Here is a 72,089-nt window from a genome sequence, read left to right on the forward strand (position 1 = left end):
GTAACTTTCTTAAGAATACACAGAAGAATATTAATGAGGGGCATAAAATAAGATCAAAGAAAATAGAAAGACATTATTATGTTCCCGGATGAAAAAATACTATTATAAAATACCAATTCCTCCAAAAAAAAAAAAAAAAGGCTTAAAGCAATTCTCAGACTTGACCCATAATCTAAGTGGGGGATGGAGGTAGGATAAGATTAAAAATATCTAAAAGTCGATATGGAAGAAAAAATGTTCCTAAAAGCTAATAAAAGATTAAGAAGAATGTTGAAGGATCTTGCCTTACCAGATATCAAAATTTACTGTAATGATACTATTATCTAAATAGCAACTGTTAGATATAACTATTGTTTCTGAACTCACGTTTCTATGTGGGGGGCTTCGGCTACAGGAAGGCGACTGCTCCCCATTTCTCCATTGCTCCTGTTTATGGATGCAGGAGGAGATCATCTGATTGGTGAATTTGGGAGAAGGAATTACACTTGCTTGGTTCAGCCCACTGTACCCTTGTGCCCATGAATTCGAATCTAGGGTTTTCTCTCTGTTGGAACCAACCTGTTGACAAGATACCTCTTGTGCCTATTCTAGCTATAAGCTCAGAGAATCATACAGTAGTGGGGGTTGTTGTAACTGGGTGAGTAAGTTCAGTTCTGAGATGAGCATTAGGATGTCATTGTGACCACCTGTCTCATCCACATCTATTATGTTACAAATAATAAAGCTTATAGTTTTTTGTCTGGTTCCTTTACCTTATTTCTTAATTGCTTCCAATAGGAGGTGAAAAAAGTTGGGTAACTAAAATCTAACAAATATGTTATTATTCTAGGAATAGATAAATAAATAAATAAACACAATACATAAAGTAGAATATTCTGCAGATGATAAAAAGAATTAATTGGAGATATACCAGGTGACTTAGAGGTGTATGTATGGGGTACTCTTGAGTGAGAAGAGCAAGATGTAGAATAGTGTATATAATATTGTTACTTGTGTGCACATGTGTATATATGTATATCATATGTGGCTATAAATTATTATTTGAACATAGAGAAAAATATGAAGGATAAACATACAGGCTGTTAGAATGGGTTTTCATGCAAGAGAACACTACTATTACGTGTTCAGGAGAGGGGAGAGGTAATTAAGCTAAAAACAAAATGGAAAAAAGATTTCACTGAAAAATCTTAACAGTACATATCCTAACATCACATTTATTTGTGTATGTCAAATTAAATAAATATGTATAAAACATGAAAAATATTTTTGATTAATCATATGTTAAATATTTTCCTTTCAAAGTATTAACTATAAAAATAAAAAGAATTTTACTACTTGATGTTTAAAGCCATTTAGAAAAAGATGAACTTGGCCAAAAGCATGAAAAGGTATGTATAACTATTATTTTAGGGCTTTGTCTAGTAACAAAAATAGCATAAAAATACTGAGCTATTGAATTTGAGTCATGTGTTTGCTCTAGATAAGAACAATGTGATCTGAAAACACATGAATCAGCGATGCATATGCTGCTGAAGGTGTTGGCAGAGTGATCAATTGTGTTCATTTATTTCTTGTTATGACTGGTAGAGTTGTCCACTTGAGAGAATTGGGACAAAAATAAGGAAAAGTGTTATTTTCACTAGCAGTTTGAAATGAAATCCCCAAAGAGCATCTTTCACTATTTTGGGAAAATAACATTCTTATTGCTCAAGATAAGAGGAGAGAATTGCCTCCCTGGCAATGTGTGTTAATAAAAAAGTGACATAATTAGGTGCACTGGGATTCACTAGCAATTTCTTTTTTTTTTTTTTTTTTTTTTTTTTTTTTTTTTTTTTTGAGACAGAGTCTCGCTTTGTTTCCCGGGCTAGAGTGAGTGCCGTGGCGTCAGCCTAGCTCACAGCAACCTCAAACTCCTGGGCTTAAGCGATCCTACTGCCTCAGCCTCCCGAGTAGCTGGGACTACAGGCATGTGCCACCATGCCCGGCTAATTTTTTCTATATATATTTTAGTTGGCCAGATAATTTCTTTCTATTTTTTAGTAGAGACGGGGTCTCACTCTTGCTCAGGCTGGTCTTGCTCAGGCTGGTCTCGAACTCCTGACCTTGAGCGATCCACCCGCCTCGGCCTCCCAGAGTGCTAGGATTACAGGCGTGAGCCACCGCGCCCGGCCAAGGATTCACTAGCAATTTCTAAGAGCATTAAAAGTTTCAAAAAGTGATCCCCGCTGTTCCAGTGGAGAGCCTGGCCCATAGTGGGTGAGTGGCTTCCAGGAGGTGAATGTGGGAGCCAGCTGCCCGCATCAGCCAGTCCAAGGCAATGCTCTTGACCAGCATCGCTATCCAATGGGTCTAACTGGAGACACTAACAAGGACAGGCAGTGGCTTCAGGTGGATGGTTGCATCATAAATCAAGGCAATCCTGAATTAACGGAAGCAATGCAGGAAACAGCATACAGTCCAAGAAAGTAGGTCTCCTTTGGAAGGACTAGACTATAAGCTCTGAGAGGGCAGAGGCCATTTCTCTCTCATTTGCCACTTGTCACCTGTTCCAATACTTGGCTCTCAATGGCTACATGTTGAGTAAATAAGCGGATGGATGAATCATTGGAGAAGGGTGTAGCAATAAAGAAGACTCAACTGTGACTCTTAGCTGCATTCCAGATAGAGCAGAAAAGTCAAATAAAAGGTAGGATCCAGAGTGGAGCAGAGGGCCTGTTAGGAGTCCCTATATTCCCTGTGAAGCTATAGCCTAAAGATCATTCAACACCTAAACACACTTTCAGTCAGGCAGGAGACGGAGCTGATATTGATCGAGTACCCTTTATGTACTTGATTGTGGTGCTAAGTATTTTTTTTACATTATTTATTTAATTATTTAATTTTCCAAAACATCCTACAAAGAAGATGTTTATTAACCTCATTTTACAGACAAGATAACCAAGGCTCAGAAATGATGAATATAGGAATTTATTCAAAATTACTATACTGGTAAGTGGTGTATCTGGGGATTTGAACCAGATCTGTCTGGCTTGCAAGTTTATGTTCTTTCCTCAACACCAGTGACTCTAAGAGGAGGGACATAACCATATGAAGGAATGTTTCCTGATTTGGCAGGGAGGGGGTTTTTAGTCTGCAAGCACCTTTATTTGTAGACTGAAAACAAAGCAAACTTGTGGACCATTACTTTGGTTTTTAAAAGTCATGGTATTCATTGGAATTTCAAATAGCCACAGATTCGTATGTTTATGAAAAGGGGATGTGGGTTCACAGAAGTTGAAAATACTACACTTGCCTATTTGTGCTCACTTTCTTCTTAATTTTTTAAGTCCTTCTTTGGAAGGTTTTATTAAAAATAAATAATCAGTGCATTACACTATCTTAATATTTAGCCACAAGTTACTTGGTTTTTTTCCAAAAAAAATTTTTTTTTTTTTGTTTTGAGACAGAGTCTTGCTCTGTTGCCCGGGCTAGAATGCCATGGCATCAGCCTATCTCATAGCAACCTCAAACTCCTGGGCTGAAGCAATCCTCCTGCCTCAGCCTCCCGAATAGCTGAGATTACAGCTATGTGCCACCATGCCCGGCTAATTTTTTCTATATATATTTTTAGCTGTCCGTATAATTTCTTTCTATTTTTAGTAGAGACAGGGTCTCGCTCTTGCTCAGGCTGGTCTCGAACTCCTGAGGTCAAACAATCTGCCCGCCTTGGCCTCCCAGAGTGCTAGGATTACAGACAGGCGCACTTCCCACCTCTTCCCTAGCTGCTTCCTGAACACTAAGCTCAGGATTACTCTCCTCGGGGTAACTATTTCTGATCTCCCAGACCAGCCTGTGCTCTGTGTCTGGATGTCCCTAGCACCTGGGTAGAGTTTTCTTAAAGTTTATAATGAAATATTGCCTTAAGAGTTGATCTGCCCTATTAGTCTGTAATATCCTCAAAGATGGGGTTCTTTTTGTGCCCCCAGTGTCTAGCCTGCTCGTGGCAGATATTTCATAAATATGTGTTGAAGTGAACTCAGAGGATTGAAAGCCTATGCAAAATGTGGGTTAGGAATCATTCCTCCGAGGGTTACATAAAAGAACAGGTGTGAGAGTCCTGGGAAGAAATCTAAGATCAAGGTCAGAGATATCAGGTCAGACTATGGGATGTGAGCAAGTTTCAGTGCCTGAAAAAGTTTTGTTAAGTGACCATTCGGAGATTCAAGTTAAGTATGAGGGGAGACGCGGTTAGAATAAAAGTAAAGAGTTGGGAGTTTAGGATTAACTTGAGGAAAAAAAAGCAAAAAGCAAAAAACAGGCATGGAGTACAACTTAGGAACAATACTTCAGGAATCAGAAGAGGCAGCTATTGAGTTCACCCAACTCCAAACCAGGAAATGACTGTCCTAGAGCAAGGACTCTCCCAGTGCTCTGCCTGGTTGCTCTGGGCAGGTGTGGCTGGGTGGAGGGCGGGCAGGTGAGGCAGGCACCCCCGGGGCTGGGCGCCTCAGCTTTCAGGGTGTGCCCTTCTTCCTGTCTCTCTGGGTCCCGCCCACCCTCTCCAAGATTCCTACTCTCTCTTCCTGGCTCTCTTTTGCTTCCTGCTGCTTCAGTTTGCCCTCTCTCTGCCTATCCATTCTTCTCTTTCTATGGTTTTTCGTCTTTCCCCCCTTCCTCATTTCCCCTGGGCAGAGCGTAGATCTGAAGTTTGTGTTAATCTCTTTACCTGCGGAAATTTTATGTTTTGTCTTTGTGCCCCCAAAGAACTTTTTTTCACTCTTGGGAGATCAGCTCATTAAATTGCTTGGTATTCATTTAGATTTAATAAAAATCTGCGATTCAAGAGCCTGAAGAAAATCATGTTCCTGTGTTGGGGTGTGAGTGTGGGAGAAGATGCCCCGAGCCTGACCCCAATAAAAGTGGGGGGTGGGCGCTGGAGCTTAGGTCCCCCCTGTCTCAGCCCATCCAGAAGGACAGCACAAGGACAGTGATGGGGGTATCACAAAATCCCAAAGACTTCTGGTTGTTCTTTCAGAAAATTTTTCCCTCAGGGGATAATTGTTCTCCAAGAGGCTCCATCTCCACCTTTCTCAATTGACTATAAAACATCCCAGGGAGTACATACCTGGGGTTTTACTCACAAAGAGGATCCTTCAGAACTGGTTTCTTTAGGAACAAAATGCCTGGAATGCCTTAAGTCACTCTCCTTTTAGGAAAGACTGCATATCCAGTAGAGATTATCTCGTTAAATAGGAAGAGGTGAGAACTGGGCAATTTCACACGCAGAGATTACATTGTCCAAGAAACTCATTCTCTGGATATGGTGACCCTGAAGCCCAGAGGGGTGAGGGACCGGCCCACCACCATTGTATGGCTCTGTAGTGGCGATGACACAGTGCCACTTGACACTGGGCACATGTATCAATATTTCCAAAATGTGGATAATTTTATGTTCCAAAAGTTGAAAATCAAAGCAAAGAGAGTAAAAAATGGGGTTTGCTAGGTTTAATTTAAATGAATGAAGATATGTGCACCTTACAACCCATTGCCTTTTCTCTTTGCAGATGAACTGTCTCTCCGTAGTCACAATTACAATATGCTTGTGGTAGGCGAGGATCACTGAGTACTCATTTTTACAAATTCTTCTGAGTACTCCAGGAATTTGATGACTTCCTTATTTTCCCAGTGCTTTTCACGAAGAGGTATTCTGTATAAGGGACCTACCCAGTGCTTAGCTTCATGTGATGTGAATAATATCAAGTGCACTGACATATCTCTCATCTGCACAGCATCTGGTCTGCTCCGGGGGGTACTGCCCTGTGTCTATTGTTCTAGCTTCTCCGTTCTTAGTATTAAAACCCTTCCTATAGCTCTCTCGACTTACTCAGATAATTCTAGCATTTGAGAGCCTGAGGAAACTTAAGAGGAACTAGTCTGGTGTTTTTGAAATTTCTTTTAACTGCAATTCATGATCAAAACCATTGTTTATGTCACCAACCACCAAACACACACACACACACACACACACACACACACACGGAAATGAAACAAATTTTGTAAGACAATACTTACTTTTACTTTGTGTGTTGTATGCTGATATTTTCTTTTCTTTTCTATTCTATTTAATTTCATTAAAAAATGTCTAAGTAGGCATACTAAATTGACTTCATGACCCATTATTTGGGGGTGTGACCAACAGTTTGAAAAACACTGATTTAATCAATTATCTAGTTTTATAAATAAGCAAAGAAAGGAGAACAGATTCTAAGTGACTAATGCAAGATCTAGACCCAAATATGATTAGAATTCTTACTCCAGTCATGCAAAGCTGCAAGTCTTGGTAGGTAGAATTTCAACCATCAACTGTTTCCTCCCTGACAGGTTAATAATGTCTTTATGATTTCTGTTTGGTAAAGATAGATTTTTCCATAATCTACATAAATATAAAAGATAATTTTGATTAACCGTGTTAAGAAGTGATTGAAGAAGGTGAATTCAATCAACAAATGTTCATTTCATAGGCATTTGCTAAGTACCTGATATGTGCCAGGTACTGTCTGGACCTAGAGATATAAAGATAAATGAGATTACCATGCAATCTTGGGTCAGGGTGTGCCCACAGGTATAGAAAAAAAGGAACTAATTTGATTCATACTGTAAAGGATTATATATGACTGATTGATCATGTGAAATTGACAAATACTTAATGAATGCTCATTATAATGATTGTATTTTCTACAACTCAAGTACCTGTGATAATAATTATGAATCTGTCCTGGAAATTCAGGAGGTATGGTTACTACCAACTATGCACCCAACCCTAAGAATCACCAATTGTTTCAAATTTCAAAACTCATTAGAAAACATTTCCTTGATTTTGACCAGATTTTCTAGTTGGCAAATTGATGATGTTTTCTCTTTCAATTATGCACTGCTAATCTGTCTGCCTGTCATGGAGCCTAGTGGTTTCAACATCAGATTTCAGTTCTCAGACTTTTTCTTGTTAAGCTACGTGCTTAACAGAAGTCTTAGCTGAGGGCCCTTGATGAGTACATTGCCAAAACATGCAGTGAACTAAGCACATCCTTAGCTTCAGAGAAAGGACTCCTTTTTTTTTTTTTATTCCATGGAAACTATTAATGTAATTCCTCCTAAGCCAGTGAGATTTTCTGTGGTCTTTTCTTTCTTTCCCATCCTTTTGCCCTCTAGGGGAGGGAAGCGTGTGGAGGAAGGATTCTGGGAAGCCTGCTGCCCTGTTGACCTGCTGGACTTTGTTTTTGGAGGTAGCCTGTGGTTCGGGTCAGAAGGGAACTGTGGCCTTGAAAGAGACTGGGAGAGGCTGGAATTCATAGAGGGTAGATGTCCTGTTCCTGCCAGAGAATTGCTCCCTCTTTCAGATTCTCCTGCTCTCTTTCTCCCTTCCGAAAATCAGCCTCCTGAGCCTCCCACCAGAAACTCTGAAGATTGAGGTAGGAAGACACTAACTCCCTAAACCAAACTAGCTCAGGTTACCAGAATATGACAAAGAATTTTCCTTTACTTTTTATTTCTTTAGATAATTAGCTATTTTTTGTCTTGATAAATTTTATGAAATTGGAGTGGATGAAAAAGTGTTAAGGTTTCAGGTAACTTTTTATAGTGTTTGCTGTGTGAGTTGGTGCTCAAGGACTGTTAGATTTCGGTAGTTGGCAGAGGTAACTTGAGTTTTTGGTAAAAAAGGATTCTAAGTATGCTACGAAGATTATGCTGCTGTATGAGTACATAACAGCCCTCAGAAAAAGTTAGTGAATCTTATTGACTTGTGATGTTTGTTTGGGGGAGTTTGCACCCCAGTTTGTAACTGTTATGGATGTGATGACTGTAGAAGCTGAATGTTCCTGCACGTGTCCAGGTCTTTCATCCTGTCTGTTCAAGGGATAAAACAAGACGTTTTAGCCTAGTTTTTCAATATCACTTGTCACAGTACCTTCTTTCTTGCCAATATTGGAGTACAGGTGAGACAGAGAATTTATAAATTCCCTAAATTAAGGGAGGCCAGGAGAGGAGTGGAAATGGAAATTATGGAAATGAAAAATAACAGGGAACAGGTTAGTACATGGAATCCACAAATTGTGAAAGATTAGTCATTGTGTGATGTATTCTGGATAGTGTAAAAATCTCCAACTTTTTGAAATTAAGAATGAAGATAAGTAGTGCCACCTCAGGATGAGATCTACCATTATCGTGTCAGATCATGTCCTACCTTTGCTGGGAGTATTTTTTTTTTTTTCTCTTTAAACATGTGTTTGAATCTAGGGATCCTTTTTAATGGATGTCTACCTGGTTCTATCAGTCAGCCCACAGGTGGTACCTGGGAGATGTTAGTGTGGCATCGTGGTTCAGAGTTTCTTATGCCTTTCTTTGGAGGAGAGTTTTTTTGTTAGGGCTTAATTTGTTAGATATAATTTGATATTTTCTTAGAAAATTACATACCATAACATTGGTTCTAGGATTAGACTATACAAATACAGAGGCTGGGCACACTGTAGATAGCAGTGCCTGTATTGTCTTTGGTCCAAAAACTGAGTTTTATGGCTATCCAAAACAACCTGGGACAACCTAAGCCTTCATAGCAGGAATATTTAAATATTCCTCTATAATGCTGGTATCCTTATAAACAAATACAAGTTTCATAATGAAATGATATATCTATCTTGGATTCACAGACTCAGAATTGGAAGAAAAACTAGAACTCCAGAGATTAAAAAAAAATTATACTATATGATTGTACTTTGGTATATAAGGTGTTTTCACTAACATCAAGAACTATCTTGTTAATAATGTGTTGTAATATACAGATTTTTAAATATGTGCATAGCCTTTGAACTAAAACTTCAATTCCAATGGAAATAATGTAAAGTACATGTAAAGCTTTGAGCACAAAAGTATTTATCACATCATGATTTACAATATCCCTAAAGAGGACAGGGAAAAACTTGATGTCATTGGTAGAATGAAATATCTCTTAAAATGCTTTTACAAAGAATGTTAAATGTAAAAAGTAGGCATAAAGTTTTATATATAATAATTTCCACTTAAAAAATATATGCAGTGAATTAGGGTGTTACAGAAAGACTAAATTGAGAGTAACAAATTTAGGTTTCTTAGGTCAGTTGAAGGGCAGAGCTGTGTGAGTGTTAACCGAGGAAAACTATCTTGGTGTTAGCACTCGGGGTAATGGGACATTATTTCCATTTTCTCTTTTTATTTTGATATTTTCTAACTTTTCTATAATGAGCACACAATAATTTTATATTAGGAAAATAATGCTGCACTAAGAGCAAAAAAATAGGTTGAAATCTTAACAGTTTTTCTTTTGATTTCATTTCATTCTGTAAAAGTGTAGAACGCATATGATTCTTGAGGTGGAGGGTGGGGAATGAGCCTCCACGTGCGGCTCCTTCAGCACATAGTGTGCAAGGAGCCTCCTCCCAGGGCATTTCCTGGGCTCCGTGTTTTTGGGTTATAGCGCCACCTTGGGGATATAGCTGGCATCACTGGCTACCATTATATGCTGATGATGTGAAATGCACAATTATGGTATGATTTTGTCATATGGGAAGTTAATTATTCAGTTATCCCCAGGATTAAGATGTGTCGATGGAACTCAAATTATTCCCCTTCTGCCTTGGTTCACTGAAACACCTTCCTCGCTGGTCTCCTTATCAGCAGCTTCATCCCCCTCCTTGTCTGCAAGCCAGGGAAAGCTTCATAAGTGATTTCAAATTCACTGTATTCCTTTAAATATTTCAATGGTTCTCTCTAACTTCCAGATTCAAATAGAATTTCCTCAGCATGTCATACATGTCCAGGCTCTGACTCCTTGTCTATGTAACCATCTTTCTTATTCTTTGGTTTTACCAACTGCTTCCAGCTTTCAGAGGAACCGATCTCTTTCTCCAGCTTCTCTGTTTCTCCTCTTCACTCCCACTCTGTTCTGCTGGCCTGGAATGCCCTTCTCATTTCAACTGGCTGTATTTCCTGTGGTTCCCTCCAGACTCGGCTCAAAGTTCATTTCTTATGAGAAGCCTTTTCCCAGCTCCACAAGGCCGGGTGACCCTTCTCTTCTCCCACAGCTCTCATTCATACCCCCTGTATAATGCTTGCCATACTGTATCTCAGCTCTTTGATTCTTCCTTCATCTGACTGTGAGGTCCTTTTGGTAAGGACCCTACCACACCTTTCTACCCCTAGTCCCTAGCTCACAAGCAAAGGGTGAAAATGCTCAAAAAAAACATTTAATGAATGAATGAATGGGCATTGGAACTGGGTCACAGTGATTCCCATATAGTTTTTCTTTTTCTCAATTACCTTCATCTATAAGAGGATGATCAGAAGGTACATTAAATAAGAAAAATTTTGACAAGCAATTAACCTCATGCTAGATGCATAATAATAAATATTTGTTTTTTTTTTTTACTCTTTTCTTTTTAAAATCTGTATCTAGTTTCATGTTTCTTACACCTGGTGACTCATGCCTCACTGATACCAAAGTCCTCACCCAGTCAGTGCCTCCCTGTTAAATGCATAATGAAAACTTCCTAGTCAATCAGTATTTATTCTGATCACATGCATGCACTGTGCCTTTTGTGCCAACACCTCACTCTCACTCACCGCACATGTTAAACGCCACTGCCTCCTTATTAAATGCACATTCACCTTCTCTTACCTTTAGCTCAGTCATCTTACTAATCACAGAGAGGCTTAGCTTTGTGGATTTTTAACCAAAGTGTGGCCCTCTTTTTAAGAAAATCTTTTTATGGCCGGGCGTGGTGGCTCATGCCTGTAATCCTAGCACTCTGGGAGGCCAAGGTGGGAGGATTGCTTGAGCTCAGGAGTTCGAGAGCGCCTGAGCAAGAGTGAGACCCTGTTTCTACTAAAAAATAGAAAGAAATTAGCCAAAAACTAAAAATAGAAAAAATTAGCTGGGCGTGGTGACACACGCCTGTAATCCCAGCTACTGGGGAGGCTGAGGCAGGAGGATCACTTGAGCCCAGGAGTTTGAGGTTGCTGTGAGCTAGACCGATGGCATGGCACTCTAGCCCAGGCAACAGAATAAGACTCTCTCTCAAAAAGAAAATCTTTGTTAATGCTTAGGGTTGATCTTCTACTCCAACAATAATAAACACAGGTAGTCTTCAATTTCATTTGCTCCACTTGCATTCAATTCACTTTGTCTAGATTATATATTGGTGCCCCTACACTACCTTTCTCATGCACTGTTCCGTCTGTATAAGAGCTAATGAACAGACAGTGCTAGCACTTGCTGCCTGCCTGCCAACACTTCAATAACCAGACAATGGCCATAGTTATCTATAAAACAAAAATATTTGTATAATTATTTGGATAGTTTTATTGCCTTTTATCTTATTATTTTTAAAAATGATAAGACATCTCACAACTGATTTATTTGCTTTCTTAATCCATACACAAAGTACTGGTGAAATCGCTACTAGGAATTCCTTCTCAATATAAACTCAGTCACTTCAGTCTGCTGTTATTTCAAGTAAGCGAATATGGAATTTAAAGAAGTTATCTCAGCAAATTAATTTCCGTTACCTGTATTTAATATTTAGTCTATGTTTAAAGTATCATAACAATAATTTTACTATTTTAACTTTTTAACACTCACAAAAAAAATAAAGAATTATACTATAGTTAGTGGCAATAAGCTGGCTTTCTGGAAATGGGATTTTTCCATATAACATGTAAGTCTAATGTTTAGGGTTCATTTATTTGGCTTTCATGATTGCTTTGAGAAATATATTATGATTCAAAATAAATAACTTTTATCCTGTTCTTAATATTGGGACCTCTATTTTTGCCTCCTGCTGTATGATTTTTTTGTTACTGAATTTATACATAAGAAATTACCATGAAAGAAAACAAAAACTTTCAACCAACTAACGGCTATAAGGCAAGGCAGTCTTATTATCAGCAACCTCTCTTATTGATCTGCAAATTTCCAGAAGTTTTAACATTCTTCTAAAGTATTTATCTTGTGTAAAATACCACACTGGAAAAGGCAAAAATACAGATTAATGCTGGAGTTTGGAAGGTCTCAAGGTTATTAATCTATAAATTCAACTTAATTTTAATTAATTCCAGTCATCTTTCAAATTAATTTTTTTAAACTTGAGTAAATCAGAAATGCCAATATAATTTTATAAAAAGGTAATGGGTAGGGACTCTATCTACCAGATATCAAAACATATTGAAAAACAAGATAGTACAGTATAACAATAGTTGGAATATCTAATAATCAGCATATCTAATAATCTATCAATATAATAGAAGAGAGACTAGACACGTATTTAAGCATGTATGGTAACTTATAATATTCATTTAATGATTTATTCTTTCATTGAGTCAGCTGACATTTACTGAATGCCAGATTCTGTATAGTAATGGGTAATATCAAGTAATCATAATCGTTACTAGTTTATTAAACATTAAAAAATTGATAACATCAATTATGATTAAGTCTGTGGTTAAGCAAATCTCGTGAAGAAATAGTTGGTAGAAGTGTCAATTGAGATTCTTTTTGAGAGGAAAATTTGGGAAAACTATAAAAAGTTACTTGCACATGTCCTCTGATATGGCAGCCCCCTTTTAAGAGTCTATCCTATAGAAATACTTCAACTTCTCTGTGCGTACATGTATTCTATGTATGTATTATACATATATAATATATATGTAAATGTTCCTTGCAGCACTGTTTATAATAGCAAAAAATGGAATCAACCTCATTTTCTGGAAATAAGGGAATGGTTAAAAATGTCTGGTACAAATTTATATTATGCAGATTTTTGGAAGAGTGAGGTAGGTATGCATGTGCTGACACAGAATGATGTTCATGATGATGTGAGAAAATCAAGTTACAAAGAAGTATAATAGGAAAAATTCAATGACAAAATCTTGGCACTAAATTCACATTCCAATACCTTTGTTTTGACTAACTCTAAGAAAAGCAAATCTGCTATTACTACTCTAAACACCAGATGTTTCAGATATGTTTGTGCTGAACTGCTATTGTCAATTTAGCTTCCTCATCACCCACTTTTAAGACCTTTGAGGAACTACATTTCCCGGATTCACTTTCTCTGTAATGTTTTCAGAATTTATTTCACTCATCTATATCGCAATTTTTCTTTAAAAAAGCATGCGAAATTATTTTGCATAACTTTATTTTAGTACTCTCTTTGCAAAAGATCAATTTCTCCTGAAATGCAACTGTCGTCATGAGTTACATGCTTGCATCCTTCTGTTAAGCGTGACATTTACACAAGCTTTATGAAGAGCATTCAAAAGTCTGCTCTCCAGAGGCAACACCGTTGAACTGCGGACATTTGCTTTTAGATGCTTGAGAGAATTTGACTATATTTTTCACTTCTAAAGTTAATGGGTGCATGCTATGTACTAGACGTTCTACTAACACTGGAGATACAGGAATGAGAAAAGGATTGTCCTTGTTCTCAAGGGGCTCCCAGGCTAGCAGGCACAAGGAAAGGTGTGTGTTAATTACTGAATTAACAGTAAGGAGCTCTAGCTAAACAAGTGGGTTGGGGCAATATCAAGAAATACTTCTGAAAAGTGGCAACGTTGAAGGTGAGTAAGAAAAAGCTAAACAGAAGAGAGGAGTGGAGAAGTTTCCAGATTAAGGAACTAGGGTGGGGCAGAGTGACAGGTGTGAAAAAGCATGCCCTGTTCTAGGAACTACAAATAGTCCACATACCTCACTTAAAGCGATTAAAAAAAAAAGGCAAGGGTATTCAATGTGCAAACACTTTGACTAACATATAGAATGATTAATCAGAGCTACTTTAGATAGCCTATCATGGACCTACTCACCTTGGTGGTGATAAAGGGTCTCCTAAGTTTCGAAAGTTGGCTTATCAGAAAATTCCCCATGGAAACAAACAGTAGCCTCTCTGCCTCAAGCATTGGGCCACAGGGGGTTCTCAGAAGCACATCAACTACTATGAGGATTCCCAAGGTCATCTCATAAAATTGGGCCTGGCCATTGCACAGCAAAAAAAATTTCACTGGTTCTCAATTTTCTACCAAGTTAGATCTAACCTCCTAGTGGGAGTCAAGACCTCTATTGTCTGCCTCTTCCAGAATGAAATCAATAGAATTTGGCAAGTGAGAATAAGGTCTTTGGAGTTAGGCAGTCGTGGGTTTGAATTTTAACTCTGCTATTCACTTAAGCTCTAACATAAAAGTGACGATTTTCCTTAGATTTAGTGTTTTCATCTACAACGTGGGTATAAATCATATCAAATAGTGTTGTTTTGAGAATTCAATGGATAATATATGTTGGGTAATTGGTATAGTAGCCATCATTTAATAATGGCTGGCTACATGGTAATTTTATAATTCCTATTTTTTTTATTATATTTAATTTGACTGCTTAATAGTCTTTGGATATATCCTGTGTTTTAGCTTTTATACTTTTGTAATTCCTATCAGACAAAATTCTAGTTAGCCCAGCCCAGATTTTACCATCTCAAGAAGCCTTCCTCAATTCCCCAGATTGAAATTAATTATTCTTTCATTGTTTCCACAGAAATTGGTACCTCTGGTATAGAAACATTAGTAATAATTTTGTTGAATTTAAATCCAGTGGGAAGGCTGGGAGTGGTGGCTCACACCTGTAATCCTAGCTCTCTGGGAGGTCGAGGTGGGAGGATTGCTTGAGGTCAGGAGTTCAAGACCAGCCTGAGCAAGAGTGAGACCCTATCTCTACTAAAAATAGAAAACAAATTAGCTGGGCAACTAAAAGTAGAAAAAATTAGCCAGGTATGATGGTGCACACCTATAGTCCCCGCTACTCAAGAGGCTGAAGCAGGAGGATTGCTTGAGCCCAGGAGATTGAGGTTGCTGTGAGCTAGGGTAATGCCACGGCACTCTAGCCCGGGCAACAGAAGGAGACTGCCTCAAAAATAAATAAATAAATAAATAATAAATAAATCCAGTGGGAAGAGATGGTATTTAATTCTCTAATTACAACGTCATTCTAGAACAATTACTGAAGTTTATTCAACTGATTTGTTATTTTATAATGAACATTTACTAATAATGACTCTTGATAAACTCTACCATTAGTAAACAAATAAATTATTCTGAATTTCAATTTACAAATGAGTTCATGCCCCTGTATTGTGCACATAATGATAAAGATGATAATCATCCAGAAACATAATGGAAAAAGATTTTTTGTCCCTGTTTATTGGTGGAATACTACATGTACCAAAGAGAAGATAGAACTTTTTTTCTTATCATATATTTTTAATTGAAGAAACATACAAAACATTATTACATTTACTAATACATTGCCATCAGAAATACCTAGTCCAAAAGAGGAAATTTTTCAAAAATAACTTTTTTTCTTGAACAAGTTCATACTCTGTGTTCTTATTGTTTTCTTTTTCCTTTACCTGATAAGACTTTTCCAAGAGAACCCATTTATTCACTTAATAAGGTAACACCCTCAAGTAATTCCACAGGGCAGGAATATGACTCAAACTATATGGTATTATATTTATTTATTACATCTAGTTTCCCAGGCTTTGGGGTTCATTTGTTCAAACCTTAACATAAACACTATATCATCTACTTCTTAGGCAAATCGACACCCTAACTCTTAAACAGTGAAGGAGGATCTTGGTTTATGTTTGAGATCATGTTTAAAAATCAGCCAGTTTCAGAAGCTTGAGTCACATATGAATGACACTGACTATCTTGTTGGCATGGCAGAGTTCTTCCTCCCTGATAATGTTGAGAGAAAATGAAATGGTTCTGATCTTGTTTGCACAGATAGTATGAAGGAAGGCATCTCCTAGAGGTAGATCTCTTCTTTTGGAAGCACCTTTAAGTCTTCGTGTATTGATAAAAAGATAGAAGAAAAAGTTCACAGGAAAATTTTCTCACCCTTCTCACAGGTGGTTTCACCTCTTTTTAAAATTTTAATCTGTTAGTTAAATGCTTAGTACTGTTTTATTCTTCATTTTTTAAATCTCAGTGTTTTCAGTTTGAATCCCACTAACGCTTTACATTAATTATTCATTAATCGTTTCATAATTCTTAAAATTATTGGTCTAATAGAATGCAAACTTTAAGAGAGAAATATCAATGTCAGGATATGCCACAAAATTGAGTGACTACTAGATGCTATGTGGCTGGTTGTTGCTTGAGTGTTAAATGACCAAGGAACCAACACTCCTTAGCTACCCCATGGACTTCATCAATTATAGAGTAGTAAAACTTAGCAGAAGCTTTGATGTGAATAATCAAAATAAGGAATGGCTATAACATCTGCCAGCACAGGTAATTTGGAAATTATTAGAAAATATATAAATAACCTTCTAGCATCAATATGTTTTAACCATTCTGCACTTAAAGTTCATAAACCTATTTTTTTTTTGAGAAATAATTTTTCTTCCAATTAGGAAATAGCAAAGACCATGCAATAGGCAAAATAGCATCCTTTTCATATCTGATAAAGTTATAGTTTTGAAAAGCATACTGGCCAGGGTATCTGAGCATTGAGTTCAAGGTTTTGTACCCCAACTAGCTGATTGTGATCATTTAACATCTCTATTTCCCCTAGATTTCTTGTCTATAAAATGAGAGAATTGGGCAAGAAATTGTGTGAGCTGTTTCAAATTCTACAATAGTTTTATTCATAAAGGAACAAAAAATAAGCAAGGAGCACTATAATTATTTCCTTTCACAAAGAATAAGCCCTAAAAATAAGTTTATTCCATTTACACTATCTCATTAGTCACATGATAGAGTTATTACTCTATACTGTACATATTTTACAGAATTAAATAAAATTACCTTGCTAGAATTTCTTTTTCTCAAACCAGCTTTGTGCCTACTAAAAGTAAGCAAACTATGTGTTTTCATTTCATTCATTCAACATAAATAGTAGTGTTGGAAAGAGAAACACAACTTGGTAATGGATTTAAGTATTTTCTTAATTATTCTTGGTAGGAACTTAGAGCCGTATTCCAGAGTTTTGTTTTGAGTCTAGAAATGAATTAGAAGCTCTATGAAGGCAGAAATCATGTCTGTCTTTTTTACTTACATATTCATGGAGCCAAGACTAGCACTCAACACCTACTAGCTTCTAAGTAAATATTGTTGAATATATAAATAATTACAGACATGCTTTTGGAGAATATCTGGTTGCTAAATGAAAGCTGTATGATTTGGGTCAAGGAAATTGATTAAACCATATTTCATATTTTTTTCTGACATAATTAGCACGAGTAGGAAAATAATTCCCTGTAAGTTGGGTGAATTCTATACGTCCCCTAAGAACCATTTCTACTGTCAGGTTGTCCTAATTATTTTTTTTTGCTATTCATAATTTACAGTTAAAGATATAAATCAATAAAGTGCAATAAAGATTTATATATCTATCCATTTCCTTTTGATGAATAATTTCTTGTGATGCATTCAGTTGGCAAATGCTTCTCTTATTATATTAAGCATGCCCTATTGCTTAGTATTGCATATCTTGAAAAATCATTTTAAGAGACAAATGATTTCAGTTATTCATTGACAGACACTCCATATTCCTTTTCACTTTCCTTTCAAAAATGTACATCTCATTCACTTTTTCAATGAAAAAATTGTAATACAAATATTACTCCAAAGACAATATGGCTAGTAGGTATAGACAAGACATCTTTTGTAACTTCCAAGAACAAGGGCATCTTGGTTTACAAGACTGGTTCTACAGGCCTCAAGACCTGTGGGATTCGCAATGAGTTATGTACTATTTAGAAGACAGTATCAAAGGATGCAATATGTTTTCTTCAAGTTTTGGGGCACATTATTTAAAATCAGGAAGAATTAAAAAGGTTTATCTAAATTTCTTAGCCATACGTATCCTCAAAAAAATGTAATCAAAGAGCAGCAATGAACTTAGAATATTTGTTTACTGTTAACATTATATAGTACATTATGTATCTTTGGTGCATATATTGGTGATTACAAGATGCAAGGTCTTCATATAGAATACTGACTATAAAGCACTTACTGTTGGGAGTAATGTATGTTACTGTACCGTGTTACTCTGTGTCGAGATGTCATTGGGGATGCGGAGCCCACAGTTTGGCCTGTGGGAACATCTGGACTCGCCACTCGTGCCACTTGGATTTCTGGTCCTACCAAAATACCACCACTCATCACAGGCCCTATACAACCCTCAGTCATGCTATTGTTGCTCATGTCGGGTACACCAGGACTAGCCAGTATTCTCTCAGCATAGATTACATTGTGTGTGTTGGCTAACTCAGCAGGTACACAAATATTCCCTTGGATATCATAGACGGGTGCCATTACTGTTTCGGTTACTATGATATTGGGTGGAAGCTGAGGATCAAAAACAATTGTAGTGGGTTGCACACATGGATCAGCAGTAGTGTAAGTCTCAGTCACTATAATATCTCCATGAATCATGGGTTCCGGTGTTGCCATTTCTGCTTGGAATTCAGCTTCTGAGGGAGTCATTCCTGAAGATTCATTGACAAAGTAATTAGGTCCCAGCAAAGGGAGGTCGGTACTGATAGGGATACAGGCCTGGTGTGAAGGAAATGGTTCAATTTCTGTGTCTAAGCAGATTTCAGCAAGAGTCCTAAACTTTGGATCTAAAGTTTCCATGCAGCTTTCATCTAAGTCATCCACAATCCAACTGCAACAACCAATAGAGCCCACAGGAGACCCTGCTCCCTCGTGGTCATAAATAAGCAAGCAGTCGTTGGCTGGTCGGCCTTCATCTTCATCTGCATAAGCATATGCTTTCTAAAATTAGAAGAAAAAAGGGAATTAGAAGTTTTTTTTCCCTTCAAATAATCAAGGAAGAATAATATCAGTGCTTTAGAGACTTCTGATCTAAGATTTTATAGGATGAGCTGATTAGTGGTATCAATCACTCATTTAAATAATTGATACTATTCATGCATATTCTGTGATAGTATTTGTTACCTCCAATTTTAAGATGTAGTTTACAATTGCAGCAACATTTTCAACATTTTTTGTAAAGAACAGTCGTGAAATTCACGTATTACCATATGGGAAATAAACCAGGCTAATTGAAATATGAGATAAAATGGATTATTTAAGCAAAGAAAACTTACTAAATAGGAACTCACAAGAGGATTTATTTACTCTTCATGTTAACATATTAGGCCAACCCAATGCCTATGGGGCTTTTTTCTTTGGAATACTCCTATCACCCTATTGTACTACTAAATACTAGATCTTATTCACCCTAACTGTATTTTTGTACCCATTAACCATCTTCACTTTATCTTCCTTTCCCCCATCCTTCCCAACATCTGGTAACCATCATTCTACTCTCTACCTCCATGGGTTCAACTTTTTGTTTGTTTGTTTGTTTGTTTTTAGCTCTCACATATGAATGAGAGAAGGCAATATCTGTCTCATTGCCTGGCTTATTCCACCTAATATAATGTCCTCCAATTCCATCCATGTTATTGCAAATGACAGGATTTAATTCCTTTTTATGGCTGAATAATATTCCATTATGTATATGTATCATGTTTTCTTTATCCATGTACCCATTGGTGGACACTTAGGTTGATTCTATATCTTGGCTGTTGTGAATAGTGCTACAATAAACATGAGAGTGCAGATATCTCTTCAATATACTTATGTTTATTCTTTTGGATATATACCCAGTAGTGTGATTGCTGGGTCCCTTTTCTTAGTGAGGGCTACTTAGTGAATGGGGCACTGGACTGAGAATAGGAGACCTAGCTTCCGGGTCTTGATCCATCACAAGTTGTGGTGATGCTGTGTTCCTGAGTTTTAACTCCCTTTGTTCCCAATCCTGTCTTTTAATTTATTTATTTTTGTCCTTTGTATTGGAGGCACCTGGGGAACACGAAGGACTTTAAAAAGAGAGGTCACAATGCACATTTTTTCTTGATATGTGTTCTCTTCCTTTACTGTTGCTATGAGAAACAAAGTAAGACATCAGAAAGAAACAGAAGACAGAAGAATGGGCAAGTGGAGTGGAGAATGACGAGGGAGGCTAGCCTTTTTCACAGGATTAAGATAGGTTTGACAATCGAATATGAAATATTACTGCAAATTGGCTTTCTGTGTTTTAAGGAGAAGTGAAATATTTTTATTCAGGATTGGGATAGGGTTTAAAATAACTGAATATATTTCAGAAGGGCCGACTGCCATTATCACTATTATTATTACTCAGTTTCAAGACTATTTTTTGTGTGATTGGAAGAGGATTACCTCTGAGAAGTAGCTGTCCAAGAAAGCCATGTTGACTCCGGAGTCCGCGTACTCCCTCAAGGTTCCCATGGTGGAACTCCTCTTTCTCATGGTTCCTGTGGCTCCTCCGGCCACAAGGCCGGTGGCTGTCCCGAGAGCTGTATTGAGTTCCACTCCTGATACACCCCCTTCAACCGTGCCTCCGCCTGCGTAGGTGTTGTTGTAGATTTCTGAAAAGAGAGGGTATTCCTATGATAGTTCTGGAATTGTCTGCATTGTGTATCCATCTAAAACATGGTCAGTGCTATCTGCCGGTACCACTGCCACCACCACACAACAAAGAGTGGGTTCTGGAAAGCTAGGCAAGGAGCGATATGAATTATACCCATAATTTTCAGGCTTGCTAACAAAATAGAATTAAGTTAATGATACAGAGGGAGTCAGCTATCAGATGTGGCCGTCTCACATTTGCACAAACGTCACCCTAGACTTACAGGTGTAGAACTTGCCAAGAGGAGCTGTGGCTCTGTGCAGGCACCAGTTCCTGCGGTCGCTGCCTGGGGAAAGCCACCCTGAGCCCATCTTAGAGGGCTTGACCTATTCGGGAACCCTCCGAAGAAAGGCTGGGGGCATGTTTGCAGAAGCTAAAACTCATAGTCCTCCTTCACGCTGGCACTGGATGCAGAGCTGGCTCTCATAGGAATGTTCAGCCACCAATGTTCTTTGCATGGCTTGGGATACTGAGAAACTGTCATTGAGACATTTCACATCCATTCCAGAGTTGGGCAACTTCTCTACTTGGTTAAAGTGTTGCCCAATGGCTGGGTATTTTTCAGTATTCTTAGATGTGCGTGAGACTGGTAAGGAGTAGAGTGTAAGACACTGATGATGGAAAAGCTTGTGTCAATTTAAGAAAAACTCTTTAATATATTATTAGAACGCATTTGCTGTTTTTTCTTTTGTTCTTTTTTTTTAACAGCTTGTATCATAAATAATTACTACAGTAGCACGTACTCTGTGCCAGGCACTATTCTAATATATATTTTGTGATATATGTGTGTATATACACACCTATGTTTTTATATCATATACATACATATGCATGCATACATTATATATAATATATATGTACGTGTGTGTGTGTGTATGTATACATATATGTGTACTCATTTACTCCTCACAGCAACTCTTTAAAGTAGGCACTATCAATTTCAAAGGTAAACTGAGGTCCAGTGTCTTGCCCGAGGACTTACTACTACAGATTGAGCACCCCAAATCCAAAATTCCAAAATCCAAAATGCTCCCAAATCTGACACTTTTTGAACACTGACATGACGCGCAAAGGAAATGCTCATTGGAGCATTTCAGATTTCAGATTTTCAGATTTGGGATACTCAACCCATAATGCAAATATCCAAAATCTGAAAAAATCCCAAACTGGAAACACTTCTGGTCCCAAGTATTTCAGATAAGGGACACTCAACCTGTAGTAAATGCAGAGCCGGGAATCAACCCAAGCCTTCCAACTGCTGCATCATACTTCACCGCCTGTGGTTTCAGCTAGAAAAATAAAGTGGCTACTTCAAACATGTCACTTCCCCTCTGATGAGACCATCAGTCAAAGAGATTGACAGATTTTTTTCTGTGAGGTTCTTTTACATGAGGTTGGTTTGGTTGAATAATTCTGCAAATTTTAAAACAAAAAACAGATTTTGGTGTCCACTGACCAGAGGTATCCATACGATCCCTGGTGTTTGAGGCTGTCATGGGTGCACAGATATTTGACACATCCTGAAAAGAAAGAAAAAAAAATTAAAATAAATTCTTTATTTTAAACATTTAAAAACTGACATCTTTTTATTTTTGTGCAGTGTATAATTGCCAAGACATGTTCAATTTCCATTGAAACCCCACTCTTTTCCGGAAAGCGATGGCCCACTCACCCTGTCCTCGGGATGGGCCCCTTCTATCCTCCAGGTCTGCATCACTCCTTCTCCCCCCTCGGGCACAGGAGCAAAACTCGTCCCCAAGCCTTGTGGCTGTTTCCGCTTGCAGCAACACATGAGCAGCAAGAGGGGCGACACTGCCCGAGACAGTTATAAAGAAGAGTTAACACAAATTGCTCGATTTAGGAAGTCATTGCATGCATCATTTTTTTGGGTGGCATTATATTTAGGACCCCAAAAAATACAAATATAAGAAAATAAAATTTTTTCCTTTAGAGGATTGAGTATAAAATATTTGAATTTGTAAATACCAAACCACCAAATCACATAAAACTTTAGAGCTGGAATGGAGGGAATTTGAGATCATGTAATCCAGGTTATTTACTGACAGATTAGGAAAGTGAGGGCCAGGCTTTCCTCCAGTCCAAGACTCCTGAGCTGATTGGTGGCAGATCCAGGATTCAAATCCAGTTTTCTTCTAGCCTTTCATGTACATGAATGCATATTGATATATGTGTATGTTTACATATATTAACCATCTGTGTATATGTATATGTATTTGTAAGCTTCTGTATGTGTATGCATACCCATGCATAAACGTGAATACTTCCATGGGCATGTGTACATGCAGGGGTACACGCCTATGTATCTCACAGAACGTCTCTGTGGATAGGTATGAATATGTATTTGCATATCTATATAGAAATTCACATATATAATAGCATATGTTATAAAGAGGATTGGATATAAGATGCAGTTATGGGATCTAGAGAGAGGACTCTTCTTCAATTTACACTTACACTTAAAAGTCAAATATTACTCACTAAACTTAATTGAGATATTTACATTTATTATTTTAAGACTTTGCCCACAAAATATAATGGAAAATTAAAGCTACCAAATGTTTCTGCAAACACAAAATTTTCTATCCTAATTTCTCTATCCTAATCGTTGCTTCAATTCTATATTTCAATCCATAAATATAGACATTCCTTAAATTTGGGTCCACTGTAGTTGCTTTTTATATGTTCCTAATTCTCCAGCACAGCATACATTTTACTGAGTGGGAATATTAGTTGTTATAGAAGAGAACGTCAAAGCTCCTAGACCAGCTTTAATTTCATTAAGATAGTTCATTTGGCAATTTTACCATTTGTACCATGAAAAATGAAAGGTCAAGTTATACATTTCCAGAGAGCCTTCTGGAAAAGGACTCTGATTAGCACTGGGAGCCTCCAAGCCACTGTTCAACCTGTATTATGTTTCTGTGAATTTAGATGTGTGCTGGCTCATGCACCATCATGGGCTTGAGCTCTGTCTAACAGAAGTTCTAGCTAATAAATAAAAAATTTTTCAATTTTAATTTTTTAAAAAATTTTACCTTCTTATACCTTTTTCTTTAGAAGTGCTTAGAATAAATCAAATGCTTTTAGCATATAACAAATACAAGTACTATATGCATAATCTCATTTGGAGCTAACAGCAGAAGTCTTAATTTGAAGTCCTTTGGGAATAAAAGGTTTGGGCTAAGACCCCTGCCCCCACCATCACAGCCTTGTCTCCTAATATAGACCATGGGCTTCTCCATTGAAAAACAAGTGTCCAAAGGGATAGTCCCTGGCTATTCCACAATCAGTTTAACAACTCTCGTGCTTTCTTTGACTGGGTCAGGAAAAGTCATGAAATTCTTAGTTCTAGTCTGCTGGAAATGCAGCTGATACTGGGTTTTTAACAATGAACCACACATTATCCTCACCAGAGGGCTTAAAAATGCATATACTTGGGTCTCACCTTGAGTAGGACCCAGACATGAGTCATTTTTAAAGACTTCCAAATAATTCTTATGTTAGAATTGAGAACCACTGACTTAAATGTTAGCTGACACCTCTACTCAATTGCTCTAGAGTCATATTCTGGGAAAATATCTCTAATATCATTTTGAGAATCACTCATGATCTGTGTGTATCCTTGAAAGCTGACAGATTCTTTTAAGAAAAAAAGCCTACCCAAAAGTCAGTTGTTATTTTTTTATGCCTTAAAATGATAATGTTTTCATTTGTGCTCAATGATTAAATCATGTTACTAATATAGTTTAATGAGTTTAATCCTCTTCAATTTTAGAACCCAGTTTTTGATCCCTGTGAAACTTAAGTATTGCAAGGGAACCTAAAATGCGTGAAGTATCTCCCCTCTGAGGATCTATATGTTTTGAAAAAATAGTGTATAGAGAGGAGGACCCATTTTTAAAATTTTTGCTTGGGGACCTTGCCATGCCTGTGACCATGGTCTTAGTTCAGACACTCATCTAGAGCCCAGAGGCTAATCCCCTCTTCCAGGAACTTCTTCTTGCCTCCTACTACGTTAGAGTGAGCAGATCACCTGAGCTCACAAGTCCTCATTGACCCTTCAATGCCTGTGGACATTCAGCGTATCATGAACATTCCTCCACGCTGGCTCCCAGCCTACCTCTTAGCTTCTACACTTGCTGACTATGCTGTGCACTTCCATCCCTCTCCCATTTGTATGTGACTCCCCTGTGTCCTAGTTGGCCTTTCAAATTTCCCTACACTCCATCCTCCTTCTAAAAAAATCCTCAGCTTTCAAGACCCACCTCCAAATCCATTAATACCGCTGCAAAGATTTTCCTAACTTTCCCACTTTGACTTAATTGCTTATGCCTCTCTACTCTTAGAGCACTTCAGTGAAATTTCCATTATAGGATTTATTTTGTGCTTTCTATATTATACTTAGTGATTCCCATCTGTAGGACCCTCACTAACCCTAGACCTTCTTAGTTACCATTGTGGATTAAGTACATACCTTTTTGAGTCCCATTGTTTACTTCCAAGGCCACACAAAAGGTGCTATAGATACCAGAAAGAAAGGGTTCAATGCACTTAGCCATCCCAGTGGGCCCGGCTACAGTCCTACTTTGAAGAACTCCTGAAAAGAATAATTTAATTCAGTACTTACTAAGCAGCAATAGGCCGCCCATAGACATCATGCCGATCCCTGCTGGTCCAAGACCAACATTTGAAACCTCGGTTTGGTCTTCAGTGACAGGTCCATAGGTATCACCAGTTATGTCCCCTGTATGGATGCCAGTGATGCTAGAGTCCAAGCACATGTGGTTGGTGTCACAATCACAGGCATATAACTGCACGATCTGTGACGAGTCACACACTCTGTTATAGCTGTCCTTCACTACGATGGGGATTTGGTAAAGTTGCAGAGATAAAGGCTGCTCCGACATAAGGATTGCAGAGGTAGCTGAAAAGAAAGAGAGGAAACAGAAATAAACTAAAATTCCTTGGGGGTAACCTTCCCTAATACTCAAAACTGACTTAGAACTTGATTTTTTTCATGTTCTTTTAGTCATAGAGCACCCTGTACCTTTTTTTTTTTTTTTTACATTTATAGTTAATTGTTCGATAAATATTGCTTCCTGCTGGGTTGTTACTTCTACAAAGCAAGCAGGGACCTTGTTGCTTATTTCCAGAGCAACAGTACTTGGCATATGATATACACTCAATAAATATTCACCCAATGAATGAATAATATTGATTTGAAAGGAAATATTGGAAGTCTTCTATTTAGGATTGTAGCTTACAAAATACCCTCTTTAAGGCTTTTGTATCTTATTAAAAAATTTTGCCCTTTCATTTAAAATTATTCCAATAACTATTATTCTCCTAGTTCTTTGTGTTACCACTGCCTATGGGTTTTCACAAAAAATATTGCCTAAAACATTGGTTGGAATTTATTTATCAATCCAAGGAGGGTTTAAAGATGATGAATATGGTTTAGATGCCTAAGCCATAAATAGTAACGTGCAATTTTTTATCATTATTATGGTTTATTACCTTCAGTTAGCTATGTGAGAAGCCAGCTATGTCTACCAAAATCTAACTTGTGCACAAAGTACGAATTGGATCAGACAATGTCCCAGCACGTTTGGTGAATTCTGTTCCACCACACCAAAACTGACACAGGGCTCTAGGAATATTATCTCTAGTGTGGTTATATTTTTTACTGGCAAATCTATAATATTTATAACATCATATCTCCATGTAGAACATTTTTCTTATATTTTTAATTATAATACCTAGGATCTGAATGAGGAAAAAGTGGTTAACAGTTATTATTTAGGAATGGGATATTACGTTTCATAGGGGAAGGTGAATTTAGAGCTGTCTTGATGTGAATGGAATTGCTTTAATGTGCTTAGATTTTTAAAATACTAAAATGTTTTTGTTGAAAAGAGCTAAAAGGTTTGGTGGTAAAAACAAGTTGCCTAATTTCCTCCTTTGACTAAGTCTTTATTGGTGGCATTTTACCCACATCATTTCAGAGTTTCTCCAGTCTGGGAATGGAGGAGCTTGGTGGCCTCAGAGAGGTCATTTCCTCTCACCTTAGGCTTGGCTGTCTGACCCCTAGCCCCTGCTCCCCATAAAGTCTTTCCTACTGCCCCAAATGAATATGAGATTAGGGAGCTATCTTAGCCCAAATGAAGTCCTCTCACAGCTATTTGTTTTCTATTATACATTTAACATTTTAGGAAAAAGAACCCAGAAAAGATAAAATGTTATCTGAAACTTAATCTCAGTTTTTATCAATGTCAGACATTCATTTTCAAGTAGCTACAGTCAGCACACACACACATACTACTTTGGGATCTATTTTTCACTTTACATTCTTTGGTTTATGCATACCTTTGTATCTAAATACTTTGCATAATTCTAATTTTAATGCTGTACGTTATCACACCTTGATAATATGTGCGATAGTTTGCTTAACCATTTCACTAATGTGGGGCAATTTGGATATATTTTTTTACCTTTACAAATAAGTCAGAACTTATAGCTCTTGTTAAAAACAATTTCATGGATCTTATGTGCTTGTAAGTGAGTAGAAAATGTGTAAATGTATCTATGGGATACTGGAGTTTCAGAGGCATTTATATGACTTGTCTGAAATTATTCAGAATAGGGAATTGTGACATCCCTAATTCTTGAGTTAGTCAAGGGTTCTTTTTATTTTAAACTGATCAAATATCGGTTTAGTGCCTCACTTATATAAAATGATGGCTAAACTGATATTTATATTCTACTATTTGTAATTGCAGTATTGATGAAACATTTTGACTTTTATTTCAGTTCCAAATTTTCCAAATAGCCTGTGTTTGTGTACATGAAAGGGTTTTTTTCCCCATTTAATGTTAATATGGCAAGAATTATGGGAACAGAAATAGAACGTATTCCTAAATGACTTGACTAATTATTTGATAATTGTTTTGCTTTTAGACTTACTGAGTTAAGTTTACATTCACTTACCATTTACTGATCTGATGTCCCACATGTCAGCTGTTCCTGGTGGCTGATCAACAACACAGAAGGTAAAGGGAGACCCATAAGAATGTTCACCAACAGAGATGAGGACTGACGGAGAGTCAGTGCAGATGGTTCTTCTGTCAGGAACAATGACTGGACAGTAATCGTTGACATCAGGAACCTCAATACATATGGTTCCTGTCGCCGTTTTTCCAGAGCCATCTGAAAGAGTAAAGTGTCACAGGTGTTGGGGTAAAAGATGTTAGGAGAACATCCTTTGTCATATTCCATAATGCTGCACTGCACATAGGAATCGTTTGAATGACTCGCGAGGCAGGAAACGTTCCTGTCTGCCTCAACTACCTGAAGTCACTCTTGCCTTTGTGTGCTATCTTCCAGGCACAAGACTTCTTTTGAATCCTTTGAGAATATTTCTTACTGGAGACTCTTGTGCATTCTGTTCATGCTTCCTAAAATGTTTTTCAACCTCATTTCATTCTGCTAATTTCTACACATCCTAAGATGCATCCTAAGATGCAAAAATCCTTCCTCAGAAGGTTGGCTTACTTTCTCTTCTCACCCTGTCCTCATAAATTAGACCACGCAGATCAGCTTACAGCTCTCCATTCAGGATGCCCACTGAGCTCTGTGTTTGTGGAAATAACCACAAGTGAAATTAAATAATTCTATTTTTCTTTATGTTTTCACTATTGATTTTAATTCCATCCATGAGATAGAATGTCTCTCTGAAATGGTATTGCTGAAAACAAATATAAACCTATTAGATTTTTTCCCCAATCCATTTGAAACACATTTTTGGTTAATACAATTTATTAGAAAGGGCAGAGGACTAATATTTAAAAGTTTGGGCTTTTAATCTACTTTTCTACTCTATGTTCCATTACAAATGAGTAAAGAATTTTTTTTTTTAACTTGCAAAGAATCTTAGTTTTCTCATTTGTAAACTTACCACCTCTAGGGTACTTTACTAGGTCATTTTCTGAGAAATTAATAAACTTCTTTTAAAGGTGCTTTCTGTGTGCCTAAGTGGTAGAGCCATTGAGTTAATAGAATGATAATAAATCAAGAGCTTATCCATATCCTACATGATTTTGTTCAGTATATTCTTATACTGTATTTGGTATTAGACTTTAAGAGTCTATTTCACTTTGTCTGTCATTAGAGAGACGTCAGATTACCCCATAGATTGTTTTATTTGTCATTCTCTAATCCTCTATAGCTTTCTTATTGCCTTGTGGTGAGACAACCACAGCCCAAGCTGTTGCATACAGCCCAGTAAAGTTTATTCTCTGTGAACCCCATGGCTATGTATCCTGTATCAGACTTATTCAAACCATCTGGATAGCTCTGTGCCAGTGCACATACTCTGCTTAGGTGAATAAACAATCGACTTTGTTTTTAGTTTCCTCTTGGTACATTTTGATAGCACTTTCTCTCTTTATTCACTTAAAATGACTAATTTTTTATTCTGGTTTTTAAAGATTTTCACATATGACCAATATGAAAACATAGGATATGATCAACATGGTTAGATTCCATGTTAGGAACAGACCTTCTGGAATACTGAACATAATTAAGACAATGTAATTTATATAACTTCCCCAGATGTTAAAGGTGACAGCCACAGGATGAAGACCAGGGTGTATGGACTGTAATTGCTTTGGCTTTATCATGGTTTCTTTTTGAATCTTATGCCCCTCACTTATCTTTCTTTCTGTTTGGCTATTGTGAATGTTAGATATTGATATAAATTTAATGCAAACCTACAGTATACATCTTATATCAGGTGTGTGTCTGGGATACATACATATATTTCCTCTTCCTTCCTGGTTCCTGACCTTTCTCTCCTTGTTTTGTTCTGTAGCAGCTGGTTTCCTAGGCACTGCTCCATAGAATCATTAACTATTGATAAATAAACAAATTCCCGTTGCTACTCACCAAGAGGAATGGTTAATAGAGTTTCCCGCTCGAGAAGCCTCCATTACAAGCTAATTTCAGTGCATCTACGCTTAATGATTTTTCATATAGACCTTGTATTTGCAATAACCTTGTGCTTTCTTGGTCCATAGCATCTTACTATGGACGATGTGTCTAACCAAGCAACACTCCCACAGCAAAACTCACTGCAGTTTAGTTTTTGTGGCTCTAAAATAACAATACTCTTGGGGACTCTACCTCCCCCAACCCATCTGAGCTGATCCCCAAATGAACTTTGTGCCCAGCTTGTAACCTGTACTTTAAGTAAACATTCCTAACATACTCTGCAAGTGGGATTAGCCATACTCAAGAAATTAGGTCATAAACAGAAACTTAATTTTATTTATACATATTTTAACTTTTATGCTGCAAGCCATACAATTCTTTTTTGGAAATAGGTGAAATAAATTATGGTTTAAGGGTAAATTACGGTTATAAGTATAATTGAATTCAGTTCTTGATCTAAGGTGTTTAGAACTTTTCATACACCATTAAAAGATAAATTTTGAGTCACTCAAATATCAACATTAGAATAACATTTATAATATTTAGTATCATATTACTAATTTTCTTAAAATATCAAAAATAAATTTTCTTACCATCTATAGCCAGGATCTCTGCTGTGTACAGCCCATTGCTAATATATTTTGATTTCTGATCAAATTCCCTAGAAAATTGTATCTTGCCAGTCCTTGAATCGACTTTTAACCAGCTGCCTGCATCATGCCCTATGATATACCTGTTTTTAAATAAATAAGTTCATCATTATGCTTTTATGAAGGTTAGTACTTTTAAATCACATAAGAGCTACAACGTGGGAAACATATTGTGTGTGTGCTTTATAGTGATAACTATCTTTGTTTATAAAATATATCTGTATCAATAAAAATCCAATAATAAATATATTAATGTGCAGGTTCACAACAGAATTTTAAAATTTTATCAGTCTTACTCTTCTAGTTCTTAGTATAATTGTTAATAAAATGCATGAGTTAATTTCAGGTCTACTTATTAAATCATTAGCAATATCGAATATCCATTATTCACTTTCAGAAATAAATATTGTTTACTCTTTTTCACATACTTAGAATGTTTATTGTAGATTTTCAGGCATATTGGTTTCAGCGCACCTCATTGGTGGCCTGTCTGCGGGCTTGTGGTATCCTCTGTTCTTGTCTATCTGTGTTCTGTTACAGATAATGGATTTAAAGTGCTTGCCCTAACTGCAAGAAGATCTGGTCTCTACCAGGCACGATTTCAAGTTTTCAATTCACTTGTCTGACATCCTTTTTCCTCCACCCCATAAGGGATGACAGATTTTGTAATTTTTGTTGAGTCTATCAATGTGTTAACTGATATAATACTTAGTATTGTTAACATCATAGGAATTTATAAGTCAATAGACTGTGTTCACTCCAAAATATAGGAAGAAAAGGAAGGAGAGAAGGGAAGTATATAGAGAAGACCTATATATTTCACTGTAGTTATTTCTAGACTATCATACACAGTTCTAACTCATGTATAATCTATGTACCTAGTGCCCTAATACCTATCTTTCTGTTTTTCCTGTTCTGACTCTCTTTATGCTTATGGAAACTTCTGAAACACCTGTGTTTTTAGCTTCTTCCATTGTTTTTTCCTCTTAGGTTAAACAGAGGGTTGAAATTAGTCTCAAAGTCATTGATAACACAAGTTTAAAAAAAACAAGCGGTGACTCAACTTTTATAGTTTGTCTACAATAAGGCTTAATCAGCCTGAGTCCAGGGTAGTACAAACTGGCCACAAAAGATCAAGGAGACTCAGGGAGTAAATTAGGTGGCTCTTTGATCTTACAATTGCTCCCTGGACACAATTACTTTTATAACTAGTTAGAGCCCTTACAGCCTCCAAAAACTATTAAAATTCTAAGAAGAATTCAAATGCCATAATAGTCTTCTATTAATAAAACAAACAAGAAAAGAAAAACTCTAAAAGAATTATAAGCCACATATTCCAGCACATGCTACGTGAGTCAACTCTAGACAGAACCATGCCACACTAACTTGAACAATGTATTTGCGATACCTGACATTTGTTGCGGGGTTGCCTGTGTCCAAGTCTATGGCTGTGTATGTGCCAAGCACATAATTCAACAAGGAATCTCCTTTTCTTCCTTCTGGCACGCTAAACGTCAAAGAACTTGGATGAAATGTAGGTCCTTCTTTCACATTGACAACCTGAATTCTTACAGGAGTTGAGCGCATTTGGAATTGAGAAGCAACTGAGTGGTGAAAATCAGCTTCGTTTTTAACTCCGATGCTAAGATGAACATTAGGCACTTGTTCATAATCCAGCATCTGAAATGATAGAAAGTAAAAATCCCTGAAACAGTAAAGGACTCTCTTTTGATAGTATAAGAAGCCATGGAAAGCAAGCCACCCACTAGAATAAAGTCCAGGAGCTATGTGATTTAGATTTTGAATTGAAAACATTTTACTTATCACTGCATTAGGCATTTTAGATACGGTATTCTCTTTATCCCTTGGCATAATCAGGTATGGGGGGCATTTAAGCCTGTGATTTTAAATTGGAATCAAATTTTGGAGCTTTGAGCTTCTTATAAAAAAGTGCTAAAATTTTTACGATATTTTTTTCCAAATGAGGTGTTATTGAAAAATAAAAAATAAATTTAGAATGAAATAAAATGTTCACAACTATTGAATGAATAACTAAATAGGATCCATATTTCCTATACAGAACTCATATCTGAGAATCCCTTGAAAGTATAATCAGCAGAATAAAGGAGCCAATATACATGATGTCATTAAACATGTAATTATGATTTTTAAAGGATGTAAACAACTTCTAAAGAATTTATGATTATTATAGTCTGCCCTAAACTATAATTTAATTGTGCTGGGTCTGGTGGACAAGAAGACTCCCTTACAGGGCACGTTCAAATAAGCAAATGCCATGCCTGGAGAAAAGTCACCTTTGAAATGGGTTTCCAGGATAAAAAATAAATAGAATCACTTGATCCAGAATGATTGATACAGTGACATGAAAAGTCACAAGGGAAAAGCAGTTATAAAGAAGGAAATACTGGGCAATGTCTGCTTAGAAGTGTTCTAGAAGCTATTGTAAGTGCCACTTGTAACAGAGGTACCAACAGCAGAAGTCAAGATATCAGCAAGACTTGCCATTAGCAAGACTTGGAGATAAATCTCTGCTTCCCAGGGAAATTCCATGACATCTTGAATGTTTTCCTAGGTTTTAGAGTTAAGTTTTTCAAAAGAGCTGGTAAGACAAATATTCATGGGAATTCTCTTGAGTTCTTATTTGGAGATGGCTCAGCATGCCTCAACTGAATTTCAGCTAAAACCCTTGAGATTTGGGACTTTGATCGCTTTTGTACTCTGTTCACAGAATCCCTAGCTCACTGGGGCACATAATGGACCAGTCCACATGACACCTAGCATAGGATATGAATTATTACTCAAAAATGAATTTTCAAGCAGAAGGGATCCCTTTCCTACAACCCAATTTTTATTTTCTAGAAGTCCATGCTCTCTTCAAATAAATGAAAATCTGGGAACCTCTATTCTGATAGAGAAATATCTTGGGGTTTTCTTACGTGTACTTACAAAAGCACTTTCATTTGTCAAAATAGCTCTCTTCCTCCTGAACAGAGTGTGATGAAAATATATTAATATGTGCCTAAAGTTGTATCAATTAAGGATCTTCACAGAATCCAGGGACGGGAAATTGGTTGAGGTCCATGTTTATGAGGAAAGATTACAAAAAACAAATAGAGGAAAGGCATTAAGTTGTTCACTCATTCTTAGCAAGCCCGGGGCCCTTTATCAAGGATTTTCTGATTGTGTCCAGAGGTCAGGGATTTGTAAACAGCAATAAAAACAACTGTTTACCCTGGAGTCTTTTAGAGTGAAGGGAGAGGCTGGAAAAAACTCACTCTCTGCAGTTCAGGCATGAAGGAAGAATAACCACTTATCAAGGGTACGCAGGTGTGTGTTAGTGTGGGCGGGGGCCTGGCCTGCGGGGATCTGCAGCGAGGCTCTAGAAGGGCCCAGGATGAAGACAACCACTCTAGAAATGGATTTGGCTTCTGGCAGGTTCTTTGCTTTAGTAAATTTTAGTATAGAAGCTAAGCTGTTCCAGCCCCACATCTAGTTTTTCAGTCTAATTTATTATGACACTGCTAATTCTAGGAGGACTCTGGTTCATTTTAGAACTAAGTATGAAAGAGGGAGGAGGCAAGAAGTCTCCATCCGAAAGGAGTATGTGATAGTTTTTCTACGGCAGGGGACTGAGGGAATGGTCAAATATCTTCCAGAGAGTTCTTTGCAAGAAGGTGTATTTTCTGGTGCGAAGGTGTCTGGAAGAGACCAGCAGGGCATACACAGCTGGGAAAGTTTATAGTGGTGAACAGACTGAAGGGAAAATCTCAGGGTGCCAGTTCTTTCCTAAAACCTGTTTTACTGGCCCCTGATTACATGGTGAGGCACAGAGGCAGCTAAACCTGACTTTGGGATCAGAGAGATCTGGTTGGATCTTGTCTTTGTCGTTTGGCACCTGGGTGAACTGAGACAAGTCAGTTTTCCTCTTTGATTTTGTTTTACTTTCTAGAAAAATGGAATCACTATATTTTTTCCCCAGAGTTGTGAGGATTAAATGAGATAATATATGTAAAACCTCTATATATACAATATAACATCACAGTTGGTGTTGAGTAATTGCTTAATTAGAATTATTATAAAAATAGAGAATTATTATTAAAATAGAGAACCAATATTTCTTTGTTAGAATTCCAATTGGGTAGTATTTTGTTTTTTCCTCAATGTTGAAGTGAATGTGTATATATACACACATATATATTTATACTGCTTGTATTTCCATACACATGTATCAATAAATATTAATGGGAGATTGTTATCAATGGGAGATTTTCAACATTCTCAGAGATTTTCTCTTGTTAAACTGCAAGTTCCTTGAGAACAGGGACCATGTCTCATTCACCTTCATATCCCTAGCACATAGCAAATCTCAATAAATTTTTGTTGAGTTGAATCATTTGTAATGCCCTCAGATTAAGAAAAGGCTTGTATAAAGCTTAGTCAAAGGCCCGTTACTGAAGGGCCAGTTTCCACAATGTTAAGTGGTGGCTTGAATTAAAATGGACAGGGTACAAGAGAACATTAGTGACCTTATCCAGACACGTTTGGGATGAGTGGCTGACCATTGGCTGTTGAAAATGCCAAACCTGGGAAAATTACCCAAATGTTCTCTAAAATAGTTCTTTTAGCTATGTACTAACACACACATGAAGGTTTCTAATTTTATTTTAATTAGCCTTTCCATATTATTTTGGTGTTTTTAAACATATATTTTTCTTGGTATCTTTAAGAGACTTGGGAAGTCATCATTCAGGAAAAATAGGTAGGAACTTTGTACAACATCTAACACTACCTCGACCAATTTTGTATGAAATCGATATTTCAATAGTTTTTTTGGCAATTAAGTACATATGCCTTGAAAAAACTTTTAGTTATCACAAAAGACATATTATGTAAGTCATAGACAGTGTGTTACCTACATTGTTAAAATGTTTTCTTTTTCATTTTTATAATTTTATGTAGAAATTATAAATTAGGCAGTCAAGTTCAGTGACTCCCATTTGGGTGAAATCTACATCATTAGTTTTAGGTAAATGTCTTCATCAACACTATCCTCAAAGTTTTGGAAGTCTCTACTATCTCCTGGGCACTAGATCAGGTACTAGGAGTAGAAAGATGTTTAGGACAAGTTGTTTATGTCCAAAGTTCTTATTATATTAGTAGGTCCACAGATAGATCAAAGACAAAGCAAAGTTATACATTGTAAGATAATATGCAAAGTCAGTGATTAAGATAGATGGTAAGAATACAGGTAAGAATTGCATGTCATATCTAGATCTTGATGATTTTTAAACCAGGATACAAGGTTGAATAAATTCTGATCCCTGGAAGAAAACTTGACTAAATATTCAGAGTTTGGTATGGTGGTAGATAACCTCTTTCTTGTTCCTCTACTCCTCTCCATGTTGTATTTGGCAATGACTCTTATACTTGTTCCTTCACTTCTATTTTTACTGCTATTGCCTTAGATCAGATTTTTAGTACCTCAGGACTTAATTAATATAATAATTATTTTTATAACTTTACTCTTTCCAGAATTGAGCTTATAATGTTATTGTTATTTTAAAAAATATTTGAAAGCTTTCCTTGGTCTATAAGTAGGGACCGAGAAACATTTTTTTGGTTAAGGGCCAGATAGTAAATATTTTAGGCTTTGGGGTTTCTTTGTAATTTCTTTCTCAAGTATTCAGCTCAGCCACTGGAGTGTGGAAACGACCATAGAAGATACATAAATGAATGTGACTATGTTCCAATAAAACTTTATTTATAAAACAAGGGATAGTTCAGATTTGACCTGTGGATCATAGCTTGCTGACCTCTGACCCAAAGCAATGTTTCTCAAACAGGAAGGCCATGGTACATTGTTTGAGTCCTTGTGTTCTCTTAAGCAATTTTGAAATTTTGTGTTTTCATTTGAATGACAGTCTTAAAAACTATATATATAGATATTTTTCATAATTTTGTTGACCAGCTCATAAGTTAATATATGCCCTAATTTCAGTGTGCATGGTTGTGTTTTGATGGTAAAGTAGTAACACCTGAGAAAGACTCAAAAAATAAATATTATGTTTGCATCAGGTGAAGGCTAACTGGCTTCCTAATCTGAAAAAATTTCACAATAACTTGAATAGACAAAAGTAGTAACAGAATTGAAAAATCACGATCACATGTGTACCAAACTAAATATATATATGTGTGTCTATGTTTTCTTAACTTTAAGTGTTTTTGTTGTTAGTAGCAATTTCCTTTGAGAAAAAATAATTTCCTTCATTACATCAATTTTAATTTGAATCTTATTGGTTTGTGGTTTTATTTGTTTCTAATTGCAAATTTTTAGATTTTATTATTGTCCATGAAGTCAAAGCAAGTAGTTTAAGAAAAATTAATCTATAGGAAAAAAATCACACCCCGTGGTTTAGTATTCAAGGTTCTCAGCACTGACTCCAATGCGACCTCTCTGTTCTGGCTTCTCTTTGCTTCCCCTCGTGAATACTCTGCTACAGCCCCACAGTTACTCACCACATCCTGAACGTGCTTCATATTTTCTTACCTCTGTGTGTTTTCTCATTTCATTACCCACACTAGCAATCTAAGGTCTTGCTTAAATCTTATTTTCCAGCATGAAAACTTTTCAGACAAATCTAGCTTGGAAGGATCTCACCTTCTCTTATCTCATTAATTATTTCATATTTCACCCTCTTGGCAATTAATAATGGTTTATATCATGACATCTGTACCACTATTATACTGTTAACTCTCATACATTATCTAATTTGGGAGTGGTTACTTTATCTTCTCAGCTAGATAACAGGCGCTGTGAGAACAAAATAAACTTTTTGTTTTTCTTGGTAATAAATACTGGTGCTGGGCTGGAAGGCTCAGACTGATGCAGTAGTTTACTTTGGACACACATTGGTATAAGGTTAGGGAGTGCTTTTTTGGAGGCAGCTTCTACCTCTAAGAGCCATTTAAAACTTCTTTGGAAGAAAATATTGCAGATCTTATACTGTACCTTGACAACTTTCAAAACGCCTTCATTGGTTTTTGGGTCTGTTTGAATATCGAACCAATTCCCTTCATTGCCAGAGAGAATTAAATATTTTGCCAGCCAATTATCGGTGCCTTCTTCATCAAGATCAATTGCTTGTAATCGTATCAGTTCCGAACTTAAACAATTCTCTTCAATACTTGCTGAGTACTGCAATGACATAGATCAATTTTACAATCAATGAATTTTCAAAAGAAGAAATATATTTACTGATACATAATTAGCATTTAAAATACTAGGAACAGACTATGTCAATGACTATTGCACCATTATTAAATACCATATATCCAATCAGAAATATAAAAATAAAATTATTATAAGATAATATAACTGATTTTCATGTGCTGCATATGAAATTAAGGTCAAATTAGAACTCTATTTTATTTTTTTCCACTTATTTTTGATTCCCTTTACTCTTTTCTTTTAGATAAAAGATCAGATTTTTTTCTGTAAAGGGCCAGATAACAAATATATTAGGCTTCGTGGGCCAGAGAGTCTGTGTTGCAACTGCTCACCACTGCTGTTGTAGAACAAAGCATTAAAGCCCCCATAAACAACGGGTAAAGGAATGACCACAGCTATGGTCCCAAAATACATATTTTTAACCAAAACAGGCAGTGAGCCAGATTTGGTTCTGCTAGTTTGGATTTTATGCTTGTTTATGCCTAAAGATGAAAATGCAAGTTGAGAATATTTGGGGCGCTAATAAAATTGATTCAGGAAATCATGAGGTATCTTAAATTATATCAATGTTGTTACATTATTCCCAGAGTTATATCAATGAATTTCCACATTTCCGTGAGTAGAGTATATGGAGTTGAGAGTTCGTTGCTTTCACAGAGAAGGCCTGCTTAGAGTAGCAAGTCAAGACAAACACACTAATGTTAGAAGGTATATTATTATAATAAGAAAACCCAAGGTTTATACAACAAAGTTCAGTATATCCCTACGTGTAACAGACCCAGGCTTATGAATTAGCGTGAAATCAAACCAATTATTGACATTTATAGAAAAAGGGTTATAAGAGTAACAACTTACTGAAGTTTTCTCTAAGGTGGGGAAATTATCGTTGACGTCTAAAACCTTGATTCTACAGTCACACTCGGAAGACAGTCCGTCTGCAGCTCCATCCCGATCTGAGCCCCTCACGATTAAGTTGTACATACTGTGTTGCTTAATTAAGATGGAAAAAAATTATAGGACTTAGGTCTTATCTTGAATAGAATCTGACACATTCAATGCCATTATTTCTCATTTCTTTTATATTACACATCAAATTAAATCTATATAATGGAGCTTTCAGTTTTTATTAAAAAATGGATTTTCTTTCCTCCTTTATATTGGAGTAGGGATATACATGGATCATTTCACCGTTGTCTTGTCAAAATTGAATTCTTTATTTCTTATCGTTCATTCACAGAAGGCTTTACCTCTCTGTCAAGGTAACTGGACATCGTGCGGACTTCTCCAGTATATCTGTTCAGAATGAACATTGGTGCACCTGCAGGCTCCTGAGAGATGATCTTGTAGGCGATTTTAGAATTCAGATGATTTTCTTCATCTGCATCTGTGGCACTTAACTTTACTACCAGGGAATCTAGAAATGAAGATGGAGGTGGAGAATGATTGGGACTTCATTAGAATTATTTCAGCCAATCATTAGGTGCAAGAAGAGTGGTCGGCCTGCACCTGAATTCTCTGTTTGAATTTTTTTTCATGAGAATATAGTATCATAATTTTCAGCTATACCAGTGATTACAAAATAATGGTGGTTTGCTTCTATAAGACCCTTTACTGTTTGTAAAGTACTTGTACTCCTTAAATGATTAAATGCTGAATTAGTAGAGTTGGAAATGGAATTTAGCAGGATAGAAAGAAATGAAAAAAATGAAAGAATATAATGTAACTTCTTGTGTAGCCTGTGAAGACCGATTACCCTCAGTGTAGGATCTGATGGTTACAATTGCACATGTATCAGCCTACCTGGTGTGATTCAGCCAAAAATTTTGAGGAATAGACCAGGACAGAGCCTTTTTTTTTCTTTTTTACATTCATGGTTTCTTCCTCAGTTCACTCACTTGGATTAAGTTAATCATCAGCCCACTCACAATCTCTGAGGAAGGTGCTAAGCACTTGCTAAATCACACATGTGTATAAGAATATTCCACAAATAAGAAGATATTTAGCATTTTAGACATGATTATTTTTCCAGCTTAGGTATAAGTTGTTATTTGTGGCATTTATTCCAAACACAAGTGTGACTTTTTCTATTCTTTATTTTATTTTATTTTTTTGAGACAAAGTCTCACTCTCTTGCCTAGGCTAGAGTGCCGTGGCATCAGCCTAGCTCACAGCAACCTTAAACTCCTGGGCTCAAGCAATCCTCTTGCCTCAGCCTCCCGGGTAGCTGGGACTACAGGCATGCGCCACCATGCCTGGTTAATTTTTTTCTATATATATATTTTTGTCCATATAATTTCTTTCTATTTTTAGTAGAGACAGGGTCTCGCTCTTGCTAAAGCTGATCTCGAACTCCTGAGCTCAAAGGATCCCCCAATCGCCTCGGCCTCCCATAGTGCTGGGATTACAGGTGTGAGCCACCACACCCAGCCTTTCTATTCTTTAAATTCCCTATATTTCAATCTCCCAAAGCTTTTGGCCAAGAGAAATAGATGTATGATGTAGAATCATTCTACTTACTTGCTTCGCTGTTTTCTTCAATGCTGGCTGTGTAGACGCTTTGTGTAAAGACTGGAGCGTTATCATTTATGTCCATGACTTTGACTCTGAGCTCAAGAGGCCTTTCTAAATCTTCACCCCTTGAATTCAGAGCCCGACAATAGATCTGTGGAAAGTTGGAAAAAAAAAAACAAAACTCTTTCTCTACCAAAGGAATTTAAGCAACATGCTTGAAAATACATCAGCAAATATGCAAAGAAACAATTTTTTTAGTGAATTCAAACTATATTATAGTCTAATAATTTAAATATTATCAAGACACTTGATTTATATACACATGCAACACACCAGAGACTCCTGCACTATAAACATATTTTCACTCTTTCCATCTCTTCAAGCCCTTTATTTGGTTTCATTCTGTTATGTTTTATCAAAAGTAAGCCATAGTCCTGAGAAAATATTTTTTAAAAAGGGAAGAAAACTAAAATGAATAAATCAAAATACACTGCTGTGACTTACCAAGAAAAGTGGAGTTACCTCTCTGTCTACCACTGAAGTGATGTTAATTTCCCCAGTGCGAGGATTAATGGTGAACACTCCATATGGTGGTCGATCAATCCCTATCCCAGAGATTCGGTATGTAATCTTCTGGTTCAATTCACAGTCTGACCGAATCTATGAGAAAAATGGCTAGGATTGTAATCCAATTTACAGAAGATAATAAACTTCAGAGTGTAGTGGAATGATAAGCAAATGGGTTTTGTAGCCAGATGGGCTCGAGGTTGAAACCTGGCACCATGTCTTTGTTCTGTGTGAATTTGCAGAATTCGCTTAACTTTGCCTAGACCAGTTTATGATGGGGATAATACCACCTATCACATAGGTTTGTTGTGAGGATTGTATGAGGTAATGTTATATATGGCACAAACGTACTTGATGCTAGATTTGTTATTATTAACAATACATAGTTCAATTCTCTGATATTTTTGCATATAGAGAGTTTGACAGAAGTCGTCACACATCTTTACCATTTTTTTTCTAAATTTATGTCACATTAATAAGTATACCACCTAGACTCGAGTCTGAGATTAGTCAAAGTGGTAGATAAATTGAGAAAATCAGAGGAGAAACACAATGTTTAGAGATATTCATGATAATTTTATAAATTTAAACCTACTATACCACTTTTCTGCCAAATAGATTTTGTGACAAATATTCTGCCATATAGATTTTCTTTTAGTAGTTTTATATCTATTGTTGATAAATTTAAACCAAGATAATTTAAATTTTGAAATCTTCTACTAAAGATGAGAACATTCAGTAAAATATTAAGATTCATCACCCAAGCATTCACAATCAAATTAAGGCAGCTTGAAATACAACTTTGGTTAGCTAAACACTAATCCAAAGATATTTTTTATATAGAAGAAAACCCAAGAACCTCCCAAAATGTGAAGAAAAAGAAAAGAAAATGCAATATGAGTGGGATAACATAAAGCTATCACTGAGTTGAATGGAAATAATAATTTAAAAGCTTCCCTCCAATTTGAAAACTTCTGAGAAAATAAATCTCTTTTCTTGAGCTGAGGTTATCTCTGTAACATCACTGCTGATTCTTAGTATACTTTTAATGTGAAGCTGTAAGGAAGGAATTCCGTAGATCATTCTGCTATTGATTACAATAGTGGGCCAAGGCCAAGATGCCCAGGAGGAGCTAGTGAAGCTGTTAATATAGATCCCATCCTTCATGGATAAATTTAATACACGTCCTTTCTTTAACTCTCTTTCCTAATTGGTAGCCATTATCTGTGAAGGTCTTTTAAGACTCTCCTAGTTGCTGATGTAGAGATGTAGCGGCAACTTTGCACAGTCCTGACTTTCTAGGAGTGAGTTAATCAAGTGCAATAATCACTTAACATTCTGGATGGTTAGTCTTCGGACTATCACCATGTGAATAAATTTCCCATAGCATATACAGTCAATAATGAGCAGAACACAAATGGGCAAATGAAGCCTAATTGTGCTGGAGAGCCAACCCTTTCTTCTAGGATAACTTGTCACTCACTGCCTGCTCTGTGTCAGTGCCTTGGCCATCAGCAAATGACCACATGCCATCTTCTTAAATCGTTGTGGCACACCGAAGCCTGCAAATCCTGGAAATACATGAGAGCCTTCCTGCCTTGCAAATGCGTTTGTTATCAGTTTATTTCGTCACTTACTCTGGCAATTGGGTTCCTCTTCGAGTTGTCCTCTCCTTCTCGACAGGCTGCAGCAAACTTGATCCACTCCCGCTTTTGCCTTCTGACAGTTTGCCATGTCGTGGTGCCATTTTGAATGTCTAATTCTTTCACCTGAAGCCAAAATAGTTCATGTTTCTTACAGTGTTAGGACAATTTTACTAAGTAAGCACACTTACTTAACATTGTAAGGTACACCCAGAAGAAACAATGATATTGAATCTGAAGGACAAAGAAAGTTTTCAATAATTCACAACTCTGGGTAGATACAGCTTGGTCACCTCAACTGCTATTCCTTTTATAATCATCTTACTTCCAACCCTTTGTTTCTAATGAAACAAATTTAATTAGTTACATGTGGAGCTCATAATGTGCTATGCTGTATAAATGGTGTAGTTTTTCTTTTCTGATAGGGGCTATGCCTACCTTCCTCTTCATTGACCAGACTTTAGAGTCTGAAGAGTTTAAAGATCTCCTCTGTTCCATGTGATCACATCCCATACAAAATGAAAATTGTGCTGGTGAGTTGGGCTCCCCCAAAAGAGAGAAGGGATTTTTCCTTTTCTGTTGATTGATAAGGATACCAGTATGGCTAAGCATCTAAATGTATTATTGCAGGATTAGAAAAATATTATTAACTAAATTGATGGTTCTTACAATAATCCCATGAACATCTATATGGCTTCTCAATGTTGTACATGTGTATCTCTGTTTTGCTATGTTTTTCCTTTTGTATTCTATATTGCTACTGTAAATGATGCTTAAGAATTTCATATTGTCAAAGAGTTTAGAAATGTTACTACACGTACAAACATATTCATATACATGGATAAACATTTACATATATATATTTGTTTTTGTAAATCCTAATGTGCCTATTGAAACATAGGTGATTATGTGTTTATTTAAGCTAAACTTCATTTAATTACCACTTTAGGGGAGGAGATGTTCCATTGACTGTAATATATCCTTTCAAAAATCAGTGCATTTACATTTTTTCCCTTCATTTTGATACAACTTTCTGAAATGTACCACATATTCCCTATTTCTTTTTATTTTGAGACAGAGTCTTGCTTTGTTGCTTGGGTTAGAGTGCAGTGGCATCATAATAGCTCGCTGCAACCTCAAACTCCTGGGCTCAAGCAATCCTCCGCCTCAGACTCCCCGGGTGCTAGGATTACAGGCATAAACCACCGCACCTGGATTATATTCCCTATTTTGCCAAAAGAGATTACAAAAGTATTTTTATTTTTTCCAATGATTTGAGATGGTCATAATGAAAGTTTAACTACTATACTAAAATAAAGCCCTGCTAGCGATAGAGAAGACAGTAGCTTTGTTTCCTGAGTTCCACTCTAAAAAATGGCACCAGAGTCTCTGTTTTATATAGTTGTGATTACATAATTTAAAATTTTTGTATCTTTTCCTCATTGTTCAACCATCAATTGTCTTTTTTGCTCATGTAAGTATCTAAAAATCCTCTTCCCGTTCTAAAGTGCTACTTTGCTTCTTTTGCCTTGCTATAAGTTAGAAAACATAAATAAGCTACTAGTATAGCTTGAGAAATAAGAGTTAAGAAAATGGTTTTATTATACATTACCTCAACAATAAATTCACTGTTTACTTCCAGCACCACCTGTTATAGAAGGTACAATATTAGCATAAATTTGCATATTTAAAGGACACAATTCATAAAAACATTGACAATATTCTTTCACTAATTCATTTCTTAAATATATATTTTGTTAATAATATGGAATAAACATGGCTAATACAAATGAGTGATACAGATTTTTTTGTCCTCTGAAAACTTAAACTTTTAGTTTAACGCATGATTCTACAGCAGGTTAGGATTCCGGCCACAGCAGAGGCACCACTGGGCTCAGTGGAGGGTAGAGCGGAAGATGCAAGTTATCCAAGTGGATTTCAGGCAGCCTTCCCAGGAGAGCAGGGATTTGAAAGGGCTCTATGGGGTGAATCTGTTTTGATAAGAGGAATTCATGGGGAAGAACATTTCAGCCAGAGTAAAACAAGAACACAAGCGTAAAGGCTCTACGTATCAGAGGGTGTTACAGAAATGGTAAATAACATTAAAAGCTGGGAGGTAGAGGAAATAGTGAGGAGCCATGGGAGACAAGGTTCAGAATGTCAGTTTAGGGGCAGATCATGAAGTGCTTTATAGACCAGGCTAAGGAGTTTGGTCTTCAAGTAGAGACTGAGAGTAACAAAAATATTGTCTTTAAAACAAGTTATTGATATGAAGGGAAGATTATAAAAGAAAACCCTTGAAGTCCAGACACTTAGGAATTAGCAATCGCTTAGGTAAGACAGATCCATCGTGAACCTAGGTGCAGATGTGACTCTAGGAAAAAAGGGGGAGTGGCAATATCACCAAAGAACTGATAGGGCCAGGCTTACAGCCCGTGGGTTGTGAGGGTAGGAGGAGTCAGACGGCTCTGGTGACTTAAGCTTGGCTCCTGGGGGAATGGAAGTGCTATTAATAGGAACAGAAAATTCAGCAGGCAAGTATCACTGCAGGGACATGATGACTAGGTTTGTTTTATTTATTTTCAGTGTACATCTAATATTTGAGCTATATATAAAATCTGAAAAAGTGGAATTTTTCCAACCATTAGTGTTATTTGAAGTTGAAGGAAAGGAGGATACTAAATGGAAAAGTTTAAGAAGACAAATGAAGTAAGCAGAGACCAGAATCCTGTGGGAAATGCTTATATTTGTGCAGGGGGCAGAAGGAAGAAGTATAAGAGCAGAGGGCTCGGATAGACTAAGAGAACAGAGGTTGAGGGCCCAGGGCTGTGGGTGCAGAGCAGATTCTGTCAGTGTGAGAAGGAGAAGTGTGACAGGAGGTTGGTAAGGAAGTGGAGTTTAGAAAGGGGAAGGGAATTGATAAAGAGGTGGAGAAGAAGGATCCAGAAAGGAGATAGAAAAGTGGAGTGCACCGACAAAAAGTTGGACAAAGAGGGAATTTTTGATGTTTTTTTTTTTTTTTTTTTTTTTTTTTTGTAGCAAGGTCAAAGAGGATGGGAACTGAGAAGATCATCGAATCTTAAAGCAGGCACTCATCGCCAAATTTTGCAGGTGTCATGAGTCAAATTGCAGGAGTCAAGGAAGGAGTTACTGAGAAGTGGAAATAGCAATTGTAGATTACATTTTCAACACGTTAGAAGATAAAAGAAATGTGAGAGGTATAAGGGGAGTTGAGGTGTTAATTAGATCAAGGTATATATTTTTTTAGGTTGGGAAACCATGACCAAATATACAATCTACAGGGAGAGGAAAAGGGATTTGTGGAGAAGGCGTGGTAGAGGGAGAAACAAGAAAAAGGCAGGGGGAGAAGGAGGAAGAAACCAAGCAGTCGCTACAGGTGTGATTAAGAGAGAATAGGAATGGCTGATCAGAAATGCAGGTAAAAGAGTTAGACCCGTAATAAGAAAGAATATTTCTTCTTCTGGAATGGAAGGTGAGGAGAATACAATGAAGAGAGAAAACCATTTTGAGGTGCAACTGGAAAACAATTATGCACATGCCTGTTTCACAACTTTGGCAGTTGGGGTGAGCAGGAACAGGAGGGGCTAGAGGAGATGGCAAAGGTCTCTAAGGTTGCTGGTAGGGAAGGTGACAGGAAGCCAGTGCCCTGAATCACAAGAGAGGCAGGTCCAGCTAGCATTGTTGCATTAGGAAACACCAGAGCTCAGAAAATTAGAAACAGAGAAAACAAACTATCATTCCATCATTGATGAAGAGTTGTGGACCAGTTGAGATGAGGAAGTAAGCCTAGGATGTGCAGTCCATCTGGTTTGTGCCTTCTCTAGTAGAACCTGGCAATCTGGGAGTGGAGGAGGAGAAACAAGAGGGCTGCCTGTCCTAGGGTTGGGTACTGTTGTCAAGCAGAGTGGAGATTTAGAGAGCTCTTAAGATACTGTTGTGAGCTTTGGCTAGTCAGGGAGCAGAGTAAAACCAGGGAGCACCAATTAACTGAGAGACTAGAGAGAGACTGTGACAGGTAAATGGGGGAGAGCAGATTCCTTGGGTGTGAGGGGTGTACGAAGGGGTGGAGTTTATGGATGGGGGTTTGGAATGACAGATGAGTCCAGAAGGGGGAACAACAGAGATATCTGGCAGTGGAGCAGAATACCTCCTTTTAACTCACTTTCTCTCTCACATGTAATTTTATTAGACATCAGTGAAATAGCCAGACCTGGAAAAGAAGATCATTATTTAATAGAAGATGGTCTTATTCAATTGCTTACGACGTGCCATTTCACAATAAATATTGCCTTTGGGGGATTAGATTTTTTTTGTTGTTGTTAGAAAAGCAGGTGAATTTGGAAAGTATAAGAAAAATTAAAAAACACACAGAATCTCACTATCTGGAGATTGTCAAATTTTTTTTTCACAAACACATATACAAATTGTAATTTTTTTTTTTACTCAAAAGAAACCATACATGTAATTCTGTAATTTTCTTTTTGCACTCAACAATTATTGTGGTAAAGTTCCATGTCAATTCACTTTTAGAGGCATAATTTGGGTGGTTGCTTTATGTATCACTTTAATGGCTGTCTTCCCGTCCAGGTCACTGGGGCATTAGGACAACTGAGAATCCATACATTCTGCAGTTCGTTGCTGCAGACTAAACCCTGACATGGGATTCTCAGGCACCGTCCTTCAGTGGGAGGTTAACAGGATGCCCTGCCTTGATGGGTTCCAGAAGCTTGGCGAGCCCAACATGGCAGCCCATTTCAATTTTTTTTTTTTTTGGAGACAGAGTCTTGCTCTGTTGCCCAGGCTAGAGTGCTGTGGCATCAGCCTAGCTCACAGCAACCTCAAACTCCTGGGCTCAAGCGATCCTTCTGCCTCAGCCTCCCAAGTAGCTGGGACTACAGACATGTGCCACCACGCCCGACTAATTTTTTCTATATATTTTTAGTTGTCCTGTTAATTTCTTTCTATTTTTAGTAGAGATGGGGTCTCACTCTTGCTCAGGCTGGTCTCGAAGTCCTGACCTCAAGCTAGCCTCCAGCCTCGGCCTCCCAGAGTGCCGGGATTACAGGTGTGAACCACCGCGCCCGGCCGCCCATTTCAATTAATCATTTATTTATATATTTAATTTCAAAATATCAAGGAGGTACAAATGTTTTTGTTACATAGATACCTTGTATAATGCTTAAGTCAGGGCTTTTGGTGTGTCTGCCATGAACCCATTTTTAATAAGAAATCTCTCTCTGCTCATCTTTAGATAGACACTCTGCCTTTTCTGCCTTTTCTCCCTCCTTTCCTCTACTTCTTTCTTTCTTTTTCCTCTGTGATATTCTCTTCCACTTGCTCCTTTCTCCCTTCCTGACATCAGCGGAGGCCTGACAGAGGACCACAATAGCATCATTATGTTGCTTACCCCACCCAGTGAGGATAAGCCAAACTGCCAAGCCCCAGACCTCTAATCAACCCAATAACCTAATTTTAGCTTGAAAGTAGTGAGTGCATCTTAGCTGGAGCTCTGCTTATAATTCAGAGATGTGGCGGGTAATTTTCCCTCTTTAGTAGAATGCATACTCATCCTCCTTTCTGCCCAGTTTACAACAAGCCTGCAAGGTTAATATTGTATCTATGCAGTGTTAAAACAGCACCAGAGAATGGACCCAAATCACCATTTTACTGATTATTCTATTTACTCAACACCTAAAACTTCTTTTAAATCACCTGAAATTATTTTACCAAATTGTTCTGATATTGCTTGAATTTTGGTATCATAAAATTGCAGCCCCTGGTGTTGGGTAAATATTGATGTTTGTTTTGACTACTTCTAATGTTGTCTTGCAGAGGTCTTCAAAAGTTTTTGTTCATGCAATCCTAACAAAATTTTGAAAAAACAATGTCCATCTTCCAAGCTTTCTATAATGACAGCTAAATCTTTTTATCATAAAGTTGAAAGGTTGTAAAAATGGAATTTAAGAATATTATAAATGTTGATACTTTAAAATAAAACTGTTATATCACTTTTAAATGTAATCAACAGAATCTAAATGCCATTATTATTTGATGCCCAGTGTCATCCATTAGAAAAAAAAAAAAATTAGGTTGGTGCAAAAGTAATTGTGGTTTTAGCATTGTTGAAATTTGCTGTTTGATATTGGAATACATTCTTAAATAAATGTGGTTATGTTATACATCATTTTAATGTGCATTTCTCACTTTATTTTTTTGCTAATGACTTATTACTTGCTGTCTATTTTATATTTATTTTAGACTATGGAAATAATGTTAGATAAAAAGCAAATTCAAGCAATTTTCTTATTCGAGTTCAAAGTGGGTCGTAAAACATCGGAGAAAACTTGCAACTTCAACAATGCATTTGGCCCAGGAACTGCTAACGAACGTACAGTGCAGTGGTGGTTCAAGAAGTTTTGCAAAGGAACCGTGAAGATGGGGAGCTCAGTGGCCGGCCATCGGAAGTTGACAACAACCAATTGACCGCAATCATTGAAGCTGATCTTCTTACAACTACATGAGAAGTTGCAAAGAACTTAACATAGACCATTTTACGGTGCTTTGGCATTTGAAGTAAATTGGAAAGGTAAAAAAGCTCGATAAGTGGGTGCCTCATGAGCTGACCAAAAATAAAAACAATCATCGTTTTGAAGTGTTTTCTTCTCTTACTGAACACAACAACTGACCATTTCTTGATCAGATTGTGACATGCAATGAAATGTCGATTTTATATGACAACCGGTGATGACCAGGTCAGTGGTTGGACTGTGAAGAAGCTCCAAAGCACTTCCCAAAGCCAAACTTGCACCAAAAAAAGGCCCTGGTCACTGTTTGGTGATTTGCTGCCGGTCTGATCCACTACAGCTTTCTGAATCCTGGCGAAACCATTACATCTGAGAAGTATGCTCAGCAAATAGATGAAATGCACCAAAAACTGCAACTCCTGCAGCTGGCATTGGTCAACAGAGAGAGCCCAGTTCTTCTCTACGGCAACACCCAACCACACGTCCGTTGCACAATCAGTGCTTCAAAAGTTGAATGAATTGGGCTACGAAGTTTCATCTTATCCATCATATTCACCTGGCCTCTTGCCAATCGACTGCTGTTTCTTCAAGCATCTCGACAACTTTTTGCAGGGAAAATGCTTCCACAACCAGCAGGATGCAGAAAATGCTTTCCAAGAGTTCATCAAATCCCAAATCATGGATTTTTACACTACAGGAATAAACAAACTTATTTCTTGTTGAAAACAATGTGTTGACTGTAATGGTTCGTATTTTGATTAATAAAGATGTGTTTGAACCTCGTTATAATGATTTAAAATACATGGTCTAAAATGGCAATTACTTTTGCACCAAGCTATAGTTGAATACGTACTTTAACAGTTGGAATTTGTTTCCCTCCTATTTCTATTTGAACTTCTATATCCTATTTCCATTGATGAACCATCCCCTTCCCTAGGTCCATCCCACTGGAATATATTTTTAAGCTTTAAATGTATTTTGATGTATTTTAGGGCTTTATTGATCAGTCTATCATACTTCTCTGTAACAACAATATGTATAGAAATTTTATTTTATTGGAACTTGTATAATTGTAAGTCTCTAAGTGTTAAAAACCAATTTATTCTGGATTGGATTTGCATTACAACTCTAATTGGCAGCACAATTGAGCAAACGACGTGCAGATATGGATATTTCGATGCAATGCATTAAATATAGAAAGTAAAACTTTACTGGAAATGCATTGCAAAGAGATGGATGAAATTTAAAAAAAATTAGTTCATGAATAAATATTGCATATTACTAGAATTAAACAAATTTCAGCATTGATTTTATCTTTTTTTTTTTTTTTTGGTTTTTCTTCCAATTTAAGTACTGAGAAAACTTATTCACATTAACAGATGATATTGGATGATTTTTTTTAAAGTAGCAGAGTCATTAAATTCTTTAATTTTACTCTGAATCATATGACCTAAATCTATAGAGTAATTTATCATTAAAAATGATTTTTTAATGACTTAGGTGACAACTCTATTAGGCCCTTTTAAAATTTTGTTGAAAACAAATAATTAAAAAGCACATGACTTGCAAAAGGATTTGTTAAGAGTTTTAGAGACAATTCTCTTTCTTAATATGGAAATCATTATTTTGAATTATCCCTTAGTTTAATGCCCTGCATAGTTTTATACTATGGATGAGAGCTGGAACTTTTTTTTAGAGGGGGATTTGGGAGAGGAGAACTAGCTTGATACGTGAGGCTCAGGTGTATGCTAAGGTTGACTCATCTACATATATACACGGAAGCTGAGGATCTGGCAAAGTGATTCTTTTAAAACTGTGTACTTGTACCCTTCGAGGTGCTCATGCATTTCAGCAAAATATGCACCCTAATATGAAGACTATTGTTATAGTAGCAGTGAAGCTGGTATTGAGTTTCTTAAATCAGTGTACATGTTCAAAGTCAAATAATTTATATTCTACAATGGCTATGTAGCCCTATATTGTAATTTGACTTCATTAAAAAATAATGTTGTTTAGAAATAAATTCTTTAGACTTAGAGGCAGAAGAACTGACTATGAGCCTTGGCTCTGTTGTTTACCAATAGTGTGACTTTGAAAAACTACCCTAGCTTCTCGCTTTTCACACACCAAATAGAGTCACAAATGTGTAAGTGACAGGCACAGCAAATACTCCGTACATTTGTAAAGAGGAAGGAAGAGTGAAAGGAGAGTTTTCTTCTGTGCTTTGGAGGTTGTGTTCATAGTACCCCTGACATATAAAAGTACTAGTAAATCATTTTTAAAGACTTGAAAGAAGCCAGATCAACTAAAGATTTGTCTTAGTTTAAAAAGATAAAGTGCTTTGAATTCGTTCTACCTTGCTCTTGTCCTCTTTGTAGAGACCAGCTCAACTGAAGGATAGCAACAACTTAAGGTAGCTCTAAGAATCCTTGAGTGCAAGCTTCTTTTCATCCTTTTGCTGTCCCTGACATTTTCAGGCCAGGGCAGTTGCAATGCTAGATCCCAGGGTTTGTATCTAGCAGAAATAAGCCATGTTTGATGGAGGCTTCCATGGTACACGTCTGCTGTTTCTGCTTTCTGCTCAGCTGGCTCTACTGATGTGGGTACCACTAGCCAGGCCCTCCCAATCCCCTCACTTCATGTGCAGGTCTTCATGGAGCAACTTGGCAGGTGTTACTGTCAGGCCCTGTGAAATCATGAGCCCTGTCAGGAGCCTTCACTTTCCAGGAGAGACCTGTGCATTGGTGTTTTGGAAGAAACAGGAAATAACATCATCCCCTTAAACAGCACAACATAGGTAACTACGTGAACCTCGGTGAAACTGTGAAAGATAGTTCTGGGCTCCTGGGTAATTGCAGAAATTCCTTGCCTATGAAAGTCACCTTTTCAGAGCACATGGGGGCCAGGCAACATCCTCTTGTGTGGCTTGGCCTGGGAGCCTGGGTAAAAGACATGCACACAGAATGGATGTGGCTGAACTGGTGGCCATGATGGTAGAGCACTAGAAAAGGGAGCTAGAGGCAAGTTCAGTTGAAGGAGCAAAACTAACCTGGTGAGATGTGTGGTATCCTAAATGTGTTACAGTCTCTGTGGGCCTGGTTGATGAGAGAGTTTCCTGTCTTCCCTTTGCCTTTGAGTGTCCTTATAACAAACTGCATTAATGGAAGGAACACAAGAGTAATTCATAGTTCCTGCCTAGAGAGAGCTACATGTTAAAAGAGGGGGCAAGAAGGTGAATGAAAAAAGATATTGAAATGGATGAGATACAGCAAAAGAAGTAGGTATAGGATTGGGTGTTGGCCCCAAAGGGGAAGGGAGTTAATTTTGGCAGAGTTGAAAGAATTTTGGTCTTATAGTATTGAGTTCAAATCCTAACTCTCCCAATTGTGAGCTGACTCATCTCCTGATCATTTTGAAAAAATTTATAAAATGGGAATATTTCTCTTTAACATTTCAGAATTTTTGTAATATGTTGAAGTAAATGTAACTATAAAATACTTTGTTAGTGGAAGGTGGTGGACTGGCAGTGCAATGACCGACAGCTCCAGAGAACCAATTCCCTGTTGTCTCAACGTGAAACACTCAAGGTCACTTTGAAGGCCACTAACCACATTAAAGTTGCCCATCAACATGTAGGTGGGAAATATATAGTGAAGTGACTTGGTAAGAAAGATAAGTTAGATACTAAAGCCCTTCATTCACTGAAATATTTTCACTGACAAAATATCTGACAGACACTGTTCTCTGTGTGTGAGACAAGTTCTGACCTGTTACGCGATGTTTACATTTCAGAGGGGAATCATAGGACATATAGTATTTTATCATCATCTAACTTTTACCAAATTGCAGAAATTTTGGGGGGCCTTATTTTCTCTATCAATACTTGCTCCTAGAGAGAATATGCTGCTTTTATACGTGGAATCTAAGTCATTATATAGTAGGTGCTTACTGCAATAGTAGAATAGATACTATTTTCATTCTGAGTGTATTTAAAGTAGTAGCTACTGAACAAGGCTATTTTCATCTCTATGACTTACCTTTTTGAAGTTAGTTTTGAATTCATTTGTACATCTAGGACCAACTTATTAATAAGCAGTTCTTTCCTGAATAATACGTATAAAAATAATTGAGTAATGCAGTTGCCATCCTCCTAGGGACATGGTAGAGATGCCAAGTTCAAGCCTAATGATACTATTTTTGTTTATAATTGAAGGTATATCAATAGTGGCATTTTAGTTTGTAAGCCGTGTAATTTTCTGCGTAGAAAGGAAGGGCAAACATTTCTCATGGAAGTAACACCTGAAGGTTTCAGTCCAGGCACTCTTGTCACACACCCTGTCATCAGCTGCTCTCCATGAGAGAGGAATTCCAACTACAATCCCACTTGGAGAAGGGAAGGAAACATCACTTGCAGCTCAAACAACGGTTTCATTGCTCTATAAGAAACTCCCTTGATAATTAAGAACTAGACAGGAGTCATCAGACTACATACTCAGTATTCAGAAATTCTCTTAAAAAAAAAAGAAGTATCTCTAAACAAAAGGAAAGCATCAAAGAATCTCAAGAGCCATGAAATATTTTTAGGGCAGGATTTTTATCCTACAACTCCTAGACATTATTGAGAAAACTATACTAAAGTTATAGTTTATGGTATGGTAATAATACTAGATATCTCTTGGGATATAAAACTTTTTAAAAGTGATGTTCTCACCATAGATGCTGGAGGAATTTGAAGGCAAAAATATAAATTTGTTCACTTGGTTTAAAATATAATTAGTAATTCCTTAGCCACTTATATAAAAAATAATAATAGAGATGAAATTTGCTTCCATGGAAGCTTTAGTGTGATGAGGACATTAGTAGTTTCTGTAATAAGCAGTATTGAACCCAATCATTTAATGCTGTCCAGGCCATTCTGTTTAGTACAAATAAAAAAACAAATCAGATAAGGTGTTTTTTTCCCTCATCATTATACTTCTGGAAATTTGCCTGACAAAATAAATAAAACCAAATTTCTGTTCCAAGTGTCAGAGTAACATTTTGTGTGTGTGCGAGAGCTAAATTGATAAGTGGCTAAGTTAGCTCTAAATGTGTTTTTAAATTTTGATGCCTGATTTCAACTTATAATGAGGTAATATCTATACATTTGACTACATACATTCTTTACTTTCCAAGAATCAGACCATTTAATGGAAGTGTTCACATTTTACATGTAACATAAATGGTCACCATGTGTAGACAAAAATTCTTATCTGATAAATGACTGTTTTTTATGATCGTATCCACTTGATAAACTATAGGGCTCTTCCAGCTAATAACTGTTCTGCCTTAAGTGATTCCTTCCTAATAAAATTTATACAATCCGTAGCATTACCTCAGTTTTCAAATTCTCCAGCCAAATTTATGAAAACAATATGCTGGAGCCAGAGAGGAACTTCTTCTGTGTAGGTATTCAGTAGAGATTATTATAGAATTACAGAATTTCTATAGTGGAAGAAAGTCAGTGACATGATGCTGACCCCATGCATTCTCACATGGGGTACAATGAAGCCCCGAGAAGTTGGGTGTTTTTGCTGAAGTTATGCTGTGACTCAGACCTGGGACTTCTGAGTCTTGGTTCAGGGTTGAGCTCCTCGTGTGTTTTATAGCAGAAGGACATGATGAACATCCTTAGATCCTCTAGAAAATGCCAGCGGACTCATGTGGTAAAATAAATGCCCTATTGTAACCCAGAGTTTTGGGTACCTTTATGGGATAAGTCAGTCAAAACTTTGTTTAAAGTACTCCTTGTGGTTGAGATGTAGCTGACATAAAGTACCTGTAAGTCTCTGAGAGGTGGCCACACCCTCATTAGCGTACGCTGCAATGATGCCCCAGAGAGTCTTTGATTTAGTTAATGGAAAAGGGGCAGAGTTCAAGTTCAGGAAATTAAAGACGAGTAGACATGCTTATTTTCCTATAATATCTATAACATGATGTTGATTCTCCTTAAATATTTTTTGCATTTGATTTAATCATGAAATATACTAGAAGTCTCTACTTCCCAGGTCCAGACATTAATTGATATCTTAAGGGACCTATTTGAAATGCATAAAGAATTTAAGTCTATCACAATTACCATGAAATGTGAAACACAAATACTTCAGTATCAATGAGGCCTGGGAAGGATTAAGTATCAAAACACTAGGTTTACCAAGGAAAACAAATTACTGTTACCAAAGACAGATCCTGAGAATCTGACATATTGTACCCTTTCAAGATCAAGGAGAAGAAAAATTAACTCTTCAATTAAATAATATTATCATAAAACATGCCCATGCAGAATTCAGTGCTCAGAAGTTGCCTCTAAAATCTTGACACATGCAGTTTTCCATACAGAAAACAAAAGGTTTATCTGAGTCAAAGCATGGAGATAGCCAATAAAACTGTAACAAAAAGTACATATTGATAATTTACTATTTCTATTAAAGACCAAGTCAGATTCTTGCCTCTTCCTTTAGTAACTTTTATATTACTTAGTAAGTAAATAATGATCATTGTAACAGAGCATTATACTTCTGTCTTGTGCTTTTCAGTTTAAAAATAATTTTTCAAAAACAGTCTTGTTTAATAATCAGGCTACTAAACTCAGAGAATGCAATGTTCTGCAACTCATGTTCCATTCTAAGCTTAGGCTGTGTGCTCTTTGGCAATGTTGGGCTCTTGCACTGCTTTTGAAGTTTAGGAACTTGAACTCCAGAAGAGTGGCACTCCTTGTGCCTACTGGACAACCATGTGGCCCCATCTCTCCCAGCCCTGGCTGCCCTTGGTCTCTTAGCATCGATGCTCAGAGGAGTCTGTCTAATGCCACTTGCCTGACAATAGGATGGGAATTGTTTTTCAAGCTTGTGTTGTAGCACCACTGCAGACACTCCCTGGAGACCGAGGTGTGGCCAACTACAGTGTATTTGCCTTAATTTGCTTTGGAAAAAAACATACAATTTTCTAATAATCCCCTCCCCTTATCTTTTCACTTTTTTATCTCAACTATTTTGACTGCATTGTTCTGTCAATTCATCATTAGTAGATTTAAGTCTAATCTAATCCAAACTAGCTTAATTGATTCTTTAAATAAACTTTTCTAATTAAGTTGGCAATAGTTTGGTGAACTGGCCAAGTGAATCATTGTTCATCTGTGGATCTGGAATTAGAATCTGCCTTATCCCTTTCCAGGATAGGGTACCTGCTGTGCGTGGTGCCTGTCTGGAAATCACTTCATACCCTGGGAATCCAAGGGTTGGAGGAAAGTAATATAACATCCAAAATGCCATGTTTACTTTAAAGAAATAGATCATTTAATATTTCCTTCCTGGACTGTAGGAATATTTTAGTATTTCCAGAAGAAGTTTATCTAATGGCTTGGCTTTCTTCATTTTTCTTTAGCCATTTATGAATGGCAAAAAATGTCTCATATGTCCTAAATATTTCATAATTAGTTGCAATATAATTTTGACATAGCTAATATTCCTCCACTTTAAAAGAAACTCACAGGGAAATAACTGTTTAAAAGAAATAGGCTTGGTTAACTTTCTTTCAAATTTAGAACCCATTTGCACTGGGAATTTTCACAAGCAATCTGTCTGATTTAAGTATAAGAAAACAGAGGAAACTTTTTTTTTTCAAATTTAAAATTTTAGAATTGTCCTAGCATTTAATTTAAATTACATTATGTCTCTGAGGCCATATAAATCTAATTTATCCAGATTCTCACCCTGCTTCTCTATGGCATTTGGTCCCTCAAGGCATAGAGAGTCCTTTGAAATCAACAGAGATTGAACTTCTAGAACTCTCTTTGCAGGAAGGGGATTAAAAGTGGAACAAATCCCAAATAGAAAGCCGGACAGCTGACAGGGAAGACAAGACCTCAAGGCTGCATTGCCTCTCCAGGCCTTTAAATTCTACTTACCATTAGGATGATCAAAAGACAAATGTTTCGGAAAAGAAGCCAATCCATTCCTTTGGGTCTGTCTTGCACACGAACCTCAGTGAGATTTAATTTTAGTCCTGGTATTCCGAGTCCTGAATTTGGCTCTGCAGCAAGATGTGCTTCAAGACGTCCTTTTAGGAGGGCATGGATGATAATTCTGGTGCTCTCTGGGCAGAAGGATAAAGATATTCTATAATGACTCTGTTTCCCCACCCCAAACTCCTGGGCTGGTCTGGAAGGCTGGCATTGTTTGGGCTCTGGGTAAGAACTTAGACACACCTTGATTCTTATTGCAATGAAACCCTTTGTTGGACACCAAAGAAAAATCTCACAGAGTGAGGACGAGATTTACAGGGAAGATAGCCAATGAATAATAAATTACTCACAACATAAAAAATAATTAAAACGCTAGGACCTATCATCATACTGAATAAAATTAGAAGGCTTCTTCTTACTGCCAACATTGTAAAAGCAAAATTACATATACTGACAACACACACACACACACACACACACACACACTTGTCGTCCACTACAGAACCAACTTCAAGGAATGACACTTTTAGCAGAGGCCATTGTTAAAAGGCACCAGGCCTAACATATATAGTATAGAGAGAAAGATAGAAAACTGAAAGTCTCATCTCTTAATTCAGGCGATTACAGCTTTTCCCTTTAAGAAGTCCTATGGTTGAAAGTGTAGTCTCAATTTTAAAGATGTTCTGAAATAACAAGGTCGAGATGAAGAAACTCTAATTTAACTAGCACCAGTATGTTTGTTTCCACATTTTGGCACCTTCTTTCTTGATTATTCAGTAGAACCTCTAGGACACGCTATTTCCAAAATGTCTTAGAGTAACCACAGTACAGTTTTCTCACTACTTGTGAAATTTCCACTTATAAAAAATGTATAACACGGGTGAAGAACAACTTTTAAATCAACACCCATGTTTATTAAGGAGGAGCTGAAGCTGGAAACCTGAGCATTTAAGGGTAAGAGATCAGAGCAACATCTAGATATTTTTGAATATATTATTTCCCTCTTTTCATTTCTCCCTTTTCCTTTGATAGTATGGCTTTAGAAGAGGGTATAGCCTCCCCATGAGAAAATTGCAGGCTGGCAGCAACATCAACAAACATAAAAGGAACACACAGTTAAATGTTCTCCAATTGATCATACATGTTGGTTAGAGAATTTCAAAGGGAGTCTGCATTTTGCCCTCACTACCCCATCACTGTAATTCAGAAACAAGGCTGACCCTAGTCATGCAATATATTCCAAATAGCAATTGGTCTCTCGAGAAACTTAGTTTGAGCATTTTTGAAGACAATAGGAAAGAGTCTAGGCAATTAGAGGGCTGGCATAGGATCCTTAAATGAAGAGAAATGAATTATATGTTGAAGATATTTATGAGAAAGAAGGAAATTATATTTAAGCAATGGAAAAAAATTGTTACAAAGAGGCAGTATTTGAAGATATCTGGGCAAGCAAACCTTAAATTTGGGGCTATCTGCCTAATTCAAAAATATATAAGGTGATTAGATAAAGCATATGTTAGATATCATTTTTAAAAATACATCTTCAGGTAGTCCCAAGGCTATTCAAAGTGGTGGATTCTACCCAGAAAGAACCTTAAAGAAAGCATTTCCAGTGAGAGGCCTTACCTGAAATATCTCAACAAATGTCTCTCTAGGGACAAAAGAAATTGACTTGAAATTGGCACTAATTTGTAATTAATTTCAGTATCTTCTAATTGGAGAACAAGTATTTTAGATAGACATGGCATTTGCTGGCAGTTTGTTTAGAATGCTAACACAACCTACATTCGCTGGGTAATTTATTAACCCACTACTCATTACATGCTAGATAGGTCTTTAAACAAAGAGTTAAGAAAAGCATTATGATTAAATAATCACTTAAAAATTCTTTTGTAACTTTTTTATGTCTAACTGAGCTTTCGTCAGTCTTCATTTTCATGATTTTTTTTTTGTCCAGAGGTTTGAAATGTGACAATTATATGTACTAAAGAAATTTTTTCTTTTATATATAGGCCTGAACAGCATTAAATTGTTTTTACTCATGAGATATATCCTCTATCAACAGTACTTAGTGAGCTTAGGGCTCTTGGGATACAGTGGAAATTTCCCCTTACTGCCCAATATGTGGGAATTTACAAGTGGTGAGAGATCATTTTCAAGAGACAGGGTGGTATGAAGTGGTTCTCTCCAACCCAGCCTACCAAGATCTTTCCATTGGCTGTAACCTTATTTTGGCCTTATTTTGATCCTTTTACAAAGCATTTGGTTTATTTTGGAATAAAGAAGGACAGCAAGAATTTGTAGTAAGGAGTGAAGAATGTTCCTTGGCAACTTGGTGTACATATTTCTATTTCTAGAGACATGTCACAAGCATCTGTGGACATAGTTTGTGTGTAACGGAAATTTAATGTGTGATACTGTTTAAGATTTGAGTCATAGAAACACGGGAGGAGAATACAAAGTGTTTCAAATCAATGGAATTTCAGATTTAAGAAAATATGGCTGACACCTCTTTCTGTATGCCAGCCAGTTTACCATGGCCTCTGCATGTGAAATTCTTGTTGGTGTCTGTGTCAATAGGGGAATTTGAGAGGATGGTGGAGAATATATAGAACCTTCAGTGCTTCCAGTACTACGTTCTGGGGCTGTCATCAAAAATAAATGTGGGAGACCTTTGATTGTAGTAGGAATCACTGCAGAATAGTAGAGAATGGGGAAAGCCAAAGGGAATGGTTTAGTGGGTTTATGGTTATAAACAATGGGTCAGTCAGAGCTTAAGAAAGAACTAAGGGATCAGGGAGAAGTCAGTGTCTGTCATGGTGGTTTTATTTCCATCACTACGTCCAAGCAGGCTCAGAGGCAACCAATAATAGTGTATTACACTAACATGTATCGTATGGAAAGTTGGCCATTGTTTAACCAGCTAAAGAAATTTATTTTTGTATTATTTCAGGTAATGTTGAATGAGAATAATTTAATTTGCCTAAGGGAATTAATGAAAAAAATCTAGATCCTTATGTGACATAGCTTTCCAAAAGGGGAAAGCAACATTCTTCTCTATTGTTGTGTCTGATGGAGACATTTTACGAAGGTTTTCCACTTTTTGTATACATAGTGAGTGCCTGATTTATCTTAAAATAGAAGATTTTCTATCTATCTGAATGGTATTTATAGGGTGAGTCTTAAAGGAAAGAAACAGCAACAGAAATAGGTACTAGATCATTTAGATGGATTTCTCCAGCTTTCCTCATTTGAAAACTCGTGGTTTCAATGGTATCAAGAATATCAAGAACTTGAATCCAGAGATGATTATCATGAGCAGATTTTAAAGATTCCACAATAACTAAGAAGAGATCACTTGAAGCCTCATCTCATCTCATTACTCCTTGTGAGACTTGTGGGGCTATCTTAAAGCAGAATCCCCTGAGACAAAGCTTGGTCATGGTTGTGAGTTTAGATGGACAAAGAACAGCTACTTCTGCTTTTCTTGAGGAGTACCAGTAATGATAGAAACAAAGTATAAAATATTAATGCTTAAAGATTCCATAAAGATTGGCCGGGCACTGTGGCTCATGCCTGTAATTCTAGCACTCTGGGAGGCCAAGGCAGGAGGATCTTTTGAGCTCAGGAGTCCGAGACCAGCCTGAGCAAGAGTGAAACCCTGTCTCTACTGAAAAAAATAGAAAGAAATTGCTGGACAACTAAAAGTATATATATAGAAAAAATTAGCCGGGCATGGTGGCGCATGCCTGTAGTCCCAGCTACTTGGGAGGCTGAGACAGAAGGATTCCTTGAGCCCAGGAGTTTGAGGTTGCTATGAGCTAGGCTGATGCCACGGCACTCTAGCCTGGGCAACAGAGTAAAACTGTCTCAAAAAAAAAAAAAAAAAAAAAATTCCATAAATGTTGTATAATCCAATCTCTCCCCTTCCTTCTCTCCTACCCATGTTATAGTAATAGTTCAGAGAGGCTGTACGGTTTCTTAGAGCCTAAGGTAGGGGAAGAATTTTTTCTCCTAATTCATAGCCAACGTATATAAATACCCAGCTACTTTTCAATATTAGTTACCTATGTGAAGGCAAAATAGTTGATGGGTGAATGTTATTAGCTTTAAAAAACTTTTCCATACTTTACACTTTGCTAAACTATTGAGTTTAGCAGTTGGTTCTACCATCAGAGTATTTGTAGTCACCTTTTTATTTTTAGTAAGTATTTAGTTTTGATGTCAAACCAGTGGCATTTCATTTGCTCAGATGAAAGTATGCCTTGAATTTTAGGGATGCTCTTGATATTTAATTATTTTTTTTATGCTTCCATAATATTTGTCCAAAATGGCAGGACATTTTTATTGCCCAGATCACATCCATTGAGAACACGCTTGTATTTTTCAAAGTGATGCCACAGGAGACAGGTAATTCAATATGTGCCCATACAAGTTCTTTCTAAAAAAAAGAAATGTAATTCTCTATACAGGCAAGGACAGTATGGAAATGACGTTAGGGCTAAGTTTTCCATTGAATATCATAGTATAGGGTTATTAGTGGTTATTATTTAAGTATCCAAGGGCAACACTATTTCTTGAAAGTAGATGTTAGGGGAAAGGAAATTTAAAAATATTTATGGTCCTAAACTATGTTTGTTAAATGCAGTACAAGTAGTTTCTAGAGCTGACGCAAGCAAAAGGGTTTTCATTAGCCTGGGCCTAGGGGGATGGACACAGGTAAACAAGGCTTGTCAAAGTTTTGATATAGACTAGTTGCTGTGAATACATGTCTGACTGTTCACCTACCCCACTGAAGATAAACATCCTGTCCCCTCATTAAAGCCAATTTATGTATGACAACAAGGGGCCAGCCAACCAGGTTATTTAGTGGGTGTCAGAAATCATGGAGATTAAACGGCAGTTTCCTAAAGGGTTATGTTAATTCCATAAGGATGATGTTAGTTTACACCCTAAAACCATACTTACACCCTGACAGAGGTGCTTTGTTGATTCTTTCTGTGACTTCACAGATGTGGGATGTATTCCAAATAAGTGGAGACAGCATAGTGTAGCTCTGTGTTAATTAAAGTGTATTAGTCACATACTTTTACATACTTGCTACATACTTATCCTGGAAATGTCATCTTAGTTCACTTCCTGACTCCCGATCATGATAGTGGCAGCTGTTCCATAGTGATAATTACTTAGATGTCACTCTGGCTTCTTCAACGACACTGGCAGTGCCCCAGTTTGGAGAAGTTGGAAAGTGTGTTTACTCCTTGGTGCTGTTATACATCTGGCATCCTTGGATATGGCATCTGGGTAGCTCAGAATGTTTGGGGAAGAAATCTCAGAATAGGAAGGTCAAAAGATAGGCAGTACTTTTTGAAATGTATTTCTTGGGCCTGTATATAGAAAATGCAGATATCTTGGCCCCAGATTTACTGAACCAGAATCTCTGGGGATGAGACCTGGCAGTACTCATTCTCAAAATGCTCTCCAGGTAATTCTGGGGCTACAGGCTGAAGTTCAAGCACTACTCAGTCAGGGTAATTACCTGGTCCTATGAGTTGCTTAGAGAGAAATAGCGCCTGGTAAACAAGGAAGTTTTTTAAATATGAATAAGGTTAGCATCTCTTCATGGGGTTGTTGGGGATGGTGTTGGCCATTTGTAATTCTTTTTATTTGCAATGTTTACTTCCTTTTTCCTTTTTTCCATTGTGCTACCCATGTCTTTAATACTAATTTATAAACACTCCTCATATATAAAGGAAATTAGCCTCTGTTGTATGTGTTGCAATTATTTTTTACTTCATTGGTTTTTTCACTTTTAAATTTGCTTGGGATATTTTTTGCAATTGCTAAGGATATTTTGGGGGGGGTACAGGACAGGCTGTTATAAATAATTCTTCTTTCTGTATTAATTTCTTGTTGTTGTAACAGGGTTATCACAAACTTGGTGACTTAGAACAACACAAATTTATTATCTTACCATTCTGGAGGTCTGAAATCTGAAATGAGTGTTATGCAGGGTATGTTCCTACTAGAGGCTCATAGGAAAGAATCCATTTCTTTGCCTTTTCCAGCTTGAGGAGGCTGCTTTCATTCTTTGGTGCATGCCCCTCCTCAAGCAATCTCATCATCTCCTCTCCCATCCTCGTGTGTCCTTCATAGCAGCAGTTGTGTGTGACTTCTCTAAGTTGTGTACAAGGAGTAGAACTTCTGGGTCATAAGTTAACATTTCGTTAACTTGTTTTCCAGGTGGCTGTACCAATTTGAGCTCTCATTAGCAGCTGAAGAGAGTTTCCTTTGCTCACCAACACCAATACCCAAAGCATAGTCAGACTTTTAAGTTTTAGCCAATTTGTAGAATGGGAATTATATTTCGTTTGTATTTCCCTGATTACTGTTGAGTTGAGCATCTTTGCATAGGTTTATAGGCTATTTGGATTTTTTCTTCTGTTAAACACATATTAAAGCTTTTTCCCCCATTTTTAATTGTATTCTTCTCTTCAATAAACAATTTTTAGTTCTCTATGTTGTGCATATCTATGTGTCATTTGTAGGTTACACAGATTACAAATATTTTTAAGTTATTTTGTGGCTTATCTTTTAAAATTTTGAATCAAATCTTATAATGAGTATAAGGTATCATATACTTCTTTTTTTTTTTTTTCCTGGAGACAGAGACTCACTCTGTTGCCCAGGCTAGAGTGCCGTGGCGTCAGCCTAGCTCACAGCCATCTCAAACTCCTGGGCTCAAGTGATCCACTGCCTCAGCCTCCCGAGTAGCTGGGACTACGGGTGTGTGCCACCACACTCAGCTAAATTTTTCTATTTTTTGTAGAGACAGGGTCTCTCTCTTGCTCAGGTTGTCTGAAACTCTTGGCAAACCTCCTGCCTTGGCCTCCCAGAGTGCTAGGATTACAGGCATGAGCCACCGCACCTGGTCTACTTACTCTTCTTTTTCAATTCTCATTTATCGTTTCCTTCTTTTATAGTTAACGCTCTTATGTCTTATTGGAGAAAGCTTTTCACACCCCTATAATATATTGCCTCACACATTTAAATCTCTAAATCACTTGGAGATGACTTTTGTAAATGGTACAGGATCAATTTCACCTTTGTTTTTCATATGGATACCTTACTGTCATGGCATATTCATTGAAAACAGTGTGCTTTCTACACTGCTTAAAGTGCCAAATACAATAAATCTAAATGTGTGCATAAAATAAATCATATACAAATACAATATTAAAAATTTAAGTAAAAATAAGTATTCATAAATCTGTTTTTTTATTAATAGATGCATTTATGCTTTCTCTCTCTTTTTTCCTCTCACCTATTCGTTTATTCTTATATCAGTGCTAAGTTATTTGAATTGCATGCCTTTTGGTAAATCTTAACATCTGATAGAGAAAGTTGTTGTACTTTGTTCAGTTTGAAAGTGTTTTAGTTATTCTTGGCCAATTGCATTTCCTATACATTTTAGAATCAGCCAGCTGTTTACAAAGTGGGATTTTTTTTTTTTTTTTTTTTTTTTTTTGAGACAGAGTCTCACTCTGTTGCCCAGCTAGAGTGAGTGCCGTGGCGTCAGCCTAGCTCACAACAACCTCAAACTCCTGAGCTCAAGCGATCCTTCTGTCTCAGCCTCCCGAGTAGCTGGGACTACAGGCATGCACCACCATGCCCGGCTAATTTTTTCTATATATATTTTTAGCTGTCCGTATAATTTCTTTCTATTTTTAGTAGAGATGAGGTCTCGCTCTTGCTCAGGCTGGTCTCGAACTCCTGAGCTCAAACGATCCGCCCACCTCGGCCTCCCAGAGTGCTAGGATTACAGGCGTGAGCCACCGCGCCCGGCCAACAAAGTGGGATTTTGATTAAGATTGTGTAATATGGTTAAATAAATTGGAAAGAATTGTCAAATTTTCAATTTTGACTCATGTATTGGAATATATAAACAAAGAATATGTTTTTACTTTTTAAGGTTTTACTAAATGCCATTTTATTATTTTTCACTATTAAGGTCTTATGGAGACCTTTTTAATGCTTATTACTTACTTGAGATTTCTTTGATGCTAGTATAAATGGCATATTTTCTTTAATTACATTTTCTTGCAGATAGGAATACAACTGATTTTGGCCTTTTGATTTTGGTATCCAGTAATTTTGTTAGACCCATATTTGTAATTCGAATGACATATCCAAGGATTCTTTTGGATTTTTAAATGCACAGTCATTTAATCTGATAATAATGATAGTTTTATTTATTTTTTTTCAGTCCCTATAGCCTTTCTCCCCTACTTTTTGCACCATCAATACTATGTTAAATGAAGCTGTGATCGTGAACATCATTGTTTTATTTCTTTATTTGAAACAGAAAGCTTTTAATATTGCACTAAGTATGAATTTTTTGGAATTTTTAGGTATTTTGTGTAAGGTTAGAAAAATTTCCTTCTAGTCATATCTTGCTAAGAATGTTTATGATGACCACATGTTGATAGTGAGAAGATTATATGATTTTGCTCACTTAATCTGTTACTGTGTATGTTACATGGATTTATTTTTCTAATTTTAACAGAATCTTGCATTTTTGGTAATAAACCCAAATTTGGTCACCATTATTATTATTATTATTATTTGAATTGCAAAATCATTTATTTAAGTGAAAGAAGTCAGACAAAAAAACTGCTACATACAATACTACCCCCCTTATCCACAGGCGATATGTTTCAAGACCCCAGGCAGACGCCTGAAATTGAGGATAGTACCAAACCCAGTTCCCCTCAAAAGGAACGTGTTTCTGTTCATGTCCTCCATGCACAAATTTATTGCCTTTCTATCTTAAGCACTTTTTATGTACTGGGTCACCACTATTTTTGATATATGTCTGGGTTCAGTTTGTGACTTTTCTGTTTAGGAATTTTCCGTTCATATTCATGACTACAATTAGCATGTTATTTTCCTTTTTTAAACTAATTTTACTGGATTTTGTTTTCAAGGTTTCCACTAGCTTTATAAAATGAGTTGGGACTATTACTGTCTTATTCTCTTATCTAGAAGAGTTGTGTAAGATTTAAATTATTTTTTCCTTGAAAGTTGGTTTTTGAGACCGTCTTGGTAAGTTATATTTTTTCCTATGAATTTGTTCACTTCATCTAAATCTTCTAATTGATTGACAAGCTGTTTTTAATATCCTCTTATTATTTTTTAATATTTGTGGAATCTATAACTATTTTTAAAATACCTATAACTTTTTTTTTTTTGAGACAGAGTCTTACTCTGTTGCCTGGAGCAGGCTAGAGTGCCTCAGTGTCAGCCTAGCTCACAGGAACCTCAAATTCCTCGGCTCAAGAGATCCTCCTGCCTCAGCCTCCCATGGAGCTGAGACTACAGGCATGCAACACCACACCTGGTTAATTTTTCTATTTTTAGTAGAGATGGGGTCTTGCTCTTGCTCAGGCTGGTTTCGAATTCCCGAGCTCAAGCAATCCTCCTGCCTCGACCTCCCGGAGTGTTAGGATTACAGGCGTGAGCCCCTGCTCCTTGCCAATACCTGCTATTTTTAATTTATGCTTTTGCTTTTTGCTTTGATCAGTCTCATTAACTATGTGACTATTATTAGATTTTTATTGCTTATAATATATGCCTGATCATTTCAATATCCATATCTTTTTAGGTCTCTTACTGTTTTCTATTGTTTTTGCTGGTTTTTGTTCATGAAGTCTGACATTTTTAGGGAGTGTGACCTTCATCTTTTCCACCCCCCTCAATCAGTGGTGTGGAACTGGGTCCCATAAGAATGTTCTCTGATAATTTTATAGTTTGTGTTCATAACACATAATTTCTGACAATTTTCTACCTGTACTTGAAATTTCAGTCTATTTTATTGATTTTTAATCTTTACTGTGGTTTTAATGACTTTTGAAATACATTATACACCTTTTAAAAATCTAGTTTGTTATCCTTTCTTCACAAAGAATAATGTTGTAGAAGGAAGGCTTTTAGTCTGTTGATAAGAGTGTTACTAAAAAAGTCCGGCCAGAAGGCTTTCAGAGTTTTTCCAAGAAGGACTGAGCTCAATTAATAAGTGAACTTATTAATCACCTCACGTGTCTTGAGTTTCCCCATAGGAAAGTTTATATTCCAGTTTTCCAGGCTCATATTTATTTCTGTCATTATATTGAAAGCAGATTAATTTTCTTGGTGATGAATTCTCAACAGTCAAGTTTATAGAAGATAATACATGAAGCAAAACATTAATCTATTAATTTGCAGTGATTAATAACTCTTTCCATGGGGGATAATTATAAAGTTCATTCTCTCTGCAAAGAATGCTCTCTACTTGTCCTAGCAATCAAGGTAGCTGTCCAAAAATTATTTATTGGTCATGAACAGAGAGCAAAGATGAATATATATTTTGACATACTGCATCTAAGCTGCAGGAGTACTTAGTAAAATATTTTTGCCTCATGAGAGAGAACAATTCTATTTATTCTCTCAGGGAACAGCATGTAGAAAAGTTCAGAAACTTTCTATATATTTGAGTTCATCTATTAGATGATCTTTTATATATTGTTTTTACTTATCAATCTCACAGAGCTCTGGGGAACAGATTTCTGTTGGTACTATGGTCTTTTTATGTAAAGAAAGCCACATTCTTGTCCCAATTTTAGAGTCCTTTTTTGATTCTATTTTTCAAATATTTGGAAAATGTTTACCTATCTAAAAAATAAGCTATTTTTTCCTTTGGTTTACCCTATAGTTCTAACTAAACACCAGTTACGTCTAAATTTTTTACACATCTCCTCTTTTCCTGAAACATTTGTAAGACAATTGGCCAAGACACATTTTACAATCCAACAAACTAAATCATGTTGTTTCTCAGTTAAACGAGCAATTCAGAACGAGTAGTTCTATTTGGGATGGTAGGAATGTGATAAACATTGTTAAGTAATCTAGGAGCTCAGTTCTCATCTAGACTGTCAATGCAAGGATGGACTTTATGACGATGTGAGTAGTCAATGGATTGCATTATTCATGTGTTCAGCAAATAATTATTGAATTTCTGGTTATTGCTGGGCTGACCTCTGTGCATCACACATTAATTCAAAATTTGTTATTTAATTACTTGCATATCCAATTATGACAATATAATTTTTGTTGTGCCTTTTTAAATAAGTGAGGTGCAAGACCAGGTCTCAGAGACTGAGTGAATTGGCATTGATGTCATTAACAATAAGTTATTAAAATGTTGGGGTTATGTCTACACAAAATGATAACTTTAATGAGTTCATAGCTTTTCTTTCTAGAAGTAAATAGATATCAAAACCAATTATCTATTCAGGTCATTCCCAAGTTTGTAACAGTAAAGCCAAATCATGTATTATAGAAGAATGATTGTACGTCTATGCACTCTATGGGGGCCAAGCATCTAATTAACATAAATAATATAAAATCATGAAGGTACCAGTTAATGACAAGGAGAACCTGAAGACTTTCCTATTTCACACCATTGAGTTTTGTTACCTAATCTATCAGTGTATTATCTTATGACCCATTCTTGTTTACAGGGGGATGTTCAAGTAAGACCTGTCAAATCAGAACATCCTGAGTTTTCTCATAGCATTTTTCCCCAGCGTGTTGCATAGTACACCGATGGGTGTAACAGACCTTATGGGGCACGCTCTGTATTTTGTCTCTATTGTTTTGGTGGTGCCCACTCACCCAAACTGCCATTTCCTGCATTTCTTCATTTCACTGATGCAAAGCCACTTTGCCCACCTGTGCACCAGGCACAGAGAGTTAACTGTCTTCAGAGGCGGCCCTTAATTATTAACTGATGGTAGTTGCTGTATATAAATACACTATCTCCCTCATCTCTGTGGTGCATGTACTATATTGGCTTCCAGTGTTTTCCCCAGGAGGACTGAGCTTCAATTGCCCGTGATTGTAAATAGCTCAGTAGTTCACTTTTTATTGGCTGTTTTCCCTTCCCTGTTTCGTCTCCCCATTCCCTACCAGTGGTTCCTTTACTTCCTTCCAAAATTGCCCTCCAATTCTGTCTGCTTCTGGGTGCACCTAATACAAGCAGTGATCAAAACAAGCTGAAGCACAGGTCTGTAATTTATCCAGCTGAAACTGGTATACATTTTGAAAGAGATGTCTGATAAATTGAATGGAGCAAAATATTTTCCTTTGCAAAAGAATAAGCCAGATGTAAACTTGGGTAAGAATCAGAGCCTGATATTCTGAGTAGTTCTGAGAAAAGTTGTGGAGACAGAAGCTCTTCTCCCTAGGTTTTACATAAGAGCTTAAGGAGGGATATGAGTGGCAAACAGCCACAAACTGGGATAGACCAAATTCATAAGCTTTCTTTGTAAAACTAGAGAAAGCAAATCTCCAAAGACAGCTGGAATTTGTCCTATTTGAACTCAGTCACCAAGTACATGACTAGAAATGGGCATCATTTCCAAACTTTTTGACCAACTTAATATTCCTCATTTGTGCTTGTTATGCTTGAGTTGTTTTTTAAGGCAATTTATAATGAGATTTAAACTGAATCTGTTGCTCAGTAGTGACCTTTTTTTTTTTTTTCCTAATTTCTTTCTGCATGTTGCTTTATGGATGAGTCCAGGAGTTTTGTTTTGTTTTTGTCACTTGCTTTGCAACCAAGGTGTTAGGATGGAACCACTCACTTAAATTACTGCAGTAGCCTTTAAACCAATCTCCTTGATTCTGTGACTTCCTTCCAAAAGTGTCAACATTGTAGTTAGAGTGATCTTTTAAAAACACAAATCTGAGCAGAGCACTCCTCAGCCCAGACTTTCCAGTGGCTTCCATTACACTTGGAATAAGTCAGAGTCCTTGCAACGGCCTGCAAGGCTGAACTCAATCTCAACCCGTTACCTCTCAGACCTCACCTCCTACTGCTTTCATTCTTTTACTCTTTCCAGAGTAAAAGACGCACAGGCCTCCTTGTTCTTTCTTGAAGACCCTTCTGTCTGAAGTGTCCTGTGTCCAGATAGCTTGCTCCTTAATGCTTTTCAGGTCTCCACTCAAATATTACCTATAACAAAGCCCTGCCTCAGTTACGCGATATAAAAGGACATCCCTCTCATCCTGCACTCTCTCCTTTCTTACCCTGCTTAATTTTTCCCTTGACCATTTACTGCCATCTACCACACTATATATTTACTTGTTTAGTTGTTGATTGTCAGCATCCCCCATCCCCATCCTATCTGATCATAAACTGCATCAGAAGAAGGACTTTATCTGTTTTGTTCACTGTTGTATCATTACTGATTGACATAACTATTAGGAATTCAATAAATACTGTGGAATAAATGAATGAATGAATGGAAAGTTTGGTCAAAGAAATATCTAAAGGAATGATATTTAAATTGCTACCTGAATGATGGACAGATGAGGAGGAAAATGTTCCATGCAAAGTGAATATCATTTGCAGAGACCCAAACATTTCAATTCATTTTTTCTTACCTTCTCCATTACAATTATCCTAGTCCAAACTACTGTCTTCTATTGTGGGCTAATGCTGGACCAGGCAGGTCCCTGTAGGCTTTTTTTGGGATACACAGTGGAAATCCATTGAAATTCTTAAAATAGAGGGTTGAATCAATCTAATTTATACTTTAGAAGGTCATTAGGTTCATCTGTAGAGAATTGTTTGAAGAAAGCCAATGTGGAAGCAGAGAGACTATTTAAGAGGCAGTTGCATTCAGATGGTGGCAGATGGGATTAAACCTATTAGATGGCTCAAGATATATTTTGGTTATAGAATCAACAGGACGTCCTAATGGATAAAATGTAGGGGTGAGTGAAAGGATGCGATCAGGGAAGAATACTTAGTTTCTGGCTTGAGTAATGGGTAGATGTGGTAATAATTGTTGTGATGGAGGTGTTCTGGAGGTAAAATTAAAAGCTTAATTTTGAACATTTAAAAAGAGGTCTGGGTGAGGCTTCATAGCGATAGTGTAGAGTATTAAGAGGAGAGGGCTTGGGACCAAATTTTGGGGAAACATCACCATTTAAACGTTGGATAGATGTGGAACAAGCAAAAGGGAATAAGAGAGAGGGGCCAGTGAAGTACAAGGGTGATCAGGAGAGGATGACATTATAAAAGCCAAGAGAGAAGAGTGTTTCAAGGAAGAAGGAGGAGGAGGAGGAGGAAGGGAAGGGGGAGGAGGAGGAGGGAGAGGAGGAGGAGGGAGAGGAGGAGGAGGGAGAGGAGGAGGAGGAGAAGAAGAAGAAGAAGAAGAAAAGAAGAAGAAGAAGAACAGAAGAAGAAGAAGGAGGAGGAGGAGGAAGGGGAAGGAGAAAGAGAAAGAGAAGGAGAAGGAGAAGAAGAAAGAATATAGATAAGAGATAAAGACTATTAGGGAAGGAGCCAAGTCCTTGAGCAGTAATGGAATAAGTCAGTGAGAGGGGGGAGGAGATGCGGTGCAAGTGCAGGTGGATATATAGGTCTGGCAGAGGAAGATGCATGGATTTGTTACAGATGACTTTTGTTTTCTCAGTGAACAATAGGATTAGATCACCCACAAAGAATGAGAAGGGAAGAGGAAGTGTGGCAGGTTTGAGGGCAGAGAAGATGTGGAGTAGCCATCTAGCGTGATGAGCTGGGAAATCTATTAGAGAAGCAGGTAGGATTGCAGGGAAGTATTTGATGTAAATCCGAGCTTTGAGATCAAATGTTTAAAATGAAAAAAACCAGCTCACTTGAATAATTTGTTTAGCTGTTTGTGTGCAGACAAGAGATGGAGGGTAAAAGGTTTGGGATGTGCGTGAGAGAGAGCAAGGCAAGGAGGTTGAAGGTATTCACAAAGAGGTGACTCTAGTTGGATTTATGGAGCTAGAATAAACAAGGAGAGAGGTGAAGCTGACGGACAGTGAGAAGGTGGTGAGCGTCAATAGCCTGGAAGAAGCTTTGATGAAGTGGTGCTATGGCCACCATTGGACTAGGGGAGCAAGTGAGCTGGAAGGATAAGGGGAAGTGGTCAGTGGCTGTGAAGAATGAAACTGAGGCATTTGTGGCACTGACGTGTTGGGTTATGAGAAAGAAATGGCAGCTGAGTAGAGTGGGAAAAATGGACGTCTAGAAATGAGAATCCAGTAGCAAGTGGTTCATCCATCTATGTGTATGTTTAAGTTACTGTGAACGCCCTCAGAAGCTAGAAAAGTCAAGACTGTAGGCTAGTATGTAAGAATCTTCATTGAAAATTGAGACATTATTAGGAGGAAAGAACAGGGGGATCACATGATTCTGAAAGGGGTAAGATTTTGTGCAAGATGAAGATGGTAACAGTGTGGAGGCAGCATCGAAGCGCAAAAAGGAGATGCGCCCCAGT

At 37.0% G+C, this 72,089-nt stretch overlaps 1 protein-coding gene across 1 annotated transcript; it reads right to left on the reverse strand.

Annotated features, from left to right (window-relative positions):
• Positions 1–16,743: 16,743 nt before the first annotated feature.
• DSG4 (desmoglein 4) lies at positions 16,744–56,863 on the reverse strand. The gene is made up of 16 exons (XM_069468144.1): positions 56,680–56,863; positions 43,802–43,837; positions 42,184–42,315; positions 40,484–40,639; positions 39,986–40,130; positions 38,716–38,882; positions 38,324–38,458; positions 37,250–37,435; positions 31,628–31,899; positions 30,163–30,302; positions 27,569–27,787; positions 25,209–25,505; positions 22,233–22,372; positions 22,017–22,080; positions 20,311–20,519; positions 16,744–18,837 (listed from the first exon to the last, which is right to left on the reverse strand). The coding sequence occupies exons 1-16, from the start codon at positions 56,725–56,727 to the stop codon at positions 18,070–18,072; spliced, it is 3,114 nt and encodes a 1,037-aa protein (XP_069324245.1). The 5' UTR covers positions 56,728–56,863; the 3' UTR covers positions 16,744–18,069.
• Positions 56,864–72,089: the final 15,226 nt, after the last annotated feature.

The sequence above is a fragment of the Eulemur rufifrons genome, chromosome 5, assembly GCF_041146395.1.
Source record: "Eulemur rufifrons isolate Redbay chromosome 5, OSU_ERuf_1, whole genome shotgun sequence".
Classification (NCBI taxonomy): Eukaryota; Metazoa; Chordata; class Mammalia; order Primates; family Lemuridae; genus Eulemur; species Eulemur rufifrons.

Bases quoted from the DNA above. Each gene is read 5' to 3' on its own strand.
- DSG4 (XM_069468144.1), bottom strand. From the start codon at position 56,727: ATGGATTGGCTTCTTTTCCGAAACATTTGTCTTTTGATCATCCTAATG. The intron at 30,303-31,627 runs GTATCGCAAATA...ATTTAAAAACAG, and splicing joins AACCCCGCAACAAATGTCAG to GTATATCATAGGGCATGATG. The intron at 22,373-25,208 runs GTAAGTACTGAA...TGTCTCGGGCAG, and splicing joins GGGCGGCCTATTGCTGCTTA to TGTCGCCCCTCTTGCTGCTC.